A 72,089-nucleotide genomic window follows, 5' to 3' on the forward strand; every position below is an offset into this window, starting at 1 on the left:
ATTTTAACCAGATTATTTTATTATTCACAAATATATAACTTAAATTAATTTAAAGTTAAAATTTTATTTCTTAAAATAAATTGCAAAAATTATTAGTCCGAAATTCCGTTAATTCTAGCTAGTATTCAGACAAACGAATCAATAAATGGTGATACATAATAAATATTTGGTAAATATAGCGTAAGGGAATGAAAAGGTGGAATTGTGATATGGTTGTACAAAAAAAATCGTATTATGTTGCCCTATTCCTTTTTAGTGCCCACACCAAAATTATTTTATTGGCATCGACATTAATAAAGCAATTTTACTTGTACAATAACCTCCTCATTAGTGAAAAAAAAAGAGTCAATTAATCCGAAAATTATGACAAATATAATAAGAAAAGGGTTAATTGCAAACTTTTTTGTTTTAGAACTATGTGAAGCTTTTACTTTTTGAGGTCGACTCTTTTGACGTTTATATGAAAAGTATTCAATTTGGAGTGGATCCGATTTGACATAATATATATATATATATATATCTTTCAAGCATGTTTACAAAATTACATTTTTTGTAAGTTTTATTTATGACTTTTGCTAATAACTTTATTTTGATATTGATAACTTTATTACAATCATATTCTGAGATTTGACTAATAAAATAAAAAGTTTCTTGCTATTTTATTAATTATTTCGAATTTTAATTTTAAATAAATGTTAAACTATGTTACGTATGTTATATATATATATATATATATATATATATATATATATATATATATATATATATAAAATACAGACTTGGTCATCCAATTAAAATAGTTAACGACTTGAGCTCAATGCATGTCAAACTTCTTAAAACAGGAATAAATTAAAACTGCAATGACATTTAATTAGAAAAAAAAAGTACTACAAATAACATGGTATCAATAAGATTAACTATACCAATAAAATGGCATCATTTTGTCAAACCGTACAAACCAATACAAACCAATATTTCATGCAGACTAGCAAATTCTTTCTACACCTCCACGTGCTCGTCCCGTACTCTATAAATATAAATACTTTAATTTTACACAAAATTTGAAAGTCATAATTTTCAGAATATACAATTCAAAAATATAATTTACAAAACCCAAAAGTTATTGTTGGCTTTCAAATTGTGAAAGTCACTTTTATCTTCTGAATCACAATCCAAAAATAATTTTGAAAAAACTTCTAAATTTAATAATTCAAAAGTTAGTTTTAGCTTTGCGGATTTTACAATTCAAAGTCAATTTTGGGTATGAATGCACAATGGCATTTTTTACTTGCACAATTCAGAAGTCAATGTTAACATATAGATTTCCTAATTCACAAAAGGGCAAAACAGAATTTTGCATATTTATAGGGGTGCAACATGAAAAATACAGGAAGACTTTTGTCAAAAATGTTGTTGTAGTTGATCCAACGATCATTGCCTTTGCATTATACAAAAGCGGCCCCAAAATAATTGGTAGGAAGACCTTGGCAGGCCATAATCAATGATGGGATAGAAATTACCTATATCTTAGGCTTAATGTAATGGCCTTTCACCTGTACAACAATACATCTGATCAAAAGAATTTCTAACTGTGCAATGAAAAATAGGACGTTATGATGTAAGTAATTCTTCCTTCATGCCTCCACCTCTTCTTCCAGAACAAGTCCACATGGAAAACCAACTCCACTGACGTCCGTTCCAGTTTCCATCACGAGGCTACCAAATTTTACCTTTTCCTCTTACAAATAAATGATTGACGCTGGAAATTCTCTGTAGTTCTCTGCAATCCCTTACATGATGCAGCATCTCTATTCATTAGCTGTCTGCTAAGGAATAGGCACTTCCAGGAACCTCCACTAAAAGCTCATCCTCGATTATACTACTCCCTCGTTCATCAATAGCCCTATGCTCCTGAATTTGATTCATGAAGTAATGTGAACAGAAAAAATGTAAATCATATACGTAAAAATGTAAATAACTTGTTTTTACACAATTTTGGACAGTGAGGTAGGTGGAGAAAAAAAAATCATTTTGTACAACAAGCTCAAATTTACTTCTTAGGCATGCAAAAGTAATCCAAGCAACCTATGTGTTAGAAGTGGGCTTTAAGCCTAACTCAACCCCACAAAACCGACTTGTAAGGTGAGGTTTGCACCTCACTTATATGTTATGAAATTGCCTTATCTCTAGTTGATGTGGGACTTCCAACACACCCCCTCACGCCGAGGTATATTCATCTCGTGCGTGGGACAAGAAATTAGTGGGTGGTTCGTTAGCGGCCTGATATCGAGTGGAACAGAATGTCCAAGAAAGTTCGCTAGGATAGGCTTTAACTTGGCTCTGATATCATGTTAGAAGTGGGTTTTAAGCCTAACTCAACCCCACAAAACCGACTTCTGAGAAAGAGACGAAAATCGGAAGAGACGGAAATTGGGCCCAAATATCAACATGGATAAGTTCAAAAAATTGAAGAGATTTATGGAAGAATATTTCAAACGTTTTTGTTTCGCAAAAGCACAAGCATCACAAGCAATAATAGAAGGAGAAAAAATATCAGGATGATCAGAAACAATAAGCTGTAAAATTTTATCAGATGGATGACCAAGTTTCATATGCTACAAGTTACAAGGACTAGCATTATTAGTGAAAGTAAAATGTGGTAAAGAAATATTTGTGTTAGATATACTCAAGTTACGTCTGTCTTGAGAACTATCTAAAAGATAAAACAGGCCTTGATGTTTCCTAGCTACTCCAATTGTTTGGAAGGTATCTGTCTGCACAATAAGACAAGTATCTTGGGAGAAAACCATAAGACAATTAGTAGAATTAAGCAATTTTCGAATAAAGATGAGTTGAACAGAAAATTCAGGGACAAAAAGAGTGTTATGAAGGATAAGATTGCCCAAGACAATGGTACCCGAGAATTTAGCAATGACAGAGTTTTGGTTGGATAATTGTATAGAAATAGGAGAAATAGGTTTGAGATTCTGAAATAAAGATTTAAAAGGACAAATATGGTCAGTAGCACCACTATCTAAAATACAAGAAAAGGGAAAAACAAAACCTGTGGGTTTGGTAGTACATTGATGAACAACAGTAGCTGTGGAAGAAAAATCATTGCAAGACTGCTGAATCAAGGCGAGAAGAGCTTCATACTGCTCTCTAGAGAAACCAAACTGAGCTTCAGCTTTGTCATCCTTCCCGGCACAAAGATCGACAGTAGAAGAGACAATATCAACCATACTAGCATAAGCAGAGGGCTTCAAAGGAGGAGGGTGGACTTTAGTGTGTAGGTTAGAGCCTTGAGGCACACCATGCTTAGTCCAACAAGAATCAAATGTATGATTGGTTCGGTGACAATGGTCACAATATCTGGGATTGCGGCCACCAGACCGAGGAAAGCGACCTCGTCCATGATTGCTAGAGAAACCACCGCAAAAATTTTTACCATGAGTATTGGCCATGGCAGGAAATCAACAACAAAGGAAAAAAAAATTGCGGAAGGCGATTTAAATCTGATACTATGTTTAGAAGTGGATTTAAAACCTAACTCAACCCCACAAAACCGACTTGGAAGGTGAAGATTGCTCCCACTTATATATTGTGAATTAGCCTTATCTCTAGTCAATGTCGGACTTCCAACACACCCCTCACGCCGAGGTATATTCATCTCGTGCGTGGGACAAGAAATTAGTGAGTCGGTTTCTGAGATTTGGTTCCTTGGTCAAGGCTATTTGAGCACTTGGAAAATGTTAGTGGTGAAATATCATTAAAAAGTGCTGAACAACAAAAGAAACTGGACCTTCAACTTTGTGCTCTCCTATGGCAATATGTGGAACCCCTAAAATCTTCTCTCAAGTACTTCCTAGGTATTTAAGGGGCTCAATCCAAGTAAGTTATTGTGATTTCTCAATGGAAATGTGTTAGATATCTTTAAAGAAATGAACATGATTAATTGTATATCCATGGATAGTCTATGGATCCAAATATGAAATTAATGGCTAGTAAGGTTCAGTGGGAAATTTCAATCCTAGGGTTTAAGTCATCTGCTGCTTTTCATTTAGCTGCATGTTGTCGGTTGAAATTGCCATTTGGTAAGACTGATCTGCCTGCCTTAAATAATTCTATCTGTTGACCAAGCATTCTTCAATTTTTATTATTGTGATAAAATTTGGATTAGTTATTTTGTTGTGTTCTACCATAGTTACTCTCTCAGCTGTTCTGTATTGATTTTGTTTTACTATATATGTTGTTGAAGATAATAAACTTGTTGATTACTTAATACACCTGCTTCCTGATAGTATTTGCATAGTGTTGGAAGTCCCACATCGACTAGAGATAAGGCAATTTCATAACATATAAGTGAGGTGCAAACCTCATCTTACAAGCCGGTTTTGTGGGGTTGAGTTAGGCTTAAAGCTCACTTCTAACATGGTATTAGAGCTTTGACAGTTTTCTAACACTTTTCTTATCCGTCAAAGCCTTCCGATCACCACCTTGGCCGAGGAAAAATCCACCCATAAGCTTTGGCTACTTCAAATAAAGTAAAATCTTCAAGATTTATCTCCTCTTCTTCTGTGAACTCTAAGAGAGCTTTAAACACATCAACAACTTCAGGAGGCCATGATGCTTTCTCAGAACCCATGACGCCTTCCGAAAACCCTAAGTTCAACCCCTCGCTCAAATGGACGAACCCTTGCGTAGCAGCGTCAACGTCGACGACATGATTAACGATGCAAGGATGGTCGCATTCGGTGACGGTCGTTGGCTGGTCGCAGAAGGAGGGGGGCAAGGTGTTCTCCGGTGGAGTGTGGAAAACGTCCAGGAGAACAACGGGGGAGTCAACGGAAGCACGTGAGGTTGAGGAGGAGTGGTGACTGCGTGCTCCGACAGAAAGATCGCGCAAGTATTATTCATGCGAAGCGGAAATATGAGAATGATCGAAAATAAAGTTGTAAGGATCCTCACCTTGGTCGTGATTGTTGGAAGTCCCACATCGACTAGAGATAAGACAAAGGTTATAAATAAGTGATTTAGGCGTTTCAACTCCAATTCTTTGTTGTGACGTGAATCGAAGGCATCATTACCCAGGCATCATTACCCTTTTCTTTCTTTGCGCCGGTGAGGAGCTTGTGGTTATGGCGGTCGTAACCATGCCGGATTCCAACACTCAAGACCAAGGTGAGGATCCTTACAACTTTATTTTCGATCATTCTCATATTTCCGCTTTGCAAGAACAATACTTACGCGATCTTTCTGTCGGAGCACGCAGTCACCACTCCCCCTCAACCTCACGCGCTTCCGTTGACTCCCCCATTGTTCCCCTGGACGTTTTCCACACTCCACCGGAGAACACCTCGCCCCCCTCCTTCTGCGACCAGCCGACGACCGTCACCGAATGCACCGAATGCGACCATCGTTGCACCATTAATCATGCCAACGATGTTGACGCTGCTACGCAAGGGTTCGTCCATTTGAGCGAGGGGTTGAACTTAGGGTTTTCGGAAGGCGACATGGGTTCTGAGAAAGCATCATGGCCTTCTGAAGTTGTTGATGTGTTTAAAGCTCTCTTAGAGTTCACAGAAGAAGAGGAGATAAATCTTGAAGATTTTACTTTATTTGAAGTAGCCAAAGCTTGTGGGTGGATTTTTCCTCGGCCAAGGTGGTGATCGGAAGGCTTTGACGGATAAGAAAAGTGTTAGAAAACTGTCAAAGCTCTAATACCATGTTAGAATTGAGCTTTAAGCCTAACTCAACCCCACAAAACCGGCTTGTAAGATGAGGTTTGCACCTCACTTATATGTTATGAAATTGCCTTATCTCTAGTCGATGTGGGACTTCCAACACTATGCAAATACTATCAGGAAGCAAGTGTATTAAGTAATCAACAAGTTTATTATCTTCAACAAAATAGGTGACAACAACATATATAACAAAATAGGTGACAACAACATATATAGTAAAACAAAATCAATACAGAACAGCTGAGAGAGTAACTATGGTAGAACACAACAAAATAACTAATCCAAATTTTATCACAATAATAAAAATTGAAGAATGCTTGGTCAACAGATAGAATTATTTAAGGCAGGCAGATCAGTCTTACCAAATGGCAATTTCAACCGACAACATGCAGCTAAATGAAAAGCAGCAGATGACTTAAACCCTAGGATGGAAATTTCCCACTGAACCTTACTAGCCATTAATTTCATATTTGGATCCATAGACTATCCATGGATATACAATCAATCATGTTCGTTTCTTTAAAGATATCTAACACATTTCCTTTGAGAAATCACAATAACTTACTTGGATTGAACCCCTTAAATACCTAGGAAGTACTTGAGAGAAGATTTTAAGGGTTCCACATATTGCCATAGGAGAGCACAAAGTTGAAGGTCCAATTTCTTTTGTTGTTCAGCACTTTCTAATGATATTTCACCACTAACATTTTCCAAGTGCTCAAATAGCCTTGACCAAGGAACCAAATCTCAGAAACCGAAGATCAATATAGGTAATAATGTGTTGAACATGAATTACAATCATTTTGCTAGTGGTGGGAAGATGGAACGTGACACATGGATAAGATGAAAAAAAGAGGCGAGAGGGATAAGTGAGGTCAGTGAAACCAACATGATATATGTTATGTTTCTTAGAGCTAGGACACGTCCATGGAAGACAAAAATTCCCCCTCACAGGATCTGTCAAGAATCCTATTTACACTCTACAGAAGTCAAAAGGTCAGCTCCCTTACAACACTGCCCCCCCTTCTTATTTATACTCTTCCTAAAACAAGACTTACATCCCCCAACTACCCACTAATAACCTGACATCTCTAACATACACCTTTAATACTCTATTAATATCACTCTAGTGGTAGGAAGGTGGAACGTGGATATCATTTTGCTAAGGTAAGCCATGCAAAGAAGTTGTGTGGTGAGGAGGAAACAACCTTTGCAACATGTCAGGTTCGGTGTCGCTCAAAGAGGTGATTCAAATCCAATACTAGCTAGACAAAATGACAATGGCTGACCAGAACTAAAGACGATCTATTTTTCCTGATACGATCAATCAACTTTGACTCCAAATTAAGAAATCTCAACTTAGATCTCTTTAAATTAATATTAATATTCATATGTATAGAGATGTGTATCTTGCAACAAAAGTAAGAGAGAGAGAGAGAGAGAGAGAAAATAAAACAGAGTTCACCCCTAGAACCTAGAATATAACACAAACCTACTTTCATAAATTTCCTTAGAAAATAATATAAATTGTTCCTAACTTTATGACCGATACAAATGAAGGTGTAAAAAGGGAGAATAGGCAAATACATCAAGTCTATGAGAGGAAGAGGTGGAAACCCCTCACTTGGGGACCCACAAGCACACGTCCTTGATTCTGTAGTAACAAAATAGTTGACTTGGAGTTATGAGTGCGTGCAAAGGGAATAAGGGGAGAGAGAGGAGAGGAAGGGAGAAGGGAATTTTGGGTCTAGGAGTTTTTGTGCTTTTTTTGTTTTCAAAATCATTCAATAAGACAAGAGACATTGTCTTTTCCATTCTTTCTTGTGTTACTATATGTTTATTCTTATCAATGACCCATGATTTTTTATTTTCCTTTCTAGTATTTAAAGCATGCAAGATATTATCTTTCTTGGCCTGTGCCACCTTTTTCTAATGTGAACATAATTTGTTAGAGGATTCTTTTGTAGTGCTCTCATTTGTTCATTGCTGAAAAGAGATGGTTCAAGGTTTACCTTTCCATATTACAGGTTCTTGCGTCGCCTTTGTACTCTTGTTTGGGAACCTTTTCATCTGGAGGTTTCCCATGAACGTCCCAACAAGAGTCCGTGGTTTGAGTAATTTTCTTGCAATGATTGCACCAAGGACAATACTTATTGTGTGTTGGAAGAGCTTGGTTTCCCCTTACTTCCATTGCTGAGCTATTAGAGGATGGGCCTGGAATAGATTTCACCAACAAGAGTTTCCTCTTACTTCCTTCTCTTCTCACTTCACTTCTGCGAATACTTCTAAAAAACTGTACTTTCTATCCTTTTCCACCATCCTTTGTACTTCTTTTTAGTGCCTATAGTTCCACTTGACCTCTTCATATATATATCCAGCTACTACCAACGTCGACCAAGCATGTTGGAAACTCGATAACTCCAGCTTCACCCTGTTACAACTTATGCAACATGCATTTACTTTCAGGGCTTGCAAAGGTGTTATCCACATTGGAACATGTTTCCTTCACTACATCCCAAATCTATTCATTATTGCCATAGAACATTAAGTTTCCCCTAATCTCATTTGTCATGGTGTTGATAAGTTATGCCATGACTAAATTGTTCTCCAGTTTCCATTTTTATAGGTTAGGTGTCCTTTCTATGGACTTTAGGGTTTCAAGAGATGTGGCTTTCAAGAAGATTCCGTGACCTCTCCCATTGGAAGTAATTATAAAAATTCAATGTGGCTAGAGAGAGCAGAGGAAATCCAAGCCCTTCCAAGGCTGGAAAGCAAGGGCCACTAAATATGATTCAGATCAAGCTCTCTGTTAGAAGTGGAGTTTAAGCCTAACTCAACCTCACATAACCAACTTGTAAGGTAAGATTTGCATCCCAGTTATATAGTATGAAATTGTCTTATCTCTAGTCGATGTGGGACTTCCAGCACACCCCCTCACGCCGAGATATATACATCTCGGGCGTAGGTCTACAAATGGATGGTCCGTTAGCGACTCGATAGTAGGTAGAACAAAATGTTCAAGAAAGTTCGCTAGGATAGGCTCTAACATAGCTATGATACCATGTAAGAAGTGGAGTTTAAGCCTAACTCAACCCCACAAAACCGGCTTGTAAGATGAGGTTTGCATCTCAGTTATATACTATGAAATTGTCTTATCTCTAGTTGATGTGGGACTTCCAATATATACCATGCAGAAAAGTAAATTTTTTCACTGATTTTAAAATTGATAAGTTGAGAATAAGAAATACAAAGACAAGATTAATTTTGTACACTAATTTAGGCCCGAATATTAGGAAGGATCTGCCTGAATATCAAGATTTTTTCCCATAATGCTAATTCTAAAACACAAAGAATAGCAACAGATTCTATTTAAAATAAATTATAGTATTAAATGGATTAAATTAAATCATCTAATTACTAAAAACAATACCTTAATATTAGTGATAACAGAAAACTTAACACCATTTTTTATACTGCCCATTAACTCTTTGAGTTTTTTCTTGGCATTCGCTCTTGCTTTAGATCGTTCAGCACATTGTGCAGCAGTCACATCATAATGGCAGGCCACACAAAGAGTCCGCATATTCTCTAGCTTGCATTCCCCTATAGAAATAATTAAATAAGGTATGAAATTAAAATCAAAGATATAATCCATTTTTTCCGCCAAAATAGCAGGAACTGTGATGAATGACAAAAATTAACTAAGATATCAAATTCAAACACTCAGCTAAAAGCATAACCCGGATCAAGAGGAAATAGAAAGGAAGGCAAGACATGGACACATCTCAATAAAAAAAAGATCCCACAGAACAAGGCACGAAATTATAACAAATTTGCCAAAAGTGTTATAGGAAATATGGCCTCTATTCGCTTATTCATAGTCATGGCTACTCTTTATCGTTGGGCTCTCCATCAATTAGATGTCAAAAATGTTTTTCTTAATAGGGATTTGCGTGAAGAAATGTATATGTAACAACCTCTAGGTTTTATTGCTCAGATGAGTATTCTAGATTCATATATCGTCTCCACAAATCTTTATATGGCCTCAAGTAGTCTCCTAGGACTTGGTTTGACAAATTTAGCATTATTGTTCAACAATTTGATTTAACTTGCAGTAAGGTAGATCATTTAGTATTTTACCGTCACTTGAATGTTGGATATATCTATCTAGTACTCTATGTTGATGATATTGTGCTTACAAGCAAACTAATCATCGTGGCATCTCAATTAATGACAGCACCTTAGTAACCATTTTCACACCAAAGACCTTAACAAATTCAGATATTTCTTAGGGATTGAGGTAGCACAATCCAAAAATGGAATTGTTATTTCTAAAAGGATGTATACATTGGATATTTTGGAGGAAAGTCTAAGTTTTCACGAGTACCAAGAGTATTTGAGACTTAAATCTAAAAAACTCAACCATCAAGGTCAATCTTCATCACCATGTGTTTCAAACAATTGTATTTCTTAATCTTTGGAAGGTCAAGGTTCCTGGATACTTGACTCAGGTACCTATGATCTTATTTTTGGTAATAGCTCTTCATTGTCATTTACCTCATCCCTAAAAATCCTTCACCTTATTATTATAGACAATGAACCCAAAGTTACAACTCAGAATTGGTCAAGTTCCTTTATCTCCATTTTCAAATCATAATGTTCTCTTGCACATTCCGCAATTTCCTTATAATTTAGTCTATCTAAGCCAATTAGCTTGATCTTTAAATTTTTATGCTAATTTTTTGTGTCATACATGAACATGGTAAAGGTTACCTAATTGGTAAAGGACATGAATCACAAGAACTTTATTATTTTGAAAATGAGTCCACTTGTGTCTTGTTTTGCTATCTCAACTCTGAAGCTCACGCAGAGAAAAAGAAAAATAGACATCTCATTTAGATCGAACGCTCTTTATGATGAATATAAATGTTCTTGTACAATTTATTGGTAATTCCTAGGGATTGATATTATATATCTTCCTAAAAAGCAAGTAGGATTAAACTTTCAGATAATTCTACCTCCTCCTTGATATACTGGAACAATATGATCAGCATGCCATGCATTTCCTTCAGTTGGTTCATTAACAAGCTTCTCAAACCTGCAAATGGTGAACTACTACTTTAGAATAGTGTCAAGGTTAACAAGCAAGTATAGCAAGTCCTTTAACAAGCCTGTAATACTGTTCATTAACATAAGAGGATTAACCTTAAGTATTTTACTTTCATACTTTATACTTTCATATTTATACTTACATGTTCTTCCGCTTAGCAACATTTGGTGCTATTTTTTGTATAAATTCTCGCCGCCTTTCCAATGACAAAGGTCTTGTATCCTTAACAAGCTTATGGCAGTCCAATTGGCAGTTTGTGCACACACCATGCTCAATTTTGAAAAGTTCCTGAAGATCTCAACTCAAGTACATTTAATGGTAGCTCAGGGTCAGGACAAAATTACACAATACTGTTTGAGTGAAACATTCAAATTAAAATGCAAAATTAGTAAACGAAATCTAAATTTGAACTGAATATGATCGATGTTCTGACCTCACGGAGGAATCGGCTGCTAGTTCTCATTCGATACTCCTCATAGCACACAAGGTTACAAAAAAGATCTTCTAGAAATTCAGGTCCCTTGGCATTCTTACCCCTGAAAGTAGAGTTGCTAAATATTGAACACGAATATTAAAAATAAAATCAAATATGATTGGTATGGAACTTACTTGCACTGCTTTTGACAAAGCTTACAGAGTGGCTCATCTGTCTCACTCCACCCTTGAGTATATTCTCTTTCCTTCTTACCGAGCCCACTCCGTAGATAAACCTTCTTCCAAACTGCATCTGGTGGTAAAGGATAGCTAACCTCTATTATGGGTGTCTTGCGCCTTTTACTTCCACCATTTAATAATCCCTGTCAATCATATAGACTTCTGTTCTGTGACATATATAAAACTTAATGCCAGCAAGCATGGATTAACTTCCTGAAAAATAATCATATCCACTAAAAAAAGTCAATTTCGCTATACTTACATTGTTGTTGTAGTTGATGCTTTCACTCAAATAGCATAATTCAACAGCCAAAGGAAGTTGCAACGGTTTTCCAATTAATTTCCGGCGTTCAATTGACCTTAAGTTCTTCCATTCTTCCACAAAAGCTAGAAGAACATGCCTATAGGAAGGGTTGTCCTTAACAGATACAAACTCTATTTTTTGTTTTTCATTATGAACCTGTTTCTCCTCAGGAGCAACAGGACACAATAACTCAAGTTCTTCTGGTCGAAAATTTTCATAAAGTGGCTGTGGTCTTTTATCAGTACCCAAAATGCAAGTATACAAGTGGATCCTTCCGGTGTATGGGCTCACCTAAAAGCAAGAAAATGTTATTGGTATTCATAAATAATAATCAACGGCCTAATTCAGCCTCTATGCACAGCACCAAGGGTGGCAAATAACCTAAAGTTGAAAACGTCTGTATTACGCTCTAACGAAAACTACACCAAAGAAATCACATAAACCTACACTACAACCAGAATTTAAGCTCTTATATTATTTCCGATACAAGTTTAAAAGAGAGAGCAATAGGTGCAGGAGAAGCTGAAAATGTGTGCACGGACTACATGCAAGAGTCCATTTCATATATAAACTGATTATAATAAACACAAATTATAGTAGATTAAATTCCTGTACACATGTATGGCAACCTATTATTAAATATATGACACTATGTAAATAGGGAAATATGCATAGCTAACACTCAGATTATATTCCTTATTTCTCTTTATTTTGTTTCAATATATTGTATTCTTGATCATTCTAAATACACAATCCAGTGTTCTGATAAACATTCAGAAAATCCTACACTGTTTCTGTTACGTGCCTTCTCAAGAAATGATAAAACAAGATAAAGAAAACATAGAAAAATATCCCTTTTCTGTATTATTCAACAATTCTTCCTTTCATACAGTGCATTCCCTGTCACAACAAATAAAAACCCTTATTTCTCAGCATCCCACAAGATAATTATACAGACTTTCTCATGAAGTCTCACCCCTCGTAACAACTAGCTACTTAACTACTTTTATTTTTAAATTTCTTCCTATAATACACCTTCCAACCCCCCTCATTACTTCCCACCAAACAGTTTCAGAGAAAATGTATTGCAAGAGAAATCAGGGCCATGGGAGCGACAGGAGTTAACCTGCATAGGAAGTTTGGGTGACAGTTGATTTTCTTAGGGCTCTTGAAAGTTTGAAAGCATAACGTGATATGATCGGCACTGCTTTCTAGGAGGCAGGAAAGATACCACATGTTGAGCCTTTCAAAGATATGGGTTGGCCTCTACACACTTTTTTGTCAACGCTTAGAATCACCCTTTAACAGAAACATTGTAAAAGTTAGCACATGCAATGCATGTCATGTTGAGTAGTCGCACGTGCAATACATGAGATTATCGAAATCTACTCAAGCATGGAATTGCCTGTGGAACTTCATGTTGGTCTTCACAACAAAGTTAGCTTAGTGAATTGGAACTGTCACCTTCGCGCAATTGGTGTTAATTGACATGTCACTTAGTATGCTAAATCAGCAAACTAACTTTGTTAATTAACGCCATGCATGCAAGGGACTAACGTGAAATACAGATCTTACAGGAGGGTATTAAGTTTTATTTCGAAATTTTGTAGGAACTAACTAGAAGGTGACATACTTTCAAGAATCTGAAAGGCTCTTCAAACATTTTTATTTTGCACCTTTATTGATGATTATTTTGCTTTCCTAGTTTCACGCTAACCTGCCTTACATTGCATTCTAAGAGAAACATTTTGTGTTCACACACTACAAGAAAATGTTGTATGAAAAATTGTCACCTAGTTCTAACAACTTACACTCCTCCTTCACTATAATGTACCTCACCGTTTCTGGGGCGATGCACTTCCACTAAGTACTATTTAATCAATAGCATGACCTTTTCATTCTTGACAATTGTTTTAACTGTCACGCTTATTCAAAATACGTTAACAAGTTGGAATAGGTTAATCTATTCTTAGTTTCCTATTTGATCCAGTGTTATCGATATCGGATAACGGAAAATATCGAAGAACATAACAATCTTTTATAAGCTTATAACGGAAACCATAACAAGTTATTGCAAAAAGATTACGGTCAAATGAAGTATAACATGCATTTTAAAATAAATACAAAAATATAATTGTAATGCAAAAGTGAATGGCAACGAGAGCGACGACGAGCATTGATATGCAGTAAAATTAGTGCAAACGAGAATGAGACCAAAGAAAAAAAACGATAGGCATGGGTAGGGTTATTAGGGCATTAGCTTAAAATAAGTTTTTATTGAACCTTGCCCAATTTTTAACAAAGTATCGGTTGGGTTTTAAATCCAACAGAAGACAAAGAAAAGATAGCATTAGTACTGAGCTCGCAATTAGGGTTTCTTCTCCACATGTCACTACCCCTCCAAAGTAGGGTTTCTTCTTTGTGTGCCATTCCCTTACCTTATCTCCACACCACTGTGATGGAGGCATGGCTAGGACCGTCACAGGGATTTCAGAGCAGATGATGGAAGCATGCCCAGGACCGTCACAGGGATCTCGAACTATAGATTAGGAACTTTTTAGTTTGTAATTTTGTGTTTGAGCTTTTATTCGTGTTGGGCTTTTTCTGTTTAGCCCATAGTATATAATCCTTTGCGAAACACGTTTCTAGATAGATTTGATGAAATGAAAGTTTGAGTTTTTCTCTCTCAAGTATTGAGGTTCTTCTACGAACCACTAATCCTTATCTTTGAATCTTCGTCGTGGATCTTCCTCACTTGTCTTAGAATCTCCTCCAAGTGGCATGGCTTCCCTGCGTTCTGCAACCCCCCAAATCGACATCCCCCATTTTCGCCCTTTTGTTTTAGGGTTCATACCCATCCCGTTCGAAGATGCAAAACCAACCTTGTTTCAACTAGCACACCAAATTGAATAGTTGCGAAAAACTACTTTGGCCGGAATTGGTTCATAGCCGAGGTTGCTAGAGTTGAGTAAAGCTGTTACTCGTGAAGTCCCCTCTTCTCAGAATTTTAGGGGAGCACAAAAGCAAAACACGAGACCACCGCGAGACAAAAAGACAACCAAAGAAACCTGAATAACTTAGAAGGAAGAACGAACAATTCAAAACGAACCTCGAAAGAGAAACCAACTGAGCTCTAATTACCAAATGATGTAGATCTGGTTTCAGATTTGGGGGTGAGATTTGCGTCTCGGAATGGGATTGGTATGAACCCTAAAACGAAAAGGGGAAAATGGGGGTCGTCGATTTGGGGGATTTGCGGAACGTGACCACGCCACTTGGAAGAGATTCCAAGATAAGTGAAGAAGATCCACAATTTTGAATCGGAGATTCAAAGATAAGGATCGACAGTTCGAAGAAGAACCTCAAGACTTGAGAGAGAAAAACTCAAATTTTCATTTCATCAATTTTGTCTACAAACATGTCTCACAAAGGCTTATATACTATGGGCCTAAACACAAAAAGTCCAACATAACTAAAAGCCCGATAAAGCCCAAACACAATTACAATCTAAAACTTTCCTATTCTATAATCCAAAGCTAATCCGAGAACCTTGTGACAATCTTGGCCATGCTTCCATCAACTGCTCTGAAATCCTTGTGATGATCCTAGCCCATGCCTCCATCACACTGCCTATGTTCTTCTCAGTGTCGTTGCATCGACTTTTCAACCATATTCGTTCTATGCCCACCAACAGGTATGCAAAAAGCGGTCGCCACGAGAAACCTCTTTGCCATTGCCTTGTTGTGGCAGGAGGTCGCAAAACCACCAGCAGTTTCTACCATGGTGCCGCCATAACCAAGTTTTGATAACATTGATCTAACCCAGAGGATTTATCATTACTTTTATGTATCTTTGATGTATGGATCTCCTATATATGATTAAATGAGACAAAGAGATGATACTTAATCTCAAGCTATTTCTTTCATTTTTCTATCTCTATTTGGCATCAAAGAATGTTTATCCCAATTTGTTTGTCACCGACCAATGAATTTGTTACCATCCATCGTCACCTTTCTCTTTTATGAGCATTAAGTCATGTTCATCTCATAAGTGATGCAAAACTTAATAGTCATCATCGATTACCATCATCTATATGACCAAATTATAGTACATACGAAGGTGTAAATCTTATCTTACAATTAATTTTGTTAGGTTGAGTTAGGGTTAAAGTTCACATTCTAAAATTTGTTGACCATATTATGTCACGCACTATTGAATGACCCAATAACATTTTATTTCACGCTCAAGATGTTCAGTTTTCAGCATGATGGAGTATTGGAGATCTTACATCGATTAGAGATATGAAAAAATTTATAATATATAAGTGAGTGCAAACCTTATCTTATAAGCCGATTTTACAAGATTTAGCTAGACTTAAAATCCACTTTTAAGAGTTGTGTTTAGGGGAAACAATACTCTTTGATAACATATAATGCTAGCAATAAATTTATATAACCATGCATCAATGGTATATTCCAGCACACAATTTTATAGTAACAAATAAATCACTAAAAGAAATATCAATTTCTTGTACAATGGACTTACTAAACGAAAAAGTTTTAAAATAAAATTCACCTCAAATCGCAGAAAATCAACTTGACTAGAACAATGACTATCGGCTTCAACCACCTGAGCAGACTGGTTATCATCTGCTTCTGTTGTTGAAACAGTTTTCATATCCTGCAACTGTAAAATAAGACAATTAAACACCGAAGTAGTCATTCTATAAATTAGAAAGTTGAAAATGAAACTGCATCTCAATTACTGGATGTGTGTCTTCTAAACTCTTTCCAGGATATCTCTCCACGTCTTCAAAAACATCAGCATCACAATTTCCATCCAGAACTGAAGCTGTGCCTAAATCTTGGCAGGAGACATCATCAGCCTATTCTACCAACATATTAGAATAATTTAAAAAGCAAGTAAAATAGTGTATAAACAAAGACAATGAAATGATGTGCTTAAGTGAGGCAAAAGAATTTGAAGTTCAAGTACCAGTGTATTACCAAAACATTAAAACTTTGAATTGACTTGTTAAGAAAAGAAGTTCCCTCCCCAGATTTATCATCTTTATTTGCTTCTGGTTCATTTGAATTTACCGCAGAAGGTTGCAAATCCAATTGTGTTTCCCCTACTGCATCTTTGCATGTGGATTGCTCTTCACAGTTATCTCTTTTAAAAGATGAATCTAAATAAGAAATACCTTCAACCTGCCACCACCCAAAAAGAAGCAGATGTCATGTAAGGTAGGAAAAACGTTATGACACAGCAAAATATCAAGCACTTTTGTTTCATAATAATGGCAATAGAAGTCTATCTTGTAAGATTATCAGAATATTAAAATTAGTAAGACAAGCTTTCAAACCAAAAAAATATACAGAATTTGAAAGCAAAATAAGATCCCAATAGGTTGGAGAACTTTATTGACAACCGGTGAAAAAATAAGTCATTCAATTGGTCGAAGAGGATCATTACAAGTAGGAAAGGGAATTAATCTATCCATCCCACAGGCGTCCTCCAATCCATTTATTTATTCCATAAATTGTACATAGTATTCAATTTCATTTCTTTGAGCATAAATAGTATACCGCGACCAAGTGTGAGGATTAAGAAGTGTTACAAATTTGGACATGCTAAATGCAATACAATTGATATCTATATACATGAAATCTTTCAGTGATAAGTCATTTAAAATTTGAAATAGATGCTAGACCCACAAATCATGATGAGCTAATTCCAGATATAAAAATAGCCTACTAACGTAAAGATAATTTGCAAATACAGTTGCTTTTCAATATGAAGCTAACACAGACTAGCTAACGAAAAACAGAAATATGGTACCTCTATCTCTTTCTTCGCATCATATTTGCCATCAGTTGTACATGAAACTCGTTGCAAACTTTTGTTTAAATTTTTCCAATGTGATTCATCCAAGGTATCCTGCAGAGGGAGTACACCAACAAATGCAGCTTGTAAGAGACATTAGGCATATCACAACAAGCGCTAATCCGAAACTGCAAAACAAATAAGAACCTAATCACCTTAGCACAGAATATGTAAACATTAACTGCATTTGTTTGTCCTCGACGATGAGCTCTATCCTCAGCCTTCAAAACATATTAACATTATTTACTTAACATAAACTGCAACTGTTGCATGGTAGAAAAGACTTCATCAAGTGTAACACTTTGCACAATTAGTTGTAAGAAAGACGAACCATTAGTTCTATTAGATTTATCATCTTACAGTGAGTTAGTTCCAATTTTTCAATAAAATATTACCAACTATCGCATACAGACACACCTAAATAACATTATCCCACCAATACTGTCATTCAACCCTCCAGTACAAGATTGGGAGACATTACCTACATGTTATTGACCTAAATACCGACAATTCCATTATTGTATACCATTCACCAATAGGACTTCTTCATTCCCTTTGCTATATTAACCAGTTCTATTTTAGGGTTTCCCACTTACAGTGACACTCCACTAACGCAAACTATTCCAAACTGCTACAATTACAGAAATGAGGATCTCTTCATAATTAGAAATATCAAGATCATATTTGTATCATTAGAGGATATCAAATTTTCTACCTTTATCCTAACTCCATATTTTTTCCGCATTCCCCTATATACAATTTGCCCAATGTATTTGGTTCCATTTTAATTTTCACATAACCTCACTAAGTTGAGACAAACTTTCTCCTAGATCTTTCCAAATGATCTTCCTGGGATATCACTGCTCTCAAAAAGGGTTGTTGTTTCTCTCCTGATCTTAACCAATACTTTTTATTCTACTAATGTTTCTTCTTTGAGTCTATTCCATAACTTCCATTTGTTTCTTCAAATGAAGACATATGTAGTCATCCAATAAGGTGTATCACCTACACATGTTCCTTTATGACCTTAAGCACGAACCTCATTTATGGTTCAGAATTTTTCAACATGTCATCCAACAATTTGGAATATTACAAAGTGAAATTTGATCATTCAACATTTCACCATCATTCCTTGCGAGGATGCATCTTCCTTATTGTAAATGTAAATGTCATTGTTATCAAAGGTAGTGTACAAGGAGCGTATTTTCCATCTAAAACAATAGTTTGCTCAATAGTCCCAGAACAACTATGGTACTTACTTTGTAGTAAGGTTGCTCAATCCAAGGTTGGTTTGGTCATGTCACAAAGGAAATATGCTCTAGATATTTGAGAACAAACAGGAATTTTAAAAGCTAAGTCAGTTGACACACCAATGAACCAAGTATCAAACTTGTATCTGACCAAAGAGTTGTAGTCAGACCCTCGGATATGTACACCATTAGTTGGTAAACTATATTAACTCATTGTGACTCGTCCTAACATTGTCTTTGCAATGAATGCAATAAGTTAATTCTTGAACTCTCCTTGTCAAGATCATTGCGATGCAGTTGTACAAATCCTAAGAAATATTCTTGGAAAAGGCCATATGTATGAAGATAAGGGAAATACACAAATGGTTTAGCACATTGATGCTAACAGAGCAACCTCACCTAGTAATAGACACTTCTATTTCAAGATATTGTGTTCTTGTTAGGAATACTTTAATATCTCTGAATAACAAGAAACAAAAATATTGTATCAAGATCAAGTGTAGAAGCAAAATCCAAGGCAATGAATGGCTTTAGTCACCTATGACCTGATATGGCTAAAGTAATTTCTCAAAGAACTTAAATTTTATGAAAATCCCCAGATGCACCACTTTAAAGGATTAACATGAAAGAAAGAAGAAATATATTCAAATTGATTCATCTAAAATAGTACACCAGTATCTATATACAGAGAACTCTAACCCTAAAGTAATAATTACAAAACTATATCTCGAACATTCTAACAGCTTCTAGTAGAACATTTAATATCATACTAACAACAGCACCATATATGTGACAAGTAATCAGCATTACACACTGCCTCTGATCTTGTCTTTCATGAAAGAACCAAATGTGTACCTTGTAAAATCATAAGAGAAAACTTGGAACCTAAAGATATCACCACAACATTTGTCAACTATAGAGCTAACAGACATATTCACCAAGTCTTTAAAAGGATCAAGGATTAATAAAATGTGTAGCAAGCTGAACACATATTATATGCTCCAACTTGAGGTAGGGTTTTGTAATTAAAAAAAATAAGGATCATATTTAGAAATATCAAGATTATATTGGTATTACTAGTGACATTTATTCGGGTATCATACCAAATCTCCTCTATTTATTGAATTGATTTCATTTTCTCAATATAAATAAATCACTAGTATCGTCATAGGAACACAGGTTTGACACAAACCAAATCAATGTCACAAACAGAAAACACAAGTCACTAGTATATGATACCAATTCAACAACCCAACAATAGTTATAAATACAAATTAATCAATGAAGTGGTATTCCAAACAGAACCTGGAGCATTAGAGTTGGGCTTTGTGGTAGCTCCAAGAACACTACATGTTGTGCTGTTGAGAAATCAAGTCCAAAACCTGCTGCTAGAATACCTATTATTGCAATTTTAACCTTACATAAAAATGTAACCCATAAGTCAGTAAACTTAAACGAAGAATGAAACCTATAAGTCAGTAACCTGGAATTCAGAACACATGTTGCATGTAAGTGCATAAGAAAGTACGGCAGTAAACGGAGTTTGATGATTACAGAAATGCTCAAGATAGTTGATGTTAGGAATGACATGGTTCTTTCTTTAAGCATACACAACACAACAAATTGTCTTTTTAATGAGTGGAGCAAGAGACTTAATATAATGTGACTTAATTTGCTTAAAAAATTTGCCGAGCCAAGTATCGATGCATGCCCCCAACAAGATTAAAAAAAATCATCAATTTGGAAAATAGAACAATACAACAATGACAATAAAACTGAGTCTAATTGTCAGAAAATGCAACTTCAAAGTTTTTAATAGTGCAACATGAGAAATGGAAAGTAAAACAAGTTATAATTTCAAACACAATAACATAAACATAGAAAATATCATAAATAGGCAAACAAAATAATAGACCTCACAATAACTTGAGAACAAAAAAGGCAATGGTTGTGATACCTCTGGTGACGACCGAAATGAGACTACTGCGGATTGCCTATCTCTGGCAAGAGTATTTCCATCAATTCGCACAAAATTTATACCTTTCTCACATACAAACTCCTGAATAGTTCAGAAAGATAAAATTCATATAAAAAAAATAGATATAAATTTGTTAGACATAATAGTCATCAAATCACAAGAGGCCAATGTAAAACAAAAATTATTATGATAACCAATCAAATAAATGAAGACAGCAGGAGAACATCATCCTCCAGCCACTACACAGGATTACTACTAGTCAAAGGTGATTCCAAAAGTAAAATGTACCTCTTATTTACTTCATGAAGGTAGTCCGGGAGCATGATTTATTAGGGCACTATTGCTTTAAAAGTTCCTTCAAAGTTAACGTTCAAAAAACTAGCTTTAAAATAAAGTAGAAGCTGTTTGACAATTATCATTTTTAACTCCTACAAGCTCCCTCACCCATTGTTTTCAAACTGACTACTTTTATTTTTCTTTTATAAAATAAGTTGCTTAATTTTCAAGAACCTTTTAGAAAATATGTTAGGCCAAACTTCTCTTTTCAAGAAGAAAAGCCTAAAATAAGTTGGACCAAATACAACCTAAAGCTGAACTATGATAGTCAGCAAAAAGCAAAAGAGAAATGCCAAAAGGTAAAACATTGAGTCACTGACATCACTCTACAATTTTATTTAACAGCTAAAGGGATTACAAGAAGCAATAGTTTCCAAACCTGTACTCCATCAAGAACTTTGTGGTGATGAGCAAAAATTATCATTTTTGAAGCATTCTCTGATCCTGCAACAATTGGATGGAGGGCAAGCCATTCACGAAAACCAGAAAGCTTTGCAATTCCAAGTTCCTGATAAGAAAGCTTGCCTGGAAACAGGTACGAGAGATGAAAGAAGAAACTTATATAACAATCTTCCGCATTACAAAAATAACATATCTGCTACAAAAAAAGAAAAAAAAAATATATATATATATAGAGAGAGAGAGAGAAGAGACACACATACAGAAATAGTATTATAATTTTGATACATTAGAAATTAGCATGACCATTTTCTTTGAAAAACACAAAAAAATAACAACCAAGCAACATTTTTTACAAGGTGCATTGACAAAACGTAGGTTGACAAGAACGTGATATTTTAATTAATTTTCAATTTTTGGCATAGTTCAAATGAAGGTTGGTAACGTTAGATAACACAGGTAACAATTGGACTTTTTTTAATACTTTTTTGGGTCTTATTGGATATTCTTGTGACCATCGGTATAACATGCCTTTTTGGTATCGTAAGCAAATTTTAATTCGTCTAGGTTTTCAACTAGAATTTTGCTATTCATGTGGTAGGCAATCAAATTCATTCTTATAATGTAATAATTTCCAAAGCTTTTGATCCTGCCTTAGCTGTATTTTTTTATGCAATTTCATCCCAATCTAGTAAACCAATGAACTTAAGTCTATCATGTGACACATTAGATGACACACAAATTGTACTGCAGTAGAGTTAAAGATTCCTTAACAATACCATCAGTTTCATCCAAATTTTCAAAAGCTATGTCTTCACTTTCCCTTTCAGTGGCATCAATACTTAATGCCCCGATTGCAGTTTTAGCAGCAACTATATCCGATCTCTTTATCAACAGTCTTATAATTTGCCGACGTTTCGGAGGTAACTGTAGCATCACATGTTCCTTCAGACGCCTTATCTACAATGGACAACTTCATATAACCATGTTCTTTGCAATAAAGGTGAAAACAAAACAGACATAATCAAATGAACACCAGTATTAAGTATTCAAAATTAAAATGAGGCACTCAGTAACCAAATGAAGATTTAAAATAAAAAATCACTCAATAAGCAGTAGCTAGTGAGAACAGTAAATACTACTGTGAAGCCAAGATACAATTATTTACAAAACAACAATGTTTCCTTGGTGTTGTTTGATACACTAAAAAAGGATATAAACCTATATGTAATAACCAAATCATCAAATTAAAGCAAAAATCAAACCTTATCCCACAAGGTGAGATTGGATAAACAAAATGAAAACAAAATCAAATCCCATTCATCAGAGTCTAATTTAGCTGTGCAAATTTCACAGCCAAACTGCTCTAATAGCTTCAAAATGCCAGGCTAGTCATTTAAAGAGCAGATGACAAAAAAGAAGAATGCTTCTAGGAATGTAATTGATGCCAGTAATCCAAGAAAAAAAACAAAAAAAAAAAACAATTGAAGTACTGATCAGATGATTAATATGGGATGGGATCCCACCATAACAGTTTGCTTTAGTAACACATTTAACTCTTCCAAGCGCACACCCTTTGAATAATCCTGCAGCATAATCCCACCATTCTGTCAATTTCTTAACAGTGAATTACAACCCAAAAAGAAATATGAAACCGAAATATATAAATTCCATCTTTTTTTTTCCCTCATCATACGTAACGAAGGATTAAAAAGATGACAATCTTTATGCAAAAGATGGGGTATTAAACAACACCTCCAAGAGGCTAAAACAGAATCTAAGAATTCTATAACCATTGAATTAGCCCCTTTTTTTCTAATAATTTTATAACATCTCCATTCGCCAACTGCAACCATATTTTAAATATATTTACCAACCAAGGTAAAGGAATAACAAAAGTGATCATCCTGAAATACATCATACAAAAGGTAATGATCTTCTGTTGTAAGAGATAACTTCTTAGCAGCTGGAATTATAATGATATCAAAATATCTAAATACAGATGCTTTCCAAGCACACATTCATACAGAGGATATGAAATGCTTTTATAACAGGATTACCGCAAAATATTTTCCTTGATTGCCTTTGATATATTTGAAATCGCAATAAGTTTTTGCAAATTCGTATTTAGTCTTCCCCAGCAAACCAGGCCTGTAAATAGAAGCATTTTGCAGAAAATTGCATTGAGAGTCTTTGTAGATAGAAAATTTTAAATACAAAAACACTCAATATGAATATACTTGCCATAGAATATTTATCTGGTTATATATGTCGTACGGTCTATGAGCACCTAGGAAGAAAGGCACCATAAAATGTAAGAAGTTTTAATTGTTAAAATAATAAAAATAAGAACAGAGGACGCAGAGAACAGAAAGTTAAATATAGAGTAAAAACCAAAATATTAAATAAGATTTTTTCATTTTCACTCCAATTTGAAAACAGATGCAGCTGCTTGCTGTGATTATGCAACAACCTTGACAGAGAAGGCGTCCCTGATAGCAGAACTATACGATTGACTTTTGAAGCCACATCAAGAACAGCCTGTATCTGTTTGAACAAAAGATAGATGACAAAAAATAACTTTCTGACTTTAGCAAAATATAAGATACAGAAATAAAAGATAATACACTAAATTACAATTACAAGGCAGATATTAAGAATATGAAAATCTGCCTTCCGAAAGCAATTCTTCAAAATGAAAATGAACTTCACATGTTAAAATATGGTTATTTGATTACCAAACCCCAATCAGATCTTCTTATCCCACTGATATAAATCTCCTCCCTCAAACCAAATTCATACAGCACTGGTACAAACTACAATATATTGTAAATGCAAATTCACAATCCAGGGAAAAAAAGAGATAATGGTGCTAGTAATTGTAGCTACAACAATTATAATGTCATCATCATTTATAGGAACCAAGAACCCTCTATCTTAGGAGTAGCACAGCAGTAATTTCCACCCAAACACTCATGCACAAAAGGCAACCAAAAATAGATGTTTTGCAAAAGAAAAAAAAAATACAGAGGTATTAAATCTTTTTTCTTCATTTAAATTTCTTTTAATGTGGATTAAACATCCTGACTGTAGGAAGATTATTGAAGAAGCCTAGAATAATCCCTCTACGTCTCAAGCAATCTTCAGGTGTTTGGTTAGAAAAGTTTAGTTATATTGTTCAAATCTTTGGATTGAAATGCAATGAGGTAGATAATTTAGTCTTTTACTGTCATACATCACTTAGAAAATATATTGACCTAATTGAGTATGTTGATGATATAGTTATTAAAGGAAATGATGTCACCAAAAACTACTCATCTAAAGCAACATTTGAGCAAACACTTTTTTCAAACCAAAGATGTTGGGGTGTCTCAAATACTTCTTAGACATTCAAGTGACTCAATCAAAAGGTCTTGTAATTGCTCAACAAAAATACACGTTTGAAATATGCATTGAATATCTAGAAAAAACAGGAATGATTGATTATAAATCGATGGATAGTCATGTGGATCCAAAATATAAAATATTGGCAGAACAAAGTGAGCCCTTCCCAGATCCAAAGATATACAGAAGACTTACGAAAAAAACTTATTTATCTTACTATTACTAGGCCTGACCTACCTTTTGCAGTTGCTGTGGTGAGTCAATATTTGTAAATTCCTTGCATTTATTATTGGAATGTTGTTTTTCACATTATCAAATACCTCACAAACATTCTAGGACAAGGTCTACTATATGAAGGATAAGGGAAGTACCCAGATATTTGGATATTGTGATTTTGATTAAACCAAGGTCTCCAATATATCGACGTTCCACTACTAGATATTGTGTTTTCATAGGAGAAAATATTATTTCTTGGAAAAGAAAGAAAAAAAATGTAATTGCTTGATCAAGAGCTGAACTTGTGAATGTCATCACTCACTTGTGAGCTTGTGTGGATAAAAAAATTTCTCCAACAACAGAAGTTTTGTGAAATTCAACCAATGAGAATGTAATATGATAAACAAGCAACTCTTCACATTGCTTCCAACCTTGTGTTTCATAAGATGACAAAACACATAGAAAGTGAATGTCATTTTGGTACTGAAAAAGTTGTTGTCCAAGGAAATTTGCACCGAGTTTGTTGTATCCAATTATCAACTTGCAAACATTCTAACAAAATCAATGGGAGGAGCTCGGATTCAATTTATATTGGACCATACAATCTCTATGCTCTAGATTGAAGGGGGTGTTAGAATAGTTTATATTATCTTCAGAACAAAAAGTTGTTTCTTGTTGTATCTATTCACAACCTAGTATCCTAGGGGTTTCTTCTTTTCTCCTTGCTTAAGCTTATTTTGTAAGCAATCCTTATAAATATATGAACATGAATAAACAGTGAGATCCAAAAGATCTCTTAAACACTTTTTCTCTTTAAGTAACTTCTTTTTGGTGTTTTAAATTTTACAAACAAGAAACACGATGGAAACATTGCATACCTCTCCTGGTTCTGTTTTCTTCGTACATCGCACATGATGTGATTCATCAACAATCAGAAGAGCCCATTGAAGTTCAAGCATGTTCTTTCTTAGACGATGAAGCATGGTATAAGAAATAACCACAACTCTAGGTTTTCTTGTTAAATATATAGGGTTGTCTTGATGGCCAAAAACTGAATTTGAGGAAACATCTAAATGTCAACAAGCTAGCACAAGAAAGTAAAAATTTTGTAACAAAAACATGGAATAAAAATGGCTATACAATGAAAAAGGAAAATAATATGCAATATTTCAAATTATTAGGAGTAGAATCTATATTAGTGCTCACCAACAGCTTTACTGTAGTATTCAAAATAAATTACCCAGACACCCTTTAACTGAATATACAGCAGACTAAAGTGAATTACTGAACAGACGACTCATCATTTTTATAATTACCAGTTTGTCAAGACTGTCACGTAAGTTATTAACGGAAAGGGCATAGTGAGGCCCTGCAAGAAAAAATATATTTTCCAGATCATATTGTCATTTTATTTTTAATATAAGCTATTTAATTTAAGCTTATCTTTCGTAATGTTTCACATCATGTTGGCTTTGAAATCTGTGCCAAATTGGATAACTGTTAAACAGTCACAATGCAACAAATCAACTTAATGTGTGTACACAAATGCAAAATTGAATATGTGAATATTCATGTTGATTTCACTGGCTTTTTGATGTCTCATTTATAAGAAAAATGTTTAGGGTTTCAACAAGCTTTACATTGGCTGTCAAGGGCTTAATACAACTCTCCTCCTTTACAGCCAAAGCTCAGCAAATAGTAACAGATCTTATTTTTTGGCCTAGTAGTAGTATAAGGTTGTACTACTGAGAGAACTAGCACGGCGAAAAGATAGAAAATAGGGACCAGATCTCTACTGAAAATGGTACATATAGTGTACAACTCACTTCTGCTACAAATATCAGTGGAATGTCAGTATCAGTAAAACATAACAGCAGAGAAAATAGCAGCAGAAATTGTAAAATAAATACAGATTATCCAAATCCATTGAGAGCCATGGCCTATTCCTGCAATTCCATCTACTCAGATCTTTCCTGCTTCTTCTCTCTCTTTCCCCTCCTCCGGATTTCTCCCCTCTTCCAATAAACTGAATAGTCCTATGTGCATTCCCATTACCATGCTTCATGCCATGTGTACAGTTAGTTGTACTTTTACTCATTGCTTTCAGTGATCACAGTGAATGCACTGATCACGTGAGGAACTAATCCCCCTTCCCTCTCCCTTTCTTTATGCAATAAGCTTGGTTAATTGGTGACCTACTAATGCAAACCCATGCTTCATTTAAGTTTCAGAAAATCGTGGTATTAAATGCACAAAGAAATCACACCAAGTTGTAAAGCGCTGAACAGTTGGACTTACTTCCATGACCACATAAGACCAAACGTTCTACTAAACCCTATGTTCATTATTCCTGAATCTAATAATGAAATCAGCTTAGCTCCAAATCTTCTAAGTAGTTAATGTGGCACTTACCAACACCAAAAAACACCCTACTTGATTATCAACTCATCATCATCATCTGTGCATAACTATAAACCACTCTTACCTAACCACCTAATCAACAAAACACCCATCCACGCAAAGTTATCTCCACAGTTAAGTCTTCAAACCATATATTTATAAAGCATGGCTGATTCATATTTAACCAATCTTTCCATCTAGTCCAGGAACCATATCCAAAACCATCTTTTCCTTTTACTGTTCAAATATCCCAATACCAAACCATCTTCAGTGCAATCATCTATGCATCCTAAGAATTCCATCAACATAATCTCAAACACCGGAACTGTACTGTCATCGCAAGCACTCTACATTCTTTTCAACAACACTCTCACAGTTTCAACTGTCAATTGAGACCAACCCCACTATTGGTCATTAACAAATACCACAACCTTACTTAGAAAGCAAAACATTACCGAGATGTATATCAGCCGGCAAACAGAAAGGAAGCCAGCGCTCCAATTCCTCCGCCCACGTGAACCGCAACACAGCAGGACAAACCACGAGTATAGACCCTTCATCCAGAAAACACCCCGCAATAGCAATAGCCTAACACAATCATCCAAACAATCACATCAGAAATTTATAATCACGTTTACACAATCCAGCCAAATACAAATTGAAATCATCACAACAATGAACGTTACCTGGAGCGTTTTCCCGAGGCCCATATCATCGGCAATGAGACACCGCGCGCCTCTTCTCAACGCGAACCGCAGTCCGTCATGCTGGAAAGGGAGCAACACGTCCAGGAGAGTCCTTGGGAGTTTCGCGATCAGACGCTCAACCTCCTCGTCGGGAAAGTGCTCCGGCCGCACCGGCGTCCACCGCCCAGCAGCTACCGAATGCGAGAGACGCTCCACCACGTTGAACGTCGCCCAGGGGATCTCCTCCACCTGCAGCGCCTCCGCCTCCGCCTTCAACTGTCTGACCACAGCGTGGTACTCCGTCAGCTTGAACACACAGACCTTCACCCCTCCGCTGGTCTGTGTGAAGTGCGAAAGCATCACCTGAAACGAAAAACGAAATTAGGGTAAATAAAAACGGAAGAGTGGTGTGTGATGGTTAAAAATGAGAGTGAGAGAAGTGAAGTACCTGTGAGAGAATGGAGTTGAGAGTGGAGAGACAATGGTGGTGACCGGGGAAGGGAAATGGAGGAAGCGGCATGGGTGTGACGGAGAAGGAATCGGGGGAGCATATTTCGAGTCTGGCGAGGAACTTTGGGGGTTGGGGTTTAGGGAACTTTTGGCACTTGAAAAGGTGCCATGGATTGGGGTTGGGAATGTTTTCTCCTTCACGATGAGATTGTTCTTGTTGTTGCGCTCTGGATTCTAAGAACGCTTTGCGTTTTGCGATCGCCGCTGCGCGGTTCGCTTCAACTTGTCGTTGTTGTTCTTCGGTGAGTTCCATTTGCTACTAGTACTGGGCATGCAGCAGAACGAGTAAGAGTTTGATGTGATGTGATTTGATTTGATTTGAATTGAAGCGCTGAGTGCAGTTCTCAGTTTTGAACCAAGCACGTGCCAACTCTGGCGCGTACACTCACGCCCTGCTGGAAATGAGAAGAAATGTTTCCTTCGGGCATTTTAAATTTTGGATTGAAGTGTGTTTTACCACAGGAAGTTCAATATCATGGATTTTCTATACGGTGATCTTCACACTCATCTCATTTCATATATTATTTAATTAAACGTATTGTTATTTTATTCTTAAAATTGTACTCTAAATTTCTATTTATGTTTACATATATTTATTATATAATTAAATGAATTGTTAATTTATTCTAAAATTTTATTTTATATTTATTATTATTATTTGAATATAATAAGTTATCATTAAAAAGAGTTGTTGAAAGAAAAGTAATTCTCAACAAAATAATTTTCTTCCGATAATATATTTTTTGGGTATACAAAATATAATATTGTTTTATTTATTTGTGAAATCAGTTAATTTGGTATTAATAAGATTTCTTAGTATATTTATTCCATTATAAGTCTCTAATCACTATTTCTTTAATTTCCTATTCTTATTATTTTTTAATCTTAAACTTCTCCTATTTTTTGTGTAAGGATGTGTTCCTTTGGTTTATGAATTTGGAGAAGAGTATGAAGATGAATTTGTGTTGATTTGAATGAATGAATTTGTGGATTTTTTTTTAGTGGATTTAGGTTGTGTTCGTTTATGTGAATTGTACTGTTCAACCATATTTAAGAGAACAGATTTTGGTGATATAGCACGTTCGTTTTCGATCATTTTCACGAATATGGAAGAGAGTATTTGGGGGATGGGTGGATTAATCCATCCCCTCAAAACTGCGAAGATAGTGCATAATGTTTAGGCAGATGACGAAACTGCCTTTTTGCTCTTGTTTCCATGCAAGTAAAGCAGCTGCCAGATTCCTTCCATCTATGAGATTCCTGACCAAGATTCCTGGTCAACTTAACAAGATTTTGTCTTGAAGTCCAGTGCACTGTTTAATTTTGGAAGATCAGTTTAAATTGGAAGCACCAATGTGATTGTGAATGGTGGTCTGTGGTGCTCGCAGTGGTATTTTGAGAGGTGAGTTATGGTGTGTGTGTGTGTGTGTGTGTGATTGTTGAGTCCATGGAGGAGGGAGAAGATGAAGTGGTTGGGTGTGGTGGGCGAGGAAGAGGATGAAGGGGTGGTGGTGGTTGCACGAGTGATTGCACGAGGCGGTGGGGTGGTGATATGAACCGGTTAGCTAACTGATACTGCAAGTGTGTGTTGAGTGGATGGCACCAGTTACGTAACCGGTGCCTTGATTATGAAGGGAATGACACCGATTACGATACTGATGTCGTTGGGTTTTTTTTTACGTTATGTTTTGTTTTTTTGCAGGTGGAGGAGTTGCTTGCATATCGTCGGAGTTGCCGGAGGAGTTGTGTGTCTCCACAACTAGTGAAGGTGATCGGCCGGAGCTGTTGGTTTCCAACATAATTACAAAAAATTGGTCTCCTACAAACACCACCATAATTACAAAAAGCACTTATATTTTGAAGTGCCAACAGTAACACCATATGTAAGCCATGAATTGGACAAGGGGATGCATAAATCATCACACAAAATGAGTTCATTTTACCAGCGCACAACGTAACTTCCTTCACAAAATTAGAAAACTTCAACTTCAGCAATGGCACCACCTATGGAGGACCTTATCAACTCTGGGCCACCACCTTCACCAGCTATGGAGACCTTGATGAACTTCGGTGACCTGCAATAACAAAAACAGAGTTAAAAAATATAAAGAACAACACACAAGACATCGGTTACGTAACCGATGTCACTCTCCCTTTTGCATAGGCACCAGTTACGTAACCAAGAACACAACCTAAATGCTCTCTCACTTGTTAGGTAGATAAGATAAAGAGGTTGTTTGTCTAACAAATTCAAAGACAAATGAAGTTTTGTTCATTTCACCATCCATTCCATGAAATTCAACGTGAGATGAACCCACGAGTTTTGTTTGACGCTATCTAACAAATTCTATAAAATAAGGCAAACTCAAAATTTTGGTGTAACATGTTTTTGGAGAACTTTGAAATAAAACGATTTGGATCAGAGGAAATAACACTTTTATGACAAATTCGTAAAGAATTTGCATGAAACACACGTAAAAGTCATATTTTATCGAGATAAAAATGTTCATAAATAGAAGGATCCAGGACAAAAAGAGTTGTATTTGTCTCATCAAATGAAATTGTAAATTACGTCTTTAACCTTTTAATTAAACCAAATTATTATACACTTACACAATAAGAGAATCGTGCAACTAACGAAGATAAATTATGATACAAAAATGTTTATTAATTGTGTTCTATAAGATAGACTTAATACAACCTTTGATGAACGCATGGGTAAAGAATTAAGAAGGAGGTTTGAGACTAGAATGAGAATTTTACATTTTATATTGAGTCTTTGTATTTGTATATTTTATTAGTTAGCAACTTTTTATGGATTTATTTTATTAGTTAGATAGCTAATTAGATGGCCTATTATAGTATATGAGTCTAATAGTCTTGGCTCATATATAAATAGGTTTAGAGTAGTTTAATAAAACTAAAGAGAGAAATTATTAGATTTTCATTTTTTTTTTGTGGTAGAAATAAAAACTCAAGAAAGTCTGTCACTAGACAATCATTTAACCAACAAGGTTATATAAGTGTAAAGGTTGAGCAAGTTCAAGTAGATAGACTTTTAATGTTCAAGTGGACTCAAAGATGCTTTACATGGACATGAATTTAACCAAGAATATTATATAAATTACATCTAAGACAATTTTAAGTATTTTTAGTAGTTTTTTTGTTATATATTTACTCATTCCCTTTGTCATTTACTAAATAATGCAAGACAACTTGAATTTTGTTTTTGTAGTGGTAAACAAAAAACATAAAGTGTTGAATATGAAAACTTAATGGAATAAAAAAACGCATAAATACAAGCACAGCACAAAAAAAATCCTAACTCTAAGAATTTGACAATGATCTAATAGCAAATATGACTCTATTCTAAAAACATATAAAAGGTTATACTATTTTTGGATTTCAAAGATAAAAACAGAAAATTAAAAGAATCATGATAAGGATAAGAACTAACATGACTTTTAAACACAATTTATTGATTTCAAAATTAAAAATACTTACATATAACTTAAATCAACTAAACAAAATAAGAAAGACTCGATTAAAAAACACGTGAAAACATAAGAATCCTACTCGTTCAAAATGATTTAAGAAAAGATATAAATAAGATTGAATCACAGTTTGAAAATAATATGTAATAAAGTAAACAAATAACAAATCAAGATAAGTAAATAATTAAAGCATTACAACAAGGGATACTTAGGAAGAACGAATAAACCCACTTAACTCTTGAAGACTTATGTTATAGATACCAAATGATGGATGAACTTGAAGGAAAAGGTGAATTACATCAATTAGAATGAATAAAGATCATGTAAGCTTAAAGATGAATGGAGGATCTTAGAAATGTACGGTGGGTTGGAGCTTTGAGAAAAAATTTAGGTAGCATATTTCACAAAGAAGGGGCCTTGTCAAAAGCTCTAAAGAGGAACAGAACTCACAACACATGTATAGAAGGAACTTAACTCACGACATGTGTATTTTACGTAATACGTCCCCTTAAATTTATGGTTGGATTAATAACAACCATAAGTTTGCATGTGAAAGTTTGAAAAATATATCCATAGAGAGGTTATGTTAGAACATCTGCAACATGGAGAGTGATTAATACATAAATAAGACTATAAGATGCTTCTACTCAACGTGATCGCAATGAAAATATAAATTTAGTTCAAAATGTTTGGATTTGATATGCATAACTGAATTTGCTACCAGTAAAGTTGCTCCAAGATTATCAAAGAAATCTTTGAGTATGGATACACAAACAAGTAATTCGATGAGAAGAGGTTTGAGCCAAGCAATTTTGGTGAAAACAATTGCAATGATTTTATACTCAACTTTTGTACTGTTTCGTGAGACTACCTTCTACTTATGTGACACCCATGAGATGAGTTAGAGTCGAGGAAGATACATTAGCCCATAGCTGATTTGCGATCATCCAGGATACACAAATTTGAAGCAAGTTGAAGAAGTGAGCCATGATGAGTTGTACCAACAATGTAGCGAAGGATTCGCTTAACAACTTTTCAATGATGCTCCTTGGGTTGATGCATGTATTGACATAGATCTTATAATAAACGTAAGTTTGATTTTAGAACAACCATATGCTTATTTCTTGGATATTCCTTGCAACATAATGGAATATATTTGCTTATCTCAAGAAATAATATTGTATATCTTTATGCATATTTCCTTTAATGAAAATATGTTCTCTTACTCATTAATGTGTAATCCATTTCATACACCTCACTTTGATACCATTTAAGATTAAAGAAGAGAAAGGAAAAACATAAACAAACGAGAAAGAAAGAAAAGAGACATGTATATAATATTATTATATCCCCTAGGAGGATAAAGATATTAAGTATGTATGTATACGAAGAGATCCCACTACATGTATATAAAAGGAACTAAACTCACGAAAAGTGTATATTACATAATAAGTTAACTTGTCATATCTTTGACTTGTTATTATGTTTTAAGATTAAATATGTTTTTAGATCTTAAATTTTTATGTATAATTGGAATTCATCCCTATTACAAAATTTGATATATCGTGGTCCATGAACTTTGAAAATGAAAAGGAATAGATGTCCTTTTAGCGCAACAACATTATTTTTTGGTTGGACTTGTTAAATGGTATTCCAGATTGACATTTGAGCTAGAGCATGTCAACCAATGGAAACAACTCAAATGTTAACGTTGAAACATGTTTGACGTATAAAAAAACTTTAATGCAATTGAGTTAAAAAAATTATATTTATTTATTCTTAAAATTTAGAGACTAAAACATGTCATAGTTTGAGATAACGATAAATTCTAATTTTGCATCTAAATTTTTGGACTATAAATATATTTAATCCTATATTTTATTATCAATGACTTTTTGTAATTATTTTTAGTTTTATATTTAATATATATATATATATATATATATATATATATATATATATATATAATAAACGAGTTAAATACATGTCCTTCTAATTATATTCCTTAATTAGAATCATAATTTTAATTTCTTGACGTATAACAACATTTATTGTTGAGGAACAAATCTTTATCATTTCAAATTTTCAATTATAAAAATCTCAAATAACATGCGTATTTCAACTTACGAACACCTAAAAAGGTCATCTTAAACCAAAATTTTTAAACTTAATGGGCAGGGAAACAATTGAAGTAAAGAAAAGATCATGTAGTTAAACTAAAAATTTTAGCTTCTTGGTTATTAAATTTGAAAAAGAGTATCATTATTGAGCATATAAACAAAATTCACCACAGTGAAGATGTAAAACTTGTTTAGTAATAATTATGGAAAAGAAAATTTAATTTCAGTTAAAAACAACTCACATTTTTTTTTTTTTCATTTTCATCACCATTCTCTGCTTTTCATTCTAAGATTTGTTGATTGTATACAATTGTTTTCCTTCTCCAATTGTTCAAGAAATTCTCCACTTACGCAACTCTGTTATGTAGAGTTCCCCTGAACCTAATCACAAAACAAATAAATTGCAACAAAGATAGAAACAAAATTTGAGCTTCACAATCATTCTTCTTCTCTATATCAAACCCAATCTCGTTTGTCTTTTCCAATGTTTGAAAAACAGAAAAAAAAAATACACAAACAAATTATTTAGGGCTAATCATGCAAAATTTTCTTTGATTGATATTTTTTTTTTATATTTAATTTATTGGCTTTACAGTGGAGAATCTTGAAGTCCAAGTTGAGTGAAGTGAGGACTTTGAAGGGCCTGCTGGAGTAGGTCATGATCATTCCACAAATCTCTGTAAGTCTCCAAGTTCACATCAGCATTAATTATGGCTGATATACATAGTTCTTTCCTCCATTCTTCTGTATGTGGGAACCCCACATTGTCCCCATATTTGTCACAGTACTGCAATACAACAAAAAAAACTACTCAAATCCATGCTCTCCAACGTTTAAACTAAAGTGAATAATTTTGAATATGTTTACCTCAAAGTTTGCAATTTCATGAGTACAGTGTTTGGGAATGCCTGCAGCTTCTCTTGAATGGTAAAACTCTTTGATGGATTTCATCATATCCTCCCATGATGGCAACACTTTTTTCCCCGAAAGCAGTTGAGCTATCCATATTGCTTGAGACTCAAAGAAAGGGAATCCTATGATCTGTAACCACACAAACACACACACAAAAACATGCACTCTCCTCAAACAAACAACTCTTACAATGTTACATTAGAAACCACAAATTAATTTGTGTGTGAGAAAAACATGAGACCTTAAAACCATATTCAAATCACTGATTTTGGGGTACCAGTTTACCTTTCTAGGGATGCCTATAAAAGAAAGGGATGGAGCAAGTGATGGGGGAAAAGTGTGCTCATACAATGGCCCCACTCTGTCATCATCCACAACCACCATTCCTTTGGTGTCAAGAAAGGGAAATGCATAGGAGTACCTACACATAACCAACTTAATTTCAAAACCATCATCAATCATTACAAAACACAACTAATTAAATCAAAACAGGTACATGGAGACATGTTTGGACATTGGCCCACTGTGAAATCTCCAAACCTAAAATCATAATTGTTCAATCATGCTACCTTTTGGAACTTAACTTGCTGAAATCAAACTTATATTAAGATTAGTTTTGCTCTTTCATTAGATGTACACTATTCATTGTATACAGTAGAAGTTACCCTGTGCAGTACAAAATAGAGTCTGCAAGAATGGAAGAACCATCCACAAAGATCACCCGTCCATCTTCTTGAAGGTTCTCTATCTGATAAAAAATACTAGTTAAGATTTTGGATCGAGAATAATGTTATGATAGAATAAAACTTAACAAGAGGTTGAAGTAATAGTACCTGAGGATGAAGATGGAAATTTGCATGTTTGCATATGACTTTAGATAAACCTTCAGAGATGTTAAGAGATCTGGAACTCATGTGGACTTCCTTTGCTACTTCCACAAGCTCTATTGATATGTCTTGTCCACTCAAGGAATTTCCAACCACAACCACAATCTGTTACATGAAAAATTGCCTCTGTTAGTTTAAGACTGATAAAATATGACAGTTCAAAACATTCATCACTTCTAAGCTAATGCACATGTGTGTCTGTTTCAGTTCATGCTCTGATCAAATCATTGAAAAGAAATTAAAGAGATTGCATTAGGCACATACCTCATTATTGAATGGTTCTGGAGTCCTGTATATGTGACTATGCATCTGTTTCCTTTTCCATGTATCCATTCCTGATCATCAGAAACACATAAACAAAGAAAAACTATGCTTGAGCTTAGCATGTACAAAGTATCTAAACATAATCACTGTCCTTAAAGATTTATCTGCGCAGATCTTTCAAGACACAACAGAAAAGTATTCAGAATCTAACAAGATAAACCAAACTACCCAAATAAGATAATAGAAGAAGAAGCACATGATCATAATCTTTGGCATGAAAGAAATGAATGAGTAGATAGAAAATAGATTACTGTGACTTTCACTAACCTTGAATTGAGGGCAATCTTGGTTGAGAGTAATGACCTGTGGCCACAACAACTGCATCAAACACCTCTTCCACCACCTTCTCAGTGTTGATATCCATGCTTCTAACAATCCATTTCAAATCACCACCACAGACACCATAATCCAACATTCCCACATGATCCACCCTGGTGTTGAACCTTATGAGGTCTCTCAAGGAAAAGTAGTGACAGAAGTCCCTTAAGTAGAGAAGAAGCTCTGTGTGGCTAGGGAACCTTCTCATGTCTCTACCCTTCTTGACCAAAAATGGAAAATCAGAGAACCCCATGATCTCACGTGGAGAAGTAAGTCTCAAGGATTCATAGATACTGCTATGCACCTTTAGAAAAGGCTTTCTCCCTAAAGGGTCCTCTTCTTCCACATTAGGCTCATAAAGCCACTGTCCTCCAACATCATGATTCTGCTCCAACACAACCACCTTGTGACCCTCTTTTCTCAACTCTCTGGCTGCCACCAGCCCCGATGGTCCTGCTCCAATCACACACACGTTCTTGGATTGGCTTTGCACTGTCTCAGAAACCATGGTAAAATGAATGAAGTGTGGCAGAAAGGTGAGAGAGAGGTTGAAGGAATGGAATAGAATTGAATATGTGAGGATTCAAAAGCAATGTGGGGAAAAGTGTTGGTGCTAATGGGGGCCTTTTATAGTTGAATATGTTTCACGTACCCAAAGGGATACCATAATTTGAGGGATAGCGATGGTTTGCTGGCTGGGAGACACACGTGATGATGCAAAATCAGTGTTTTCAAATCTCTCTATACTTTTCAACTTTGGACTTCAATAGTACCACATCGACTCTTCTACCTTTACGTTCAATACTTCTCGTTACCTCACATCACCCCAAGAGTATATGTATACCCAACAACTACATATTTAATAAATTATTTATTTTAAATCTTAATTATACTCATCAAATAAAAATATTTAACAATTTTAATGTATTTATTTTATTAGCTCAAATATAAATGGACTCAAACCACTCAATGCAAAAATTGTATTGTGTATTCTCTCCCCTTTGTATATTTTCTAGAAATATGTAGTGCATTAAAAGGGGTTTATGAAAGAGAATTTTGTTAGAATTTCTTATTTTCAAATATCAAAGCAATTGACAAAAGTTGAAGTTATAGTGTTATGTCTTGACTTTTTCTTTTCTTTTCATCTCTCTTTTTTCTTTTGGTGTGGACAAGGTTCTCTGGTCTCCACACTGCATGCATGCAATTGGTACACCTTATCATTATTTGTCTAAAATTTTTAAATATTGTGTCAAATTCAAATCTTTCAATGAAAAAAAAAATAGTGTTAGAAGTGAGTTTGAAGTCTAACTCAACCTCTCACGCTAAAATGGATCGTCCCCAACAGCGGGTGAAACAGAATATTCAAGAAAGTTCGTTAGAATAGAATTTAACTTGTGTATGATATAATGTTAGAAGTTGAATTTAAACCTAATTCAACTCCACAAAAACCAGCTTGTAAGGTGAGGTTTGCACCTCACTCATATATTATAAAATTGCCTTAACTCTGATTGACGTGGGACTTCCAACATTTAATTCTAGTATATTGCAATGTTTCTTCTGACTTAAATATTATAGTTGATATGCAAAGAAGCATGAAAATTTATATACGAGTTTAAGTTCATATCGAATAAAAATAAAGAAGTTAAATAGACAACTTGAAATGTTTTTTTTTATTTAATTAGATATTTATAATTTGTTTTAAAATATATAGTGAAAAAAAAATGAAGACATTTAGGGGACAAGAGACTGTGGGCAAGACCTAAACACAGAAAGGGTTTCAACTTTTAAGCCTATGGGCTATGAAATGGAGCCCCACAATCACACTAGGCATGCCTCACCTTGAAGCGAAGGGAACATGAATAATATATAATCATTAAACAGTTACCTCTTCATTTCTTAATTTATGAACATACCACTCTTTTGTTTTATTTGCTTTTAAATTATATATGTAAGTCTCATATACATATAATACAAAGAATAATGAAGGCAAAGTCTCAAATTTTTATGATTTCTTTTTCCTATACCATACATGCAATATGCTTTGAGTAGGTTGTAAGTTATACTTGTTTTTCATCCCTGTTGTCTTTGGGTGAAGTTAAAGTATAGCCGTCCATTTTCATTTTTTTGTTTTATTTTATTTTGTGATTACAAAAAATGATAGGGTTGCTAATAATAATTATCCATACAAATTTTAGTGAGTAATTAATTAGCCCACACGTTTCATGCATGGGAAACTTTCAAGACAAATATCATGATTCAAAAGTCAAGATAATCATTTCTAGCAAATCAGAAAAAAATATCTAATTAATATTTTTATGTGCTCCACTATTTATCTTTCTGGGTTTTTGATTTTGTATGAGTTGCAATGAATAAGAGTTAGGTGTGTATGCATGTCATAATTGCGTGATTACGTAATGGCCCAACATATATAGTCTTAACAACAAATTAATTATTGTTAATTATGTTATGAATTTTTGAAATATGATTTATATCATTTTCATTTTTCTCCTATTTTTTTTAATGCTTTATCATTAGTTAAATAATTTTAGCTGGTGAATTTACTCTTTAATGACCAGAATAGTTTAATCTGACACCCTGTATTTGTTATTTACAATGGAAAAGATACAAGTTTGGCATTCCTTTGCTTTCTTTTCACTATTATATTGTATAACTTGCAAGATTTGTTACCACTTGTAGGTAGTTGAATATTGAAAAGAACAACAAATATCATAAAAAACAATGATACAAATGTGTATAAAAAATTTAATTAGTTTGTGTAATAATAAAAATAGTTGTGTGATGAGCAATGTTTTTTCTTTATGTACTTTGAATTGGTTTCTTTTTTAGTTCATTTATTAAGGAGAGAGAGAGAGAAAAAAAAAAAGGGTTGATGAAGTTTACTAAAATGAACCAACATAGTATCATGGTTTTCTCTTCACTAACAAAATTGTTTTAGAAGCAGGTAATGAGTTTATGTCTCTGTCTCAGATCTTGAAATAATCATCATAGGTTCTGCAATCTTCTAGAGTTTTCAATTAATTACTTAGATATGTTTAACCAAATAATATCAATCAACTTTTAGTCTCTTTGTTATGAATCTAATATAGCAACAACAAGATATAATAAAATTTTATGATATGGTTCATTATTTCATCATAACTTAGCAGGACTTAAATTGAAAAATTGTGTGAATAATTCGAATTCTAAGTTGAGTGTTCTATACAAGGATTAAATTAGATATAGTATTAGATCTTTTATATATTAATACAAACTTGATTTAAGATTCGTCGAATCTAAACCTTCCGATTACATATACCAACTTTTCTTAATATATTCACTCGATAAATCCAATAATTGATGTTGTAAAAACGTTATGTGACTAAAAGATCTGTGTTAAACAGATATTCGATTTAAATTAAAATAGAAAATAATGTTTTACATGGATTTTCATAAAGTGTATTTTATAATTTAGTTTAGAAATTAAACATAATTTTTCTTAATAATTTGAAAAGAAAAAATAATATATTTAACCTAACAATAAATATATAAAAAGAGTGACTTTATGGCATAAATATTATGTTTCTACAAGAATTGAATTTTGAATTACTCTTCTCATTTGAAAGCAACTCTTGTTCATTTCTAATAATTAAATCACGTATTGATATTAAAGAAATAGTGACCTAAGTATACAGGAATGACAACGGATCGAGTTGGATACAAATAGTATCTATTCACAACAACAAAAAATTCACCTATTATTCGCTTATTTATTTATCGGATACTCGTTTAGAAAATACTTGCAAATATTTTAAAATCTACGAGAACCCGTGAATACATGCGAATATTTAAAAAAAATATATTTTATAATTTTTTAAAACACAATTTACACAAAATTATAAAAAGTAAATAAATTAAATTAAATTTAAATTTAAATGTAATTTAATATAATTAAATATAAATTAAATATTAAATTAAATTAAATTTAATAAAATATAAATTAAATTTATAAATATATATTAAAATTCTCACTTAAATATAAATAATAAATATCCACAATATCAACTTTACTTCGTAAATTTTATCGTGAATTTTATCTGCACATATATGCATACAAGAATTTGTTTTATCATCCTAAATGTATGCATATATGAACTCAAAAGCTTTCTTAGATCGGAAATTTGTGATTTGACAAGGGCAGAAGGGTCATATAATACTGAGGAAAGTTTTGGGTTTTGGTCAAAGAGATTAGGCACCAAATATCATCAAACACATGCATGATTGAAATGGCATTATTTGAGTAACCCTTTTGGAAACAGTTAAAACTGGAAAATAGCTGCCACATGCACAATCAAACAATCTGTAATTGCTGTAAATACACTGCTTTTGAGAATGCTTGGAAGCAACATAAAATACACATTTTTCCTTTACGCTTTGCATAATCCTACCCAAAGGAGATACACTTTTTATCTTTGACTTAAGGGTATACCACCAGTATGAAAAAAGCTATATATACCTCTACTTCAACAGTAGATTATCATGATTTAGAAATATTTCTCTTTAAAAAAAATTTAATTTAGAAAGTATTGAAAGATGAACTTTATCACTAATTCAATTAAAAAAATTAAATATATTTTTGGTCTTTTAAATTTTAGTGAATTTTAAAATTAGTACATTTCGAAACTTTGAACCAATTTAGTCATTCATCTTTCGAAATACATGAATTTAGTCATTTTAATCAAATTTTGTTAAGTTTATTTGACATTTCAAGCACACTTCATAATAGTATTTGACTTAACATTAAAGCAAAAATGTGTCAAACGGTTAAACAACTCAAATACAATCCTGAAATACATACGAAACATCAAATAAACCTAACAAAATTTGATTAAAAATACTAAATCTACGTATTTCAAAATATAAAGAACTAAATTAGTTTAAATTTTAAAATATACTAATTCTAAATTTCACTAAAAATTAATGGACCAAAAACATATTTAACCCTTTAAAAATTATTGTGTGTAAAGTGAGATCTTGGTTTACTCATATAGAGTGATTAAATACATATGTGTAACCTGATTTTGTTAGTATAAATTTTAACAGAAATTATGATATAAGAAGTGAATTTTAAATTTAATTTAACCTAATTTAATTAATATGAACATTTTAATATAAATAAATGATTTTATTTTTCTAATATTTTTAAAAAACTATTTTGACATATGAAAAATTTTCATTAGTACTAATTAACTTACATATATTAAGCTTCTCTAACAATGATATAAAGTGCCCTAATTAGTACTAATTTGCTTACATATATAATAACTTGGTGATAGTGATAGCCACTATATTGTGATTTGGAAACAAATCATTAAAGCTTGTTTATGTATTAAGTTCTAAACTTAGTGGAGACTAATTAAAGTTAAAGTGAGTTAAAAGCCGGTTAATCATCCACTCGTGCGTGATAAAATCGCCCGAATCATCATTCCTCTGTGTTATTAAAACACCTGAGTTCTTTATAACACATATTTTGTGACCATTCTCAATAAAAATTCTAACTATTTTACTTAAAACATTTTGTGCTATTTTCTTTTTAAAGTTATAACTACGTAAACTTTTAACTTATTTATTTTGAAATTTATTAGATATATTAATCCGAAAATATTCTTTTCACTGTAACTTTTCTCTTCTAAAGCATTGTAAATTTCATTCTTAACCTAAACAAATTAAGTTTTTGGTCATATATTTATTTTTAATTTCATTTAATATTTTTCAGTAAATACTTTCTATGCATCTGAAAATATACATTATTAATCAGCCAAGCCGCAATTAATCTAAAAGTGCAAAATGATAAAAGAAGAGTAATTTGAAATTCAAAAGTTTGCAGAGATAAATATAAAATCAAAGTAATTTGAGATAATGAATTTAAAATAATTTGTTTTATTTAACACTCAACAAGATTTAATATAATTTGTTTTATTTAACACTCAACAAGATTTAATAGGGAGACAAAACAAAAAAGGCTTAAATACACATTTGGTCCTTATTTTTGTTAAAATTATTCAATTTGGTCCCTATTTTGGTTGTTTGTTCAATTTAGTCCTCGTTTTGGTAAAATCGCATTCAATTGAGTCCTTTTGGCAGACGGAGTTAAAATTTTTAGCGACACAGTGATATGATGTAACTGTTTGGACTACATGTCAGTTTTTTGAATGCGTGATAGCACACGTTGGCACAGTGTAACGTTAAAAAAAATTGGGTAAAAAAGTAAAATAAATTAAAAAGTTAAAAGAATTAAAAATTTAGAAATGGTTAAGTGAAAAACAAGCAAAACGTCGAGCACCCAAGTCTTAGGCAATCAAATGTGGTTTTAGAAGTGATAACGAAAGGAGAACAATGAATTGAGTGGTGAAGGAAAGGAGAGCGAGATCGCCTAGGGTTTCTTAGGAAGGGGAAGAAAATTAGGGTTCGCATCAGTTAGGGTTCACATCAGTTAGGGTTCGCATCGGGTTCGCATTCAAGTTTGGAGAGTGATTGCGGTTGAAGGTTGGACATTGTCGTTGGAGATTGCGATTGGAGGTTCGCATTCAAGTTTGGAGCGTCAACCAAGTGCAGGTTAGTATTCTTGACTCCTCTTTGAGTTGTATTTTTCGTTTGTGGTGGGTTTGCGTTGGGTTTGCGGTGGGTTTTATATCTTTGTGTTTGCGTGTTTAAAACAATGAACTTTTTTGGTTGATTTCTGTATTGCCTCATCATTTGTGGTTGATTTGCGGTGGATTTTACAGCTTTATGGTTTACTTTGTATTGTATTGTCGCTTTTGATAGTGGGTAGGGTAATATTATATCAGTTCAGTGGTCCCCTTGTGTTCCCCGTTGTTTATTCATTTTTCAATTATGGTCCCCTGTTTAATTGATAGCATATAATTTTATTTTGTATTTAGATGTGTGACGAGAGGTTCAAGGTTGTGGTCCACCATGGTGGACATTTTATTCAGAATGGTGGGCTATTATATATGGGTGGATTTATTGATGATTGGTCATGTGACCCAGACACATGGGGGTATTTTGAGGTGTTAGACACACTTAAGTCTATGGATTACTTAGAAATTAAAGAATTATGGTATGTTGTAGATAGACGGTTGCAGTTGTTGTATGATGATAATGGGTCAATTAATATGGTAAATGTTGCTAAGCGTACTGGAGAAGTCCACTTGTTTGTGGTTCATATTGTGTTAGAAGCAGTAGTTGTAGATGATGATGTAGATAATAATTTGGAATATGCCATTGTTGAAGTTAATGCTGAGTTGGGACATGGTGGAGGTTTGAGTGAGGATGTAGTTGGAGATGGAGCTGAAGCTGATTTGGGAGGTGCAGCAGGAGAGGATGAAGGTGGAGATGGAGGTGAGGCTGACTTGGGTGGTGCAGCAGGAGAGGATGAAGCTGGAAATGGAGATGAGGCTGACTTGGGTGATGCAGCAGGAGAGGATGAAGGTGGAAATGGACGTGAGGCTGACTTGGGTGGTGCAGCAGGAGAAGCTGAAGCTGGAAATGGAGGTAAGGTTGAGGTGGGTGGTGTAGCAAGAGAGGATGAAGGTGGAAATGGAGGTGAGGCTGACTTGGGTGGTGCAGCAGGTTTGGATGAGGTGGATATTGAGGCAGAGGTTCACAATTGGGATGAATCTGATACTGAAGATGAGGAATTTGTTGATATTCCTATGAATATAATGGGGGACAACAATACTTCTGATAATGATGTGGGTTCTGTTGCAGTTGAAGTGGGCATAAGTGAAGAAGAGAATGAAAGTGACAGTGAACACAGGGGAAAGGTGCGAAAAGACACAGATAGAGGTCTTTCTGATGATCAGTGGATGTCAGATGAATTATTGAGTGGTGCAGAATCTGATTGTGAATCAGAGGATAACAGTGGAGATGTTTTTGGGATGTTTGTGATGCCAAAATCCATGGCAGACCACAAGTGGGAAGTGGGAACATATTTCCTTGACAAGAAATACTTCAGAGATGCTGTTAGGACATATGCAATTCATAGTGGAAGAAATATAAGATTTGTTAAGAATGATAAGTGTAGAATTAGGGTGAGATGTGTGGGGGCCCAAGGAAACTGCCCCTGGTTAGCTTATTGTGCTTTGTTGACTTCCCATCATAACTGGCAATTAAGGAAAGTTGTTGATGTTCACACTTGCAGTAGGGAATTTACCATTGATATAATCAATTCTAAGTGGTTGAGTGGGACTTTGGAGACAGACCTGAGAGAAAATCCAAGTATAAAAATCAATGAAATACGTAACAAGGCTGTCAAAAAATGGAATACTAGAGTGTCTTGGTCTATGGCTCGTAGGGCAAGAGCCATGGCAGCAGACCAAGTCCAAGGTTCATTTCAAGAACAGTTTAGGAGAATTTATGACTATGCAAATGAGTTGCTGAAATCCAATCCTGGGTCTACAATCAAACTGAAAGTGGAAGACGTGGAGGGACATGCCACATTCAAGAGATTCTACACTTGTTTAAAAGCGTGTAAAGATAGTTTTGTGTCGTGTAGACCAATAATTGGGTTGGATGACTGTTTTTTGAAAGGACAATATGAGGGTGAATTATTAACGGCTGTTGGTCGAGATGGTAATGACCAGATGCTGCCACTATGCTATGCGCTTGTTGAAGTAGAAAATAAAGAAACATGGACTTGGTTTATGGAGTTATTGATTGAAGACTTAGGTGGGCCAGAAGTATGTCAGTCCATCACTTTCATGTCAGACCAACAAAAGGTAAATTCCATTACTTAATTAATTAAAATTTTGAAGTGTTTGAATTGTTGACTTATTCATTTCACATTATGTTTTTGACAAGGACTTATGCCTGCTATACAGGAGCTGTTACCTGGAGCAGAACAAAGATTCTGCATGCGTCATTTGTACGCCAATTTTAGGAAAAAATTTGGTGGGAAGAAATTGAAGAATTTAATGTGGCGGGCTGCTGTGAGTACATATCCCCAAGCTTGGGAAAGAGAAATGAGAAATATCAAAGAAGCCAATCTTGAGGCTTACAAATACCTCATAGCCATTCCACCAAGGTTTGTGTTTATCATCCATATTCACAATATTGTTACACATTATGGTGTTGCTAACCTTTGTGTGACACTTTCATTTTCAGATTTTGGTCCAGATCTAGGTTCACAAGTCAAGCCATCTGTGACACTCTAATAAACAACATGAGTGAAGCCTTCAACAGTGTCATAATTGATGCAAGGACTAAACCAATTGTATCAATGCTAGAGGACATCAGAATTTATTTGATGAAGAGGTAGGCCAAAAACCGGAAGAAGGTGAAAGATTTTAAAGGTTCAATCTGCCCAAGGATTACAACTAGGCTGCGAGAAGAATCAGCCTTAACAAAGAACTGGATTCCAAGGTATTTAAATAAGCATTTTGACACAATTAATATTTATCATTTATTGAATTTGCTAACCTGTTATGCTTTGATAGTTGGTCAGGAGAAAAGATTTTTGAAGTCAAGCACATTTCACTTATTGAAGAGAAGTACAAAGTCAACATTGACACACACCAATGCATGTGCAGGAAATGGATGCTCAGTGGTATTCCTTGTTGCCATGCACTTGCTGCAATAAGGTTTTTAAATTTAAATGCAGAGGAGTTCATACCACACTGGTTCAGAATTTTCACTTATGAAGAAACATACCACTCCATAATCTATCCAGTGAATGGGCAGTTGCTGTGGGAGAGGACTTCCTACAATGATGTCCAACCCCCCCTCAAAAGGAGATTACCTGGAAGGCCAAAGAAAAAGAGAAGATTGGAACAGTGGGAATTAAAGAAAAATGATACTGAGTTAAGGAAAGGTGGCCATCAAAAGAGATGTAGGGTATGTCGTGAAGTGGGACATAACAAAAGTAATTGTCCACAACTCCCTCAGCAACTGCAGCCTACAGAGCAACCACCACCACCATCAAGTCAACAGTCCACACAAGCAACACAACCTACACAACAACCACCACCATCAAGTCAGCAGACCACACAACCAACACAACCTTCACAGCAGGCACATAAAGTCTCACAACAGACTGGGCAACCAAGCTGTAGGCAGAAATTGCAGATTCGAAGACCACCAACTTGAACATCATTTTTTGTGCTTTAATTAGGCCTACTTAGGAGACAACTTTTGATGTATTTAGGCCTGTTTTGGTAGTAATTTTGTAGTAATTGGTACTATGTTTGTTAACTTTTTTGTCCAGCACACTTTTGTTGAACATCTGAATTCCATGACTTCAGCACATTTTGATTGCACTTGAATGAATATTGGTCTCCAAGATTGGAGTTGTGATTGGAATTTGGACTTGTGTGATTGGCAGGTTGTGTATGTTCAATATGGACTGAATTATATGTTGGTTTATTTTCCACTTCTATTTGGCAGGTTGTGGTATAAAACAGGGACTCTATCCAACAGTTTAAACTTAAAACAGAGACCAAATTAAACATTTTAAACTTAAAATAGGGACCAAATTAAACATTTTAAACTTAAAATAGGGACCAAATTGCACATTTTAAACTAAAGTATGAACTTAAAATAGGGACTTAAATTGCACATTACTCGACCCTGCTTCATTACAAACAAACACAACATTCATAAGTTACAGCCCTGCTTTTTTACATTCATAACTTCAACACCAACAAAACATCATCAACACCAACAAATCATCATCCTCAACTATAGACATTGAATCTTAAACATTATTGGCAACATGACAACAAAGATTACAACAACAACAATAACTAATCGTAACAAAAATTGATTCGTTTTCTTCATAGCCCTCACAGAAATCTCCAGTTCAGAAATCTTCATCCTTTGCTGGGCTATAATACCATCTCTTTCATCACAAAATTCTTCATCACACCACTTGAAGTAGTTACACCACACATTATCACTGCAAGCAGCACTCTTGAACTTAGAACAACCCCAAAATTGTCTGCCATTATTCTTCAAAGTTCTTGCCACTCGAAGCACTGCAACTTCTCCACATTTGCAAATGGGGATTAAACCCATACCCTTGGAACCACGAATATGAGACCCACCGTAACTTTGTTGCCCCCAACTGTTACAGCAAGAGGAGGAAGACGAGTGGTGACGAGACATACCTCTCAAACGCCAATTTCGAATAATTTTGACAAAAGTAGGGACCAAATTGAATAATTTTGACAAAAGTAGGGACCAAATGTGTATTTAAGCCTTGAATTAATTAATTGAATCATATAATTGTTTAGAATTAGATTTAAATCTTTGAAGAAATACTATAATCAAGAGGAATGGTATGAATCTTAAATCTATAAATTAAACTTTTATCTTCTTATATCTTATTTTTCATTTATAATCTCTACATCCTAAAATTAAAATTTAAAAAGAAAAATATTAAAGATTAAATATAATATATATGTCTTTAAGAATCAAACTAAATTGTGTTTTATATTGTAAATATTTAAAAAAAAAAAAACTTAGTTCCTTTGATTTCAAAAGGTATTGAAAATCAACAAGCACCAATTCTCCAATCGTTATTGTTATTTAAGTCTTTCTAATTATTGCTTTTTAACTTCTATTTTCAAATTCTAAAATTATCTAAATTGTGTATTCTCTGATTAAATAGTTATATATATATATATATATATATATATATATATATATATATATATATATATATATATATATATATAAAACACGCTTAATATACTTAATAAGTAAACCCTCTTCATTTATTGTTTGCGATAATTTGTTACACTTGTCAAATAAATTAGAGGTTCATGTAGTCTTAAAATGTATAATTTGTTGTGTGTTCTTCAAAAATGAGAATTTCATGATGATTATATGATATAAAAACACATGAAAATGGAATGATATATATATATATATATATATATATATATATATATATATATATATATATATATATATATATATCACTTTAAAATTACAATTAAATTATTACTCCACCCTTATATATTATCATAAAACTATAATTATCTTATATGAAATATATTATATATATATATATATATATAGGAGTGAAAACAAAAATCAGATTAACAATATATTTGCAACTTTATAACTTTTTTATATATTTATTTATTATTGGATCTGGGGTCAAAACTGTCAATACCATCTCTGTTTCACATGGAAAATTCTTTCGTTCTATCCTATTTAACTATTGGAGTGAATTTGATTAAATTTTTAATTAAGAAACACCTTTCTAGCTCTTCTAAAAAATGCCGGCACCATGGCTTCTCTGGAGTTTTCTTTGTTTTTCTATTTTAGTTACTAAAGACATCAAACCATTATCCAAATAAACACTTCCTCATCTCAATGTTGGACAGCTTGCACTCATTATTTTTAATGTGTGGAAATTAACTTATCTTCTAACAAAGTTCTACCCCAATTTTTGTATCTTTTTCCTCAACTTTCTCTCTTGGAACTAATGTGCTACACTGGAATATATATGCATCATGCTAATTTGTCACTACCATTCAACTATATATTAAACTAATAAAATCATATGATAGCAAAATTATTTATTAGTATAAAATATCATATTAATCGTATGATTTTATAATGTCTTTTATCAATCTAGTGTAATTCTTATTAAAAAAATCTATTTCAATAAACAGAAGACTAATTCTCAATAATAGTGATTTGTTATTGAAAAATGTCTTTTAGGTATCTTCAAAGGGTACATGAGCATGTTATAAAATTAGTAATCATAAATTAATTATTAGTATGTTCTTAATATAAAGTTATTTATCTATGTGATTCTACCATATTTTAGATAATCATCAGATAATGTTTTTTTTTTCATCAAAAAACCTTATAATCGAAACAATTGCTACAGATTCGATTGAAACTTAAAACTTAATTTCAGTGGGTGTGACTTATACCTTGAACATAGAAACCTGCCTAAGGCCAAATTCTATTTATTAAGAAGAATAAGTGGGGAAAGAAAACAAGGGAAACATCATTGGATTTAACAAAATTCGGCTCAGAATTAGTAAATTACTTTGCTCCTGCACTGATTTAAGCTCCGACGAAACATATCTGCTTTATAACTTTCATCATTGTAATAAACTACAACACCTTTACAATGCACCAGAAGACAAAAGCATCACAGCAATTTTGTTTGCTGCAAGCAGTTAAAGAACTCTTGAAACAGCAAAATAGGTACAAAGTTTAAAGTTGCTTAGGACTATACATATTTTGATCCTTTACACAAATTGAATTGAGGGTGACAAGGAAGGATCAAAGTGCCCAACTGGCTTAACTAGGAGCCATTTAACACTCCTCTAATGGATAACATCTTCATATTCTTGTCAGCATCCAATATCCAATTTTGGAAAATTTAGCTTTATAAATTGACCCTTAGACATTTACAATGTTTTTACATAGACAATTCCAAAAGGACATTGGAAGAGAAAAAAAAAAAACACAACATTCTTAGTACTCAAATAAATGTACTGTGTCTGTGAACAAGTTATTGGTAGCATATTTCAGTTGCATTACTTAACCAGCTCAGCTTGTACCTGGCTTATGTTTCGGTGGCATGGTTGAGTTCAGGTATAGGTGCAACCATAAGAAATGGACCTAATATTTAAGAACAAGAAGTTAATATAAAATAAAATATGAGACAACCCCACTTGATTATGACCCACCGATCCAAATTTTTGGTTTACCAAATTGGCCTTGAAATATGCGTTACTCAATTCCAGTGGAGAATCAGGAAAACAGTGGCATTTGACAGACTTGTGTCGGAAGAGGAAGGTTTATCCTACCCTTTCTAACACTTGGTTTTGTTAATGTATGAAAAATTATCTTTTGACAAACAAAATTTTGATAAACTTAACAAAGTTTATAAAAATAGAATCAAAGTTGATTAATTTTTTATTTTTTAATTAAAATAAAATAATAAAATAATATTTTTTTACCTAAATAGGAAGTTTATCAAAAACTTTGTTAATATATCATTGTTTAATGTATTATGCATGTTGAATGAGATTAGATAGAGGACCCACATGAAAAATCTGTTGTAAATCCGACAAATAAGAAAACATCAGAGTAATAGAAAGTCCAGAAGAATAACGGTCAGAGAGAAGAACCTTTTTCACTTCTTTCACTTGAAGTGTTTTGTAGCATCAGTACATATATAGAGAAAGAAAAAGAAGCATTTCCTTAATGGCAAGACAAAGGAAGGAATAGTTGGGGAATGCAATGCAGTTAGTTTCAGCAGGTTCCTCAACCAAATGGATGCTGACGTGGAGGAATCCGAGACCGTTGGATGAAGGGGTGGCGTAAGATCCTCAGTTGAGTACACGTGCTGTCCCTCCCCCTTTACCACACTTTCTCTTTTTTTTTTTTTGTTTTTTCTTTTTTAATGTTTGCTTCCATGCATGGATTTCTCCTCCTAATATAGTGAAGTGTAGAGAGAGAATTGGAGAAACAAACGCTCACTCACTCACTCACTCTTGTTTGTTGTTTTCTCCCTTGGCTTCCTCATCCATCATCGCTATCATTAGCAACAAAGGTAACACGCGCAACTCCTCTCCATCTCTTCAAAGTTTGATTTTTTCTTCAAAATTCAACTTCCCAAAGGACACCATGAGCTACTACTGCTGGTGCTAGTATTCTCAAGAAGCTTTCTACTTTATATACTTTACCATACTACACCACCTTCTCTTGTCCCTTTTCTTTTCCTCTTTTTCTCACTTAGATCTTCTTTCGCGTCAAACCAGACATGGGCTTCTTCTTCTTCTTCTTCTTCTTCTCTCCCACCGCTTCCAAGATACTATGCTGATCTGGGGTTTTGCTATTTCTCGCTCTCATCCTCTCATGATCAAGAACTGAGTTGCTTTGCCTTTGTTTGCTGATCCCCGCGCGTGTGTGTGTGTGTGTTCGGTTTCTTGAAAATCCAATGGAAGAAGATCAAGAAGTGAAGCACTTGTGCAAGTTCTGCAGCAAGAGCTTCCCTTGTGGGAGATCCTTAGGGGGTCACATGAGGTCACATGTCACCAATGTTTCATCCGAGACAGAGAAGCTTTCGTCTTTCAATGGTGGAGATAGAGATAGAGATAGAGATAGAGACACGGGAACAATGGGTTCTGAAGGGGGAACTAGCAATGGAGGCTACGGTCTGAGAGAGAACCCGAAGAAGACTTGGAGGTTCACGAATTCCGTCGATGACACTTTGTTGGTGTTGGACAAGCTCTGCAAGGAGTGTGGCAAAGGCTTTCACTCTTGGAAAGCTCTGTTTGGTCACATGAAGTGCCACTCCGAGAGAGTATCCCAGAACAACAGCAGCTTAATGGAGGATCAAGATTCGTGGACGGAAAACACCAATGCTAGCCAAAAAATGGTGTCGGATGATAGCCATTCCGACAATGAAGCCACTGCTCCAAACCGTAGGAGAAGATCCAAGAGGAGAAGGACAAGGTACGTGGCTCCATCAACTTCTTCTGTGTCCTTTGTTTCTGAGGCAGAGCAGGAGCAGGAGCAGGAAGAGGTAGCCATGAGTTTGGTGATGCTTAGCAGGGATATTAGTCCTTGGTGTGGTTTCAATTCTGTGAACTCATTGCACTTTGAATCTCCTTCTTTGGTTCCAACCAATTTAGATTCTAAGGCTGAAGGCAAAAGGGTTGTCTCCAATGGTGAAAATAAGGTTTCCAAACCAAAGGATATTAAGTGGGAGTTTGGGAATTCGGATGCTTCAAATCTCAACTACAAAGGGAAAATAAGCTCAGAACTTTTGGGTACTGAGAGTGCTAATTCTACATTTGAGGACAATGGAATAGATGATAATAGAAATAACAAGTACACTTCAATCAAGGCAAAGTATATGGATTCTGAATTGAAGACAGGCTCTTCAAAGAGTTGGGTGAAGAACAAGTCCCCAGAAGGTGAATTGAGCAAAAGCTCCAACAAGAGAGGAAAATTTGAGTGTGCTACTTGCAAGAAAATCTTCCACTCATACCAAGCTCTTGGAGGTCACAGAGCTAGTCACAAGAAGATCAAGGGATGCTTTGCTTCAAGAAATGAGAGCAGTGAAAACAGCACTGAGTTGGAACCAGACCTTTCACCTGACCCAACAACAGAAAGTAAGCTTCTGAAGAATGAATATGTGGAAGAACATGAAATGGTTACTGTTACTACTACTACTATTACTGGTCATGAGTGCCCAATTTGCCTCAAGGTTTTTTCATCTGGACAAGCCTTGGGTGGCCACAAGAGATCTCATCACTTGCCTAATGGGTCTGATATTGCTACTAGAAACTGTCAAAGTCAAAGAGTTGTACTTGAGGGAGAAGACCCAGAAATTAGGGATTTTTTTGATCTTAATCTTCCTGCTTCTAATGAGGAAGAAGGTAACAGCCATGGCCATGCTGAGGCTTACAAACCTTGGTGGGTAGTAGGAGGCAGCAGCAGCCACAAGCAAGAGGCACTGATAGGCCTCATTTCTAACTAAACTAAACCTATCACAGTTCATTCCAGCACAGGTTTCAAATCTCAGTTGAACTTCAGAGTGAAGATTCCAAAACTGTATAGAAAAAAAGCTTATGCACTTATTTCATTAATTCTTTACAGGATTCATATCTTCTTTGAGGTATTTCTGTTATTCTTCGTGTACTTGATAAGGAACTTTTCATCCTTTTCTCTTTTCATTTTCCATATTTTTTTGGTGGGGTGATATTTGTTGGTTACTTTGTTCATACTTCAAGGAATAAGTTCCTTGCTGCAAATTTTAGGTTCATGATTTTGGCCATCCTTCAAAGTTGAAAGAGGAATTTGTAACAGACACAGTCTAATATAAATTGTTGTGTGAAATTTTCCAAAAGGGACATTTTGGTGGCAATCATCTTTCTTTGCATGAAAGAGAAATGAATGAGGTGTTGAAAATTTGGGATAGATACTGAACATGATAACACATGACATGAAGAGATAAAAAGGCAAAGTTTTTATTACAAACATAAAGAAGGCATGTGAAGTGAAGGTGGTTGTTTAGTCACCTACCATAAAACCTGACCACCCATCTATCTCTCCAGTTTCCATCTCTCACTGGCCACACAAGTTGTGTGTTATTAAATCTTCTTCTCACTGTTTAATCTTTACATACATAATAATAATAATTGAAAAGGGTGGTGGGGTTGGACCAAACTATGCAGTTTTCTTCTGATCATAACAGCATATATAATAAGTTGTGGTAGCTTAGGAAGTAGAATGGTGCTAAGTGATAAAAGAGAGCTTTTTGAGTTTTACAAGTTGTTTTTGTTGGTAACTTAGAATTGAATTTTGTTGTATTGATGATACTAGGATAGATGGAGTTGAGTGTAGATGGAAAAGGAAAAGAAAACAAAAAGTGAGATGGTAGTTTAATGATTGAAGAAAGGGTGAGGTGCAAGAATTGGGACCATTGGGGTTGGATATGTGAGGGCCAACTACATGGTGCAGCTTACATACCGGCACTTGTTATGGGGTCACCCTTTTAACACTATTTTCATCATTCAAATCATTCATTTTTGTATTTATAAAGAAATACATGGATCATAACATCAAATATTCAGTCTAAAATGTGGATAAAAATAGGTTTTTTTTCTTAATTAAACTTATCTTCAAATTTCTATCTTTCTATAGTGACTACTTATATGTTTAGCATATAACTTGGTAAGTGTTTTGGCTACTAGAATAAGATTATCCAAGTTAATACTTAAAAAATAGTTAAGGAGCATATATTTCAATACAAAGTTTTTGTTGCAAATTCATGTATATAATTTGTTTATATTTATATTAATGGTTAAATATATTTGTTTATCTTTATAAAAAATTATGTGTAGTCTCTAAATTAAATTTATTTTTGTGCTTTATGAAAGTTATATAAAATATTTTTCTAATAAATAACATGTGGAACTATTATTTTAGTTCATTGTGAAATTCTGTTTATTATATGAAAATATTTCACACATAATTTATTGGTAATAATAATTTTTTCTATAATATTTTAAGAACGAAAAGTAAATTTAATCCATAATATTAAAAAAAATATGAGAGGATGGAAAACGAAATATTAAACGATTCCAAATATGCATTTATTTAGTAATTTAGTTATTAGAATTTGGGGCAACTTCTCTGGCAGTCAAACTTTTATTTTACATTTTGTGACTTGTGTCTTTACCTATCAACAATAATGAAATTTATTTGATGAAAAGAATGTACTTGATATCTACTCTTATTTATTTGAGGTATAGAAAATATTGAAATATTTTACTTTTTTTTAATATATAAACTTTAATTATATCAGTTTTATTTTATTTATCAATGATAAAAATAATTGAAATTACGTTATATTTATAATTATAATTATATATTTGTTGAGGAAAAATTAACGTTAATTTTTTTTATATGTTTTATTTGTGTATTACATACATTACTATATTAAGATTTAATTTTTTTATCATACTTAATACCAAATATGTCTCTATTTATTGTATTAGATAAATTATTTATCCTATTTATCCTGGGCTAAATCATAAAGTATATTGACTAAGCCAAGTGTTAAAAAGAATAAATTAAAGAAAAAAAAAATAAAAGAATTGTAAGTGATTATCTTTTGTCTCTGATAGTGGGATTATTTAAAAATAAACAGTATACTTCTATGTTTAGAGTGATGCACAAATGTTTCGTAAAATGTCTTCGTACATGATAAAATAATATTTTAATTAATTTATAAACATGTATATTATTTATATAGTAGTAGAAGAAAAAGATTTTTAGCTACAAATTAGTAAAACCATATCTTCCAGTGAAATTAGTAAATATAATTAATGTTTCTTAAAAAATAAATATTAATTAAATAAATAAGTGGTTAGCATTTAAACGTGATATATAATATGTTATTTTTAGTATTTTTAAATTTTGTAATAATATAAACGTGATATATAATCTTGTATATACAATTAAAAGTAAATATTTTTATGTATAATATTATATTATTGCATTTAATGAGCAGCAAATCTATAATTTATATTTATGTTTGATTTTCAAAAATTCTTTTATAAATTTTAATGATCATAATGTTATTTTCTTATTACTAAAATTTATATAGTAATGAAAATATTAGTATATATGACAATTGAATTAAAATATTGTTACATTTTTAATATAGTATAATAAATTTAAGTTATTTCATTTTAATATTCCTTATTTAGAGGGTATTTTATAATATGCTCTAATCCAAATAAATATATTTGAATGAATTCACAACTTAATATTAAAGAAATAAAAAAAAACAATATATATGCACTATTGACGGTTTCATGTTACACACAGATGAATTAATTTATATTCCTATTCCTATTCCTATTTTTAGTTATATATATATATATATATATATAATTACTATTTTTATTTTAGTTATATATATATATATATATAAAAAATTAGAAATAGAAATAGTAATAGGTATATATATATATATATATATATATATATATGAATTTAATGGATTATTTTTTACGTTTTGGTTGTTTTAACTTTACTAAATCTGTTATACGTGGTTTGAGTTTTTCATAGTAAAAGGAGCTTAGCTAATATTTTACTGGTAATTTTGACTATTTTTAAAAATATAAACACTTATTATTTTTTGTTCTACCGAGGATTCCGAACTGGATTTAATAGCAGTTTTGAATTCTCCTAGTTTTTTACGGTTTTTAATACGAAAATGTTATTTTAATACAATACTTTAATTCACTTTTAACACAGTACACATGTCACTTTTAATTGAATAAAAAACTGTTATTGTGATAGTATTTTCCAAATGACAGTAATTTACTATTTTATTTCAATGATGACCATAACAATTTTTCAAAACATTACAATCATCCTTTAATGACATCAAAATATTTGCACCATTGTATTTACATGTTCAGCTATGTATGTGGCAGAGAAGTCTTTTAAGCAATGTCTAATGATTAATTCAAAATTGTTAACAAATAAATGTACAAAATTTACCGCATATAAAGGATTGAAAGCAATCCTCTTAACATGTCCAAATAGATGTCGTTCAAAATACATCATCGTACTTGCATCAAAAAGGACAGCCTGCATATACAATTAATGGTTACTTCAAAGCCACATCAACACAAGCTACAAAAGACGGTTTAAGCGTAACTAAAATTACCAAGTTTCCAACCTTCTCCCTGGACCAAAACCATAACATTCAGAGGTTCCCAATATCTGACCATTTATATGAGAAACAACCCTACCAATTACAAAAATAACTTACTATTAAAAAAAAATATTTAAGAAAAAAATGACCAACTTAATTAAAGGTACCTGTATGGAACACCAAAATAAGTAACACTTGTGTACAACTTCATTAGGTCCACTTTCATTGCAGCAGAAGGTGGTTGGTATGAAACGCATGGAATGACAAGTGCAAGCACAAACATGTCGTTACTAGTACCAAAATCTGCTGTAGAATTCAAGTCAATACCTTTCGCCACATCTTCTTCTTTAACTGACACACCACCTGGTAAATCAACTTTTTGAAAACCTTCTTCATTAGGCTCATAAGCACCTTGTCCATCTTCATGTACACCACATTCTGCGTCAGCATCTTCACCATCATCATCCTTCGCAACATTACATGTGGACATAATCTTTTCATGCATGAATGAAATGCACTTCTTCATCTTGCGTATGCTTTTTCCATGCCTTTCAACCTTTTTAACAAATTTTTCTTACAAACTGACTTCTCATCTTCATCTTCATGTTTAGCGTCATTATCCTCACCAAAAGTCAAAGGTGCACGAATTAATTCATTACCATAATCCTTTGCTGTCAAACTCCAATCCCAAATTATCAGAATGACAAAACACATTACAGAGTAATATTAATAAATCATAACCATATCCTAAAATTAATTTCAAACACCACTTCATATTCATTACTTGGGTATCTAGAAAATGCATCTCAATGCTTCTTGACTTCAAGTTAACATCCAGCCAACTTAGAATTCTTGGAAAAACAACCTTTCTATGTGGGCCACATAAACCGACTCGTTTAACAACACATAGCTACAACAAAATACAACGTCCATTAAATGATTATACATACAACGAAATTAAACATTAAGATATATAATTCAAATGCTTACTTGCAACATTGCAGCTGAACCGCTCAGGCATATCTCATGTTGACCTACTGCAAAAAATGAACAATCAATGCTCTTAACCAAATAACTATGAACTACTTTCGCCCAATTGTATTTTGACAAACAGTATATATTGTCTAAAATACTACAAGGAATATTATACACGTTTTTGGAATTCATTGGAAAATAAAGTTCGGCAAAACAAACAAAAATATATATACGACATACATTATCCACATCATCAACCTCACCACCTACCAAAGATTTCATCTTCTCAATAACATTATCAATTGTTATCAATTAACCACTCAAAACTGAACTCATACCACCACACACATTCCTATCAAATTCAACGTCTATTCCACCTACGTCCAATCCTAAACACATACAAATGTCACTTATGGTTAAAGGGACAGACCGTTGCATGATACGAAATGAATTGTTATCAGAAAATCAACGCTTAACCAACTCTAACATAAGTGGGTTGCAAATTGGTAATGCTTTATCGATATGCAAACACCATTTGAATGGTGTATCTCCAATCCTTGCACGGTGGTTGTTCAAGATCAACCTGTTCATTTCGACAATGTACTTTGTAAAACAAAAAGTACGCAGTCGAGCCTATCATACACCAAAAACATAAATAATGTATAAACCAGCGAATTCTCATTAGTTAGTACATCAAACACACAACAAATAGCAATAGCAAATTCAACCAACCTTTTCATTAATTGCATTGCTAACAGCCATGACTTCCAACACTTCAATTCACTGCATCCAAAAATCACTGCCTAATGGAAAATAATTCATATTTAGTGACACAAAATTTTAAGAACAAATAACCACATCAATTATAAAAAGTTCACATAATGGAAAATAATTCATATTTAGTGACACAAAATTTTAAGAACAAATAACCACATCAATTATAAAAAGTTCACATATTCAATGAACACAACAATAGAAAACGTAGCCAATAACCAAAAACCCAAGAACTCTTAAAAAATAATGCATTTGAAGATAAACCAAACGCACCTACACACAAACCAAATATCACACCAAACAACACTATAACACTTACAATGTACAAAAATAACTTAAACAACGAAATCAAACGTCCACTCAAAATGCCACAATTTGCACCCAACGTTCCAAAAACATCAAACTATAATACCATCCATAAATCACAGTTCCTCAAAACCACATTTCACGATAAAAAACATGCCCAACAATCTTTGATTAGAAACTTCTATATAGCTGTAGTTTGAGTTATTTCAATCATTGTCCCACAAATAAACCAAAAAGAAAAAGAATAAGATTATAAAACATATCACATTAATGAGAACCAGATTGGAAACAAATGAACAAATTTGTGGCATTGGTGAAATCGTTGGTCGAGGTGGCCACTGAATTGTTTTAAACTTTAACCTCTGTACTCCAGGTTGGCCATTGCTAGCAGATTTGTATGCTTTCCCTTACAAAGCCCACACATTTACAAAACCTCCATAACGGGTCAACAATGAAAGCACAAACTACACACTACCAAACCACAAACTGGCATGGACAAAAATAATACCCACCATACCAATGTCGTCCAACAACCACTTCCTGAAAATAATGTTACTCCTCCACATCTTTTTCCCTGTGTATGCGAAAGGCACCACGTTTACAAAATCCTCTCCACGATTCTCCTCTGCAATGACGCAAACCAAAATAAAACGCATACGGTTAACTCACTATAAAATCACAATCTCCTCCATAATAACAACGACCGAGAAAATGTTGACATGCTTTCTCTACCAAAGCCCACACCTTTATCAACAAACTCACACAAACCAAAAATGGAAGGAGACAACTATATCACCCTCTACAACAACAAAATGCGGTCACAAAAACCATACCCACCGACAAACTTCGCTACACGCAAACGACGTTCGATTCTCCGGCGAACTTCAGTACACAAAAACGACGAACGTTCTCCCTCTCAAAGCGTTGGATTTTACTAACTTTTCTTTTACAGTTTTTTCCCTCTCAAAGCTATGGGTTCACTTTTCAGTTTACTGTAAAAATCTTCTTCTTACTTTTCCTCCAACCACACACACGTGACACACTTTTACAAATAAAAAAAATTAATTGCATTGCTAACCGTTTGACACGTATACTGGTGTCAAAAGTGAGTTAAAGTGCTGGTGTCAAAATAACGTTTTCGTTTTCAATATGATAGCAAGCGCATGGGTATGGAGATAAAATATACAGTGGATAAACAGTAAGTATTTATTATTTATGGGTATTAAATATTTTAATATATATTTATAAATAGATCGGACTGTAGATATAATATTATTCATATTTATTTGTAAAAATTAAAATTAAAATTAATTTATATTTATATTTATTAAGTTAAATTTAATTAAAATTAAAATTCAGTTATATTTTATAATATTAAATATAATCAAAATTAAAATTTAATTTTTATTTAATTTTATTTTTTTGTAATTTTAATTAAATTTTATTTTAAAAATTTATAAAATATCATTTTTTTAAAAATATATGCGGATACTTATAAATATTTTAAAATCCGTGGATATATTTTAAATGGATACTTATGTGAATAACAAGACAGTTAACGAATGAATCTTTTTTATGGCATATCGAATTATGGGTAAGTATTATCTTTATCCGACCTGATCCGTTGTCATCCATAGTTTGGAACTAGGGATGTCAAAAATATTCGTACCCGCAGGTATCCACAGATAAAACCCGCAATGGGTAGGAAATGAATATTAAAAATGGATACCCGCTACTCACGGGTACGAGTATTTTTTATACCCGCATGTTAACGGGGCGGGTACGAGTATCATAGTATCCGTACCCGTGGATACCTGTACCCGCTAAACTTTAATTCACAAAAATACTTATATATATATTGTGTTGAACGTCATTTTATATTTATTTTTATGATTATTTGGACTTGTATATACTTGAGTTTGTTTAAACTTTATTTAAAATTTATGATAGTGATGTATTTTATTTTATTTTATTTGAATTTATGATTAAATATTTATTTTTTAAATAATTTTGTAAATACCCGCAGATACCCATGGATACCTGCGGATATGAAAAAATAGACGGGTACCCGCATAACGGATATCCGAAGGATATGGGTACGGGTACAAGGAAAATATTTATTCAGCAGGTAAGGTACGGGGGAGCTACTACCCGTACCATACCCACTAACATCCCTATTTGGAACCTTATTATTTTTTTTCTTAGGTTTATATCCTTCATTATTTTCTAAGGATTTTAAACTCTTATAAAGGTAAAAATAACTTTTCAATATTTTGATTTCTAATTAAGTTTACTTTTTTTTATACGTTGTTATTTGTATTTCTCTATATTTAATCTACACATTTTTTTCTTCTAATGAAGATAAAAGTTCTGAGCAAATCATTAAAAAATGTTAAATACATATCCACGAATAAAAACAGAAAATTTACAATTTTATATTTATAATTAAAGTTAACATTCATAAAAAAGTAAAGTCTGTCACTTCAAATCAACATATAACATTGTAATATCGTTCTTAATTATAAAATTACATGATAAAAAGTTGAAAAAAAAATATTTATGTTTAATCATTTAACCATTTATTTATCATAATATATCTAAACTAAACTATAGACATTTTTTTAAGAAGAAGATGCAATTAAAACTTAATTATGTATTAATGTTGTACTAGAAAAGGAGCTAAATAAAGTTAGCTGACATTAAGACGGTAATGTTAAAGGTGAAGTTTGATCAATATTTGTTGAAGATCCACTTGATTAGAAATAAGACGAGTTTAAAATATGTAAGTGCGTGCAAACCTTACCTTACAAGTCAATTTTGTAAGATTGAATTATGCTTAAAGTTGACATTTTAACATGATATAAAAGCCATGAGTTTGAGCATATCTTAGCTAGATTTGTTATTTGTTGGATCTATTGTTATACCTGCTATCAGGTTGCTATCAGATCTTCCACTAATGTCTAATCCCATGCTCGAGATGTATATACCTCAGCATGAGATGTGTGTTGGAAGTCCTACATCGATTAAGAGATAAAGTCGATTTAGAATATATAAGTGAGTACAAATCTCATCTCATAAGTTGGTTTTGTAGGGTTGAGTTAAACTTTAAATTTCACTTCTTAATATGACAATTTATGTCATAGTTGATTTAAAAGTTAGAAAAGAACTTATTCCTTATTTCGTGTCTTTATATAACCACATTTAGTATTTTGACTAAATCGTGTAGGAACATCTGGCTTTAAAAGGTGGATTGAATAAAGATCTAATTTTTCTTTTTCAAATCATAAATTGTCTCACAATCAAACAAATCAACACAATAGCTTTATATTGGTTCACACAAAATCACAAACTACTTTTAGTTCTCACTTAAGACATATTGTAAGAGATTCCACTAATCAATCAACAATTCCAAAGTGAATACACAAACCATTACATGTTATAATTAGTGCACCAATTATGAAGGATAAATCAAAACACAAGAAGCAATAATTGAATTGTGTATTAAAATATATATAATTTTTCACAATGTGTTGTATGATATCTAATGGTCAAGCGGTGGTTTTAAGTTAATATACGATTTGTCTAAAATCTTTTCTAAAGATTAGTTTCTAAATATGATGGAAACCATTCAATCACAAAATGCATGACTAAGAAAATAGAAGAAGATGAAGTCTTAAAGAGGATTCTACTATTTTGGAGAGTATAATACAATGATTTTCTTTTTTTATTTCTTGACATATATGAATACTATAAGTGTACATTTTTCCTTGTAATTGTATAATTTTGTAGATACACAAGTATGATAATTTTGGGCCTCAATTTTGGCTTACAAAAGTCAATAAAAAACTCTAAAAGAACCTAAAACATGGAAGAAGAGCATGGAGCAAGAAGCTTCACATTTGATAACTTATTTTCGATCGGCATGGTCTCATCCTGCATCTTGTTTCTAAACTCCCTCAGCCCCTCCAACTACATGAACTTGACAGCTTGTTGCCTCAACTCGTCCATGTTAACAATTGAGTCATACATAAATCATCTACAAAAGGTCTTGACCTTAGTGTCGTGACCATGTGACGTAGAGCTACCTCAAGATTCAAATTTCTGATATTAAGTGTGACCTTCCCAAATTGCTCCATAAAAGCACATAAGGACTCTCCTTTCTCTTGCCTTATATTGACAAGCCCCAAGGAAGTGAGGTTGACTTGTCGCAAACTGTGTTCCAAAGTGCGATGCTAGAGTACTTAAACAATTTATTGAGAACAAAGGTAAATGAGTGAGCCAAATCAAAGTTGTTCCCATCATATTTATAAGGAAAACCATACACATAATGGCATCATCGGTGGAGTACAGGATAACTTGACTAACATAAATGTCCATATGCTCGTCCGAGTTTGTACATCCATCATATCGGTCCAACATAAGGGACTTCCAGTTGTTAGGAGGAGGGGTCTTCATAATGTCATCCACAAAGGGATTCATGCGACTTCCTCCTACTACTAAGGATATATTTTTCGTGCCTCCAATCTTATGAGTGTTGTTGTTGCCACTTCCCTCCTTAGTCTTGAGTGCAGTCCAATGATGAGATGCAGTCTTCGACAATGAGGTGATGTTTTTTGGAACTTCATTCTCTTTTCCTTTCTCACCTTATTCCACCTTTCTTATTAACTTTGTGTTCTTTTGTCTTAGCGTATTCATTTCCTCAACGCTTCTCTTTTAATATTTAGCAAATGCATGTTGCATTTCCAACAACATAGTCATCTCTTGCAAGATTTGGTCGACATCCTTACCTCTAGTCATTTGCTCCTTGTAGACACCATACAAGCTTTCCTTACTATATATCAGCCCCACGGTGGACGTCAAAATGTTCTTACAAGACTGAATATATCCTGTAAAGATCTCCACGAACCAATCTTCACGCATCCTCTAAACTCCAAATCGATATGTTCTAGGTCCAAGTCTTGCACAAAGCAAGAGGGTGTGTATTCGTAGAAGATACTCTGACATTAAAGTCAGCAAAATGCGTCAGGTGATAATAAATGTAATAATTGAACATAATTAATTTATCTCGTACTTTGTACTATTTATACTATGTTTAAGAGCCTTTACCTAGATGTGTTTGGTTCACTTGGTTAATCACCAAGATTAATTTGCCTAATACTTTCTTCACGTGTTTTAACCATTACACTATTAAAAAAACTCATTTCCTGTCAATTTTGTTTTGAAAATTTTTTCGTAGGAAATACTTACAAATTTTGTTGAGAAAAAGAATTTGCAAAAAATTGCTACCAATTTTCTTGCAAATTATTTTGTATAAAACACTTTTCGCAACAAATTTTGTAGAAAATACTTGCAAATTTTATAATTTCATAGGAAATGATTACCTACAAAGGATTTACCTGCCAATTAAAATTCTTAAAAAAATGGCAGAAAAAAGTCTTTTCTTACAAATGATTTTAATAAATTTGCAAGAAAAATCTCAAATAATATGAGAATTTATAGTAGTGTTACCTTAATTTAATCACAATTATAATTGTTGATATGTTCTAAACAAAATGATATCACAGTCCAAACATATATAAACCGAGATCATATCGAGTTGGTTATTTATAGTAAATTTTCAATTTGAATATGATAAAATTTTATGGTTAGGTTAAAATTACATCAATCAAATATATTATTTTATTTCCAAAACATATTTGATCTTTTATGATTATTATTATTATGTGAATATCATTCCTAACTTCTTATAAAACGCTATAAAAGGTATTAGTTAAATAATACTTTTCAATATATTTACTCAATAAAAAAGCAAACTAAATTGAAATAACATGAAATGAAATGAAGCTTGTATGATTTAGAAGAAAAATGTACCGAAATTAATACTAACGTTTTTGAAAACAAAAACTTCAAAAGTAATTAAAAAAAAGGTAAATGTAAAAGATAGACAAGTAATTATTAAAGTTTCAAGGTGCAAAACAATGAACAAATAATTTGCATTAACATCGAGCACGTAAATAAATGACAAGAAGTTAAATAAAACAAATGATCAAACAAAAATAAAATGATTGCACGGAAAAAAGAATCAATCAAGAATATGATTCCCCATAGTCTGTCACTTTCTTAGTTCGTTTCTCAGAAAAAAAAAAAAATTGATCACTTTCAACTTTTATTACGAAAGACTATATATAGACAATTTATTCAACCGTTATAATTTTTATTAAAAACTTACACAATGTACAATTATTATCTTACTTATCACTTTTATGGAAATGACACATACAACTTCATTACTCATGATTTCATATCTTCATATAATAATGACTTCATCAATATTTAAATAATCTTTTTTTCCATAGTTTTTTCCAATTAATAACCTCTGCTGTGAAGCATTTTACAATTAACATTTTTCATCATCCATTGAACATCAACATTATATACAATAATTAACTTAAAATTCTCGATTCATGAACTTATATTTTGACAATTTTTTCATTTTTACTAATAAAAAACATGAAACAATAACGACATATATAATCCAACCATAATAATAAATGATGAGTAACATCTTTTATAATAAAAAAAATACGAGTTTATTATATCAAGTAAATTACTTGTTAAACTTTTTTCTATCAGCAATATTATCAATTTAATTTAAATCTTCTTGATATTTTATTCATTACACCAATCTCCATCCCCTCATAACCATAATCATGGATACAACGTTCATCTTAATGACATAAAAGAAAAGAAGTGCTAAAGGTAATAATGCCAATACTTATTAAATATTACAAAAGAAAAAAATATATATAAACACTACACACCGACAAGGTCTTTTGACAAAATCTCTTTCATCTCTACCACTGCACAATGTCCTTCCAAAATTCAACCCCTCATTTAATGTTGCTCCCATATCTCCATTGCCACCACCTATCACATATTTTTCCAAGTTAAGAAATTTTTAAATTAATTTTTGTTGCGGGTGATAGTAATTGTCCTATGACAAAGACCGGGTGGACCGAATCACAATTAAATCATGACGTTTGGACTCATACACTCTTAAGTAAAAAGAGTTACGTCTTTGACTAATAACTATAGTTTTTGACTAAATGATAAATGTTCAATCCAACAATTGATATCACAGTCAGGATCATGCATGAGTTCAATTCCCATGAACTCCACATATTATACTTCATTAGTGCATTTTTATTTAAACTTCTTTGTTTATTTTTATTAGTGTGTTTTTTTAATGAATTTTATACTTCTTTGTTTATGAACCAAACATTGGATGATGGGATCTCACAACACCATGTTATATCTATAATTGTCATTGCTTGCTTCTTGGTCTAAGGTCTAGTCACTTAATTATTAATAAGAACCAAACTTCAACTATTTTCAAACGTGATCTACAAATAATCCTTCCATCCTAGCATTAATTAATACTAAGTTTAGGTTAACCTGAGGATTATAGTGCTCAGCCTATAAATAACTCCAATTATTGCACCGGGTGTTGCTGGTGAACTTACAGTTACAATTTTTATTCAATAATAAAAAAAATTCACACTTTCTTAGTAATAATTAATGTTGGTCAATTCATACTCTAATTCATAAATTAGTTATAATTTTTTATTTATAACAAAGACTATTTTATATGTATCAATATTTTTTAGTAGATAAATTAGTATCTAAATGTGTTATTATATTGATTAATTTTATTTTATATTTAAATTTGATTGTTATTTAATAATTTTTTTAATAAATGTTTAATATAATAATTATATATTGGGGTTTATAAAAATACTTTTAAACTTTGTATTAGTTTATATATATATATATATATATATATATATATATATATATATATATATATATATATATATATATATATATATATATATATATATATAAATTTTGTAACTTATCTAGGACAAAATATATTAGTTTGATTATACTTTAGAGTACAACATCTATTATATAATTTAATTAAAGTACATAACCTTATATCTTAATATAATTGAAATGATTAAATGCAAATTTAAATTTGTCCAAATATGTATTTAGTGAAATGAATCTTCATTACAAATAGTTGTTTCTAAAATTGCATTCTTACTCGTTCTCTAGTATTCAAACTTTTGTTAAGAGGCATGTGTTAAAAACAGATCTGTCTAATTATCTTAACCACAAGGGGATCTGAATTGATTAATAGGCTTTTATCTGGTTTAAGATGAATCTTGAATAAATCTTTAGGTTTTAACGCTCAATTAATCAATTTCGCAGTTCTGGGTTAATGGACTGTTTTAACTCAATCAAGAAAGATTATGAGAGAAGAGAAAGAAACAATACACAACAATTTATACTGGTTCGATTCAAGGTGAATCTACATCCAGTCTTCTCCTAAGTAACTCACTTAGGAGGATTCCACTAACACAGATAGGATCCAAGAATTACAAGCACACCTATATAATTCTAGACCCCAAAACCCAAGAACTTGATTTACCAATCAAGAACTCCCCCTAGGAGCAATGCATCCACGCAATTGCACCTAGGCCTACACTTTACACACTGAAGCATTGTAAACAGAAATACAATATACAGAATCAAGAAACGAATACACCTATGTTGTGCAGATTTGACAATATGCTCCTTGATTCAAGCAAGACCCCTCATGGTAGAATCAACTATCAATCTTCTTGGATCTGCACTTGAATGATCTTCCAGAATGTTCAATATCTCTGTGACTCTCAGAAGGCTCTCTCTCAGAAGGAAAACTGCGTGATTTTGTCAATTTTCTCCAGACCCCAAAATAGATTTTAAAACCAGCTTTTATACAGAGTTTTCTGCTGTTGTTTAATTGATTAACAATTTACCTAATCGATTATCGTGAGCATATTTTCACTTCCTTAGTGTCATACTCACAGCTAATCCATTAGTTAAACAGTTAGCCATTCATGTTTGCACCAGCAAGAGTGTAATGGTCCAATGTAGCTCAAAGCAGGCCTAACATACAACTGATAAAGATAAACTACTAGCCTGATACATGACCTAACTAGACCAAGTCTATGTTCTACTCTAATCCAGCAGACATCATCAAAACCATGCTTCATTCATAGATGAATTAACTCCCCCTACCAACAATCTCCCCCTTTTTGATGATGTCCAAAACGTGGACTGTGATAGGCATGCCTGCAACACATAAAGCAAACAACAACAGCAGCATATAACAGACAACAACATACTCCCCCTGCCAACAATACATTCTCACCCTTTTTGGACATTAGCAAAAACAATCATATAGTGCAACAATGTATTATTGTGTAATACAAGACATCAGAGAAATATAACCATATAGTGCAGCAGAGAAATATAACCATACAGTGCAGCGATGTAAGATATGCAACAAGGGATAATGCAAGCAAAGTGCAGTTTAAGAGTTGCGCATAACAAACATGATAAACAGAGTGTATAACACATTACAGGCCCAACCAAAATAATCCTAGGCTAAAGGAGCTATACTAGGATACAAAAAAAAAACACACACACACACACACACACCTCAAGGACTACTAGTAAACCTAAGGCTAGTGGACACAAACTGAGGTGTAAAGGGTTGGTAAACAAAAATGGGTGTGTGTGGGGAGTAGGCTAGACTATTCTTCGTTAGTGGCATCTTCAAATTGCTCACTCTCACTACCTTCTGCAGTGTCAACAACGGCTTCAGGATTAGGAGGGGCATGACCAGTGTTGAGTAGAGCTAGTTGTTCTTAGACAGCTGTGAGTTGGTGCTCAATGGAATCCAACTTGGATGTCTAGGTGTGATGATGGTCAAACAGAGCAGTGACCATACGTAGCATTTCCTGCTCGTAGTGAGTTCTAGTAGTAGCAGAGGGGGCTTCAGCAGCATCCACAGGGTCCTCATCAGGTTCATCTTTAAACCTCCAGGTGGTGCCCTGAAAAGACAGTCCCATGTGGTGAAGGGCATTTGCACCAATCAAGCTTGTGTGATTTGGAGTGTAGGAGGCTTCACCAAAGAAATTCACTTTGTAGTGCTCAAGGACTTTGCACACAAATACAGCATAGGGCATAGGATAGTTGGGTAGCTTGATAGCCTTTTGCATTGTATCAGAGACCACCTCAGACCAGTCCACAAGAATGTTGGATTTGAAATCGTGGAGAAGGAAAACATCCTCTGTTGTGAGTTGGGCGTGATTTCCGTTACGGGGAACCAGAATCCAAGCAGTTAGGAACGCGAGCACCCATTCGTCTTTCTTCATCCCATCGGCGCGGAAGATACTGTAATCGCGTTTGGCTGTGGGATCCCGCAAACAACCTTGGTAGATGTCCAGGCGGTTTGCCCCAGGAAACCCTCGATGGGCCGGAATGCCTGCTATGCGGAAACCAGCAATGGAGGTCCAAACATCTGAGGTTAAGACAATGTTTACCCCTTTGACGCGCGAAGTGAGAAGATCCTCTTCACACACGAGATTGGCATAGAAAACCCTAACCAAATCTGGGTAGATATCTCCCGTGAGTTGGACGAACGTCTCCAGGTATTGGGAGGAGAAAAGCTTTGGGAATGCAAAGCCATGGTTGCGGAAGAAGGGCAATTCAACGTGCTTGTGGTTGATGATTTTGCGACTTTGAAAGGAACCATTAAAATTTTCTTGAGCTTCGGGGTCACTGATCCAACCATCAATGTTTGGATCTCGTTGCTTGGTTGCCATTCGCTTGATGCACTTGCGAGAGGAGGAGGAAGATGCCATGACGGAGTGGTTGAGGGGGCAGGGTGACGAGCGAATCAGTGATGGAAAGGGAAAGGGAAAAACCTAGGGTTTGAGAGATTAGGGAGTATGTGGATCCTAGGTTCAGAAGTTAAGACTGCTATTAAGAGCAGGGAATTACTTACCTAATGGATTAGCGAGCTCCTTTTGAGAAAATAGAAAGCAACTATGTGAGGCAAGACTTAACACAGTCTGGGCTCAACCAAAGCACGATAATGGATTAAGGCCAAGGTTAGGCAAGCAGCTACACAGTCTGGACACAATATGCACACAAGTAGATGTAGAATCCGAAGCGAACCAAGTATGAAAAAATTATGCGAATCATATATGCAGTATGCATGTAACTGGAAATGTAATATAACAATTTAGATAGGGAGAAAGTGACAGGCAAGACACATGCAGCAGAATAGAAAATGACAGAAAAAAATAGGACAATAGTTAACTAAGCATAGTTAATGAGAGCAAGTGATGTCCAAAATACCCAATTTATTTCTAAGAGTATAAAACCTTTCTCTGGCCAGAGGTTTAGTAAAGATGTCATCCAGTTGATGTTGTGTGTCAATGTACTCAACCTTGCACTCTCCCTTTGACACATGATCCCTAATAAAATGGTGCCGAATTTCAATATGCTTGGTCTTTGAGTGCAGAACTGGATTTTTCGTAAGATTAATTGCACTGGTGTTGTCACATTTTAATGGAATGTGATGAAGATGGATGCCATAATCCTCAAGTTGATTCTTAATCCAGATAGATTGGGCACAACAGTTGCCAACAGTTATATACTCTACTTCAGTAGTGGATAGAGCAACACATGCCTATTTTTTTGAGTGTCATGAGATTAGAGAGCAACCTAAGAGGTGGCACGTTCCACTGGTGCTCTTCTTGTCAGTCTTGCAGCTCCCAAAATCTGAATCACTGTATCCTACCAAGGAAATATTAGAGCCATGAGGATACCACAGACCTAGGTTTCTAGTGCCTTTAAGGTATTTAAAGATGCGTTTAACAGCAGTTAGGTGAGATTCTTTGGGGCAGGACTGAAATCTGGCGCATACACACACACACACACACACACTGTGCATAATATCTAGACGGCTTGCTATGAGATAGAGAAGTGAACCTATCATTCCACGATATTTAGTCTGATCCACTGCAGTCCCTGTTTCATCAGTGTCTAGATAGCAATTTGTAGCCATAGGAGTTGATGATTCCTTGCAAGTTTCCATGTGAAATTTTTTCAGTAGCTCAGTGCAGTACTTAGATTGATGGATAAAGAGTCCATGTTGTCCTTGTTTAATTTGAAGCCCCAAAAAGAAGTGCAACTCCCCCATCATGGACATTTCAAACTCATCTTGCATGTTTTTGGAGAATTCTTTGCATAGAAGAGTATTTGTTGAACCAAAAATGATTTCATCCACGTAGATTTGAACAAATAGTAGATCATCTTTAGCTTTCTTAGTGAAGAGTGTAGAGTCCACTTGCCCTCTTCGAAATTCGTTTTGAATCAAGAATTCACTTAGCCTTTCATACCATGAGCGAGGTGCTTGCTTAAGTCCATAGAGTGCCTTTTTTAGCTTATACACATGATCTGGAAACTCATAGTCTGTGAATCTAGGGGGTTGTGCCACATAGACCTCTTCCTTGATAAAGCCATTTAAGAAGGCACTCTTCACATCCATTTGGAAGAGCTTGAATTGTAGTAAGGATGAAATGGCAAGGAGGATTCAGATTGCCTCAAGTCGTGCTACAGGATCATAGGTCTCATCATAATCAATCCCTTCTTCTTGACAGTACCCTTTGGCTACCAATCTAGCTTTATTCTTGATGATCATACCAGAATCATCCAGCTTGTTGTGAAAGACCCACTTCGTGCCTATTATTTGTTGAGATTTAGTCCTTGGAACAAGATCCCATACATTATTTCTCTTGAATTGATTCAGTTCGTCCTGCATTGCTAGAAACCAGTGTTCATCCTTGAGAGCATCACTCACTGATTTTGGCTCAAGTTGAGAAACAAAAGCTACATTTAAACAAAACTGGCCTAGCTGCCTGCGGGTGGAAACACCTTTAGAAATATCCCCTATGATGTGGTCAAGGGACATATTTTTAGGCACTATCCAGTCAGCGGGCAAATC

General features: G+C 33.6%; 4 protein-coding genes across 4 annotated transcripts; 1 reads left to right on the forward strand and 3 right to left on the reverse strand.

Moving 5' to 3' along the window:
- Nucleotides 1-1,304: 1,304 nt before the first annotated feature.
- LOC114196136 (DNA annealing helicase and endonuclease ZRANB3) lies at nucleotides 1,305-29,135 on the reverse strand. The gene is made up of 24 exons (XM_028086683.1): nucleotides 28,796-29,135; nucleotides 28,348-28,710; nucleotides 28,117-28,249; nucleotides 26,140-26,312; nucleotides 24,135-24,208; nucleotides 23,906-23,941; nucleotides 23,722-23,812; nucleotides 23,188-23,247; nucleotides 22,441-22,621; nucleotides 21,642-21,787; nucleotides 20,906-21,007; nucleotides 20,254-20,364; nucleotides 17,854-17,919; nucleotides 17,654-17,752; nucleotides 16,819-17,022; nucleotides 16,578-16,697; nucleotides 16,388-16,498; nucleotides 11,771-12,103; nucleotides 11,464-11,651; nucleotides 11,288-11,390; nucleotides 10,997-11,142; nucleotides 10,763-10,842; nucleotides 9,175-9,347; nucleotides 1,305-1,911 (listed from the first exon to the last, which is right to left on the reverse strand). The coding sequence occupies exons 1-24, from the start codon at nucleotides 29,108-29,110 to the stop codon at nucleotides 1,816-1,818; spliced, it is 3,504 nt and encodes a 1,167-aa protein (XP_027942484.1). The 5' UTR covers nucleotides 29,111-29,135; the 3' UTR covers nucleotides 1,305-1,815.
- Nucleotides 29,136-34,764: 5,629 nt separating this feature from the next.
- On the reverse strand, nucleotides 34,765-37,520 carry LOC114162432 (flavin-containing monooxygenase FMO GS-OX-like 9). Its single transcript, XM_028046319.1, has 7 exons — nucleotides 36,862-37,520; nucleotides 36,535-36,605; nucleotides 36,217-36,375; nucleotides 36,049-36,131; nucleotides 35,669-35,804; nucleotides 35,339-35,512; nucleotides 34,765-35,258 (listed from the first exon to the last, which is right to left on the reverse strand). Exons 1-7 carry the CDS (start codon nucleotides 37,418-37,420, stop codon nucleotides 35,061-35,063), a joined length of 1,380 nt encoding a protein of 459 aa, XP_027902120.1. The 5' UTR covers nucleotides 37,421-37,520; the 3' UTR covers nucleotides 34,765-35,060.
- Nucleotides 37,521-47,646: 10,126 nt separating this feature from the next.
- LOC114162947 lies at nucleotides 47,647-48,072 on the reverse strand. The gene has a single exon (XM_028046964.1). It carries the CDS (start codon nucleotides 48,070-48,072, stop codon nucleotides 47,647-47,649), a length of 426 nt encoding a protein of 141 aa, XP_027902765.1.
- Nucleotides 48,073-51,404: 3,332 nt separating this feature from the next.
- Nucleotides 51,405-53,627, forward strand: LOC114162731. Its single transcript, XM_028046694.1, has 2 exons — nucleotides 51,405-51,496; nucleotides 51,705-53,627. The coding sequence occupies exon 2, from the start codon at nucleotides 51,884-51,886 to the stop codon at nucleotides 53,429-53,431; it is 1,548 nt and encodes a 515-aa protein (XP_027902495.1). The 5' UTR covers nucleotides 51,405-51,496; nucleotides 51,705-51,883; the 3' UTR covers nucleotides 53,432-53,627.
- Nucleotides 53,628-72,089: the final 18,462 nt, after the last annotated feature.

This window comes from Vigna unguiculata, chromosome 9 (genome assembly GCF_004118075.2).
Source record: "Vigna unguiculata cultivar IT97K-499-35 chromosome 9, ASM411807v1, whole genome shotgun sequence".
NCBI classification, from domain to species: Eukaryota; Viridiplantae; Streptophyta; class Magnoliopsida; order Fabales; family Fabaceae; genus Vigna; species Vigna unguiculata.

Bases quoted from the DNA above. Each gene is read 5' to 3' on its own strand.
- LOC114196136 (XM_028086683.1), bottom strand. From the start codon at position 29,110: ATGGAACTCACCGAAGAACAACAACGACAAGTTGAAGCGAACCGCGCA. The intron at 28,250-28,347 runs GTAACGTTCATT...TGATTGTGTTAG, and splicing joins GCCTCGGGAAAACGCTCCAG to GCTATTGCTATTGCGGGGTG. The intron at 21,008-21,641 runs GTTTGGAAACTA...TGAACTATTCAG, and splicing joins AAGTTCTTGATGGAGTACAG to GAGTTTGTATGTGAGAAAGG.
- LOC114162432 (XM_028046319.1), bottom strand. From the start codon at position 37,420: ATGGTTTCTGAGACAGTGCAAAGCCAATCCAAGAACGTGTGTGTGATT. The intron at 36,376-36,534 runs GTATGTGCCTAA...TTCATGTAACAG, and splicing joins CAGAACCATTCAATAATGAG to ATTGTGGTTGTGGTTGGAAA. The intron at 35,513-35,668 runs GTAAACTGGTAC...GTGTGGTTACAG, and splicing joins TTATAGGCATCCCTAGAAAG to ATCATAGGATTCCCTTTCTT.
- LOC114162947 (XM_028046964.1), bottom strand. From the start codon at position 48,072: ATGTCTCGTCACCACTCGTCTTCCTCCTCTTGCTGTAACAGTTGGGGG.
- LOC114162731 (XM_028046694.1), top strand. From the start codon at position 51,884: ATGGAAGAAGATCAAGAAGTGAAGCACTTGTGCAAGTTCTGCAGCAAG.